Genomic DNA, 55,431 nt, shown 5'->3' on the forward strand with positions numbered 1-55,431 from the left:
TAATTGTGCAAGAAGGGTGTCTATAGACTAAATGTCTATATAGGGCATGATTTGCCAGATAGTAAAGAACAAATGGAATAAATTTTATTTTCCACACAGAGTTAAAACAGTATTTTCTACCACTATGTTCTATTTTAATCCTAACTTTATTTTACACATCCAAAAAAAGAGTTTCATCTGTCGATGTTAGCTCGGCAGGCCTACCTAACTAGGTATGCTTTTTTTTTTTCCACTGCATCTCTCAGCAACACATTGTACTTAAGTAATTTAATGCTGTTCACAGAGATTTCAAGTCAAAAAAATTAATCTGTGATCAGTTGATGAGCACCAGAGCTAATTCAAAGCAAGGGAATTCTGCATTGACTAATGCATGTTTTACTTACTGTCAATAGAAAATAACTTCCCCCACTTTCTTGATTGTCATAAAGGTGTTTGGCAATGAGGGATGCTGTCAAAGCCAAATTTTCCTGGGTTATCTAAGCATTGTGTTTGTTTATATATATATATATATATACACAGTTAGACTAGAAGTAGACAAATGTGTGGTTAGACTGAAGAATTGTCAATGTATGAAAATACTACTATTTTACTTTTTCAGAAGGAAAAACAAGGAAATAGAAAACATTTTAATCAGTTGGTGTTGCAAGGAATTTTGACAAGTACTACACTAAGGTGTAGCCTTCGGTCTTTCTAATTCAAGGCTACAACAGGTGAAAAATGAGGCAATTCTATGTATGGTTGCCACATTTTATTAAGCAAACTTCATTTTGATACAAACCTTCTTTACACTTAAAGTTTTGTAGGCTAAAACTGCAGAATGAGTTAAGAGCGTTCATGAAGGTGCTACATAAAACAGCAACCTTGAAAAATAATTAGAACAATTAACTTGATTTTAATTGCTGAAGTAATGAGTTGAAGGTTTCTAATGCTGTCCTATACAATGTTGTCCTATATACAATTAGTCTCTGAGATTATCTTTGATTATATTTGCTAAGTATATTTGAGAACTGTCTTAACATAAATCACTTCTTTAAAAAAAAATCTGAAATAGAAAAATGTACAATTATCTACTTTTGCAATTTATTAAAAACAGTTACTTTATATTACAACAGCTGAAATATTAACATATCAAGATTTTGTATAGTAAACTTTGTATTACTAATAGTAGGTATTACTGAGGTTTTATTTTGAAACATATTTGAGAACTCCGCCACTTCCCAATTTAAAAGGCAGCTAATCATATGTGTGGTAAGAGTATTACGTACTGCTGGTTTCCAGCTCTGTGGGTTTGTTTGTTGTTTTTTTTTTGGTGGTGGTGTCTTGTTTTGCAGTTAACGTACTCTTGATTATCCAGATTAGCCAAAAGACCTAGACTGCAGCCAGTTTTTTATGGTAGTTTTCTCCTAGTTTTTGAAATGCCAGTAGAACGTTATCATTTGGATCATCACACAGTTCACTCAGTGATACTCTGTTTAAAAAAAAAAAAGGCATTATTTCATTTTCATTTTATTTTTTAAAGATATTTAATATTAAAGAAGCAGATGTTGATCATACCCTATAGACTTAATGATGAGTGAAAAATCCTTGAGCAGGTAGTAAGCTTCTCCTTCATTTAACCTAAAGAATAAAAAATAAAAAATGGTGATGGTACTGTTTAACTGTTAATAAAGCTTGCCATGTAGGCTGTCTAAGGATGCAAAGAGCATATTCTATGGCCTCAAACTCTGATAAGACTAGGGATTACCGTGGAATAACTAAAAGCTTAGAATGTAATTAATAATGCTGTGGAGATACGTTTCTGTAATTATGTTAAACTTACATGACTCATGATTTTTATTTGGAAAAGAAATGCGTTAATACTGCTAACATGGTTTCAGCTCTTTGAATAACTGAACTGTCACAAGCTAAACAGGAATGCTGCACTTCAGATGAGATTGCTGGCTAAATGGAGTTGGAAATGTAGGAGAGTAGTTTTCTACAGATAGCTAAGATCCTGTACTTTGCAAAGACGATGTGTAATTAGTGGGCTGCAGCTTAATAAATCTTAATTCCAAGTAATTAAGAATACCACTAATTTTTAAGACATAAAATTGCAGTCAGTATTGTATTGAAAGTAAGGAGCATATTTCCTTTTGTCTTGACAATGTAGCATTCATGCCAAACTTCGCTATTTTACTAAGAACTACCACCTGCTTTAGGAAACCTGCTTTGGCAGGGGGGTTGGACAAATGATCTCTTGAGGTCCCTTCCAAGCCCTACAATTCTGTGATTCTGTGAACAGTTCACGGAATGTATATTATAATTGTTTATACCAGATTCTTCTTTGAAGTGCTTACAAAAAAGCAGATATAAAATTGTCCCATCCCCCTCGGGGAGCAGAAGGAGGTGGTATTTTGTTATTCGCATATAAAAGTGCTATAGAGCATGAAGGTAAAATAAAGATAACTTGATAGAGTAGTGGGGAGAGCGAGCTTGTGACTGATCTTTTGGGAGCTGAGGTTGGGAATAAAACTCTTTGTGAATGGCTTGATTAAGAAGGCCAAGCTAAAAGTTTTATAAAGAGAAGAAGCAAATAAAATGGACAAGATTATGCAAAGAGATGCACCTGCCAAATGAGATGTGTTGTCATTGTTACCACTTTTTTTTTGAGTTTGTATTTTTGAAGCAATAAGCAACAAGAAGTAGGTTGACCAAACTGTGGCACAATCTCAAAATAATCTGTCACTGAAGTCAATACTTCACATTTACAGTACTGTTTTGAAAATCCAGCTTATGCTTTGTAGCCATTGCCACGGGACTTTAATGCAGTATATGTTTTGTACTCATTATGACATTCAATTTTAATCATATTTAACATATGGTTAATTCAATCCTTACTTTCTGGAGGGAGAAGGCTTTAATGACAAAAAGATGTGCTCATGTACCATCAGGTACTATATGGAAGACAACACTGCTATTTAGCTGTACTAAAGCTGGTAGTAAGTACCAGTTATCAGTTGTCAAGGCAGTCAAGGAACCATGCTTATAGAAGTCCAGTGCATATGCATTGAGTGGCATACGTCGTCCTTGATTATCATACTTCTTCAAGTAAAGCAGAGGGCAGTTTTTGACATTAATTCCAAGGGAATGTAACACAGCCTAGAAAGAAAAAGGAGAAAAAAAGTGCTGAGTAACTATTGTGTTTTTGTTGCTACATCTGTTGTGTTAAAACTTGCAGCTTCAGTCACACAGCTGACAAGTTCCATACTTCTAATACTGGGCCACTCAAAAACTCTGCATGAGTAGACATAGGCTCTAGACACGAGATAACTTGCTGAAGTGGCTTATGCTGCTCTAGGATGCTCCACAAATAATTTAACTAGGCCACTTGTTTACTCATGAGTTTTAGACAAAGACTTTTCTGTATGTACAGGTCATGTATTCAGACCCTCCTGCTGATACTTTGAATGTATCAAGCTTACGCATAGCACATTTTAAGAGTGAAACTGAATTTCAAATTCCCAGTTTTAGTAACTTGATTTTTTCTAATTCTGATCCTAATTATCTGTTATGTGGTAATGCCCTAATGCTACAAAACCCATGCAGAAGGTAACAGCAAAATGCAAGCTAACAGTAAACATACCAATTTCTATTACAGTTTACCTAATTCATGTTAGATAACAATCACTGAACTGAGTAAAGAAGGAAATTATCAATGCAATAACACATACCTTTACTAGGATCCTTGAGACTACTGTGTGATTGATTTAAAAAAAAAAAAAGTGAAGAAAAGCAATCTGTGAATATGGTTTGAAGCTATTTAGCTTCAAATTAATAATTCAAATAATTTTAGAGTAATTTAACTGAGAGCTGAAAGGAACCAACCAGAGTCTTGCAAGAAAACAAACTATTTATGGATTTTTTTTCTACATCTACCTATTCTGTGTTTCGCATTGTGATAATTTGTTGCTACTCAGTGCTGTTTCTTTTTTGAGACTCTTCAACTTGTTTCTCCTAAAGAGAAACACTTGAGTATACTGTCTTCATGACAGACAGAGGCAAGAAGATTGTAGTAAATATTTTTATTAGACTAATAAATTTCTACCCCCCGTGAAAAGTAACTTACTTTATTAACATTCTCTGCATAAAATAGATCATCGTCAACCATTCCAGATAAACACGCAAAAGGTGAGATAGCAGATACGCGTTTGGTGTTGTCCATCAAATAAGATGCTAGTTCAGAGCCATGCCATTTTTTAGATGTAAAATCTATATGGGAAGATTGAAATACAACATAAGCTATAATGCAGACACGTGCTGCCTTCCCGCAATGAATTTTGGAAGAGAAATTTTCAGTGTGGTTAGACAACGATAGGAAATACAGTTAATCTAAACTTAAATCCTTCATAATAGATGTTTTTCTTCTGTTAAGAGCTTTTAAGTGACTGATCACAGTATACAGGAAAAAGCTTACTAGCAGTGAATATAATGAAGTCTAAACCACTTTGTAACTTAAACCTTTTTCCTCAACTCAGCCATAGGCAAAATAGCTAACACCATACACAGCTGTGCCAAAAACAATGGAATGTTAGTATTAGAAGACTTACTTTATATCCTGCATTGAAGAACAGTTTTTTCAACCTGTATTCACAGGTCTTAATACAGACCCGTAATAGATTTTACTGCTATCTTCTGGATTACCAGCCAATGTTTTCCATGAAGCATGGTGATCTAAAGAACGTGTACTCAACTGAGGCCACGTTCAGGCTTAACAAGCACTCTGCTTTATGCAACCCGGTACAAATTTGTGTTTACAAGAGAATGGCATTTCAGCTGGCTTGTGGTCTGCCTATACTATCAATTGATGGGTGTAGAAGATCTGGCTGTTTTGTGGGGGTTTTTTTTGAATGTATTTCTAGGTGTTTTTGTTTGTTTTCCTAAGTAAAAACTTATTCTTTCTTTCCAAGTTGTTAGCAATACTTTTAATCCTTACACTGCAACAATTTCTGTTTTGTATGATGTTAAGTATGCTGTAGCTACAATCTGTGATTCATAAAAAAATCACAGCAATTTTGCATATTTTTTTCACAGTCTCACCCCAAAGTTGGTGTAAGTCCAAACGTCTCTTCCACCATTTGTTTGATCTTGCATCTCTTTTTCTGTGAATCTAATGCAATGTATTTCATTCTTTCAAAACAGTTTAAAAAAAGAGGAGAATACAACCAAGCCTGAATGTTATATCTTTCATTTTAATATGAAACTTTACCATTAAATTAGAGGAGGAAAGTCAATTTCCATGGTTCACATCCTGGATAAAATTAGCACTTGTAATACTAAGATATATAAAGGAATTTGTATCCTGAAAATGCAAGGCAGTCCATGTACTTATACTTTCCTCTTGATTTGGAGCACCATCATTCTGTGATTTACAGCTTTTAATTTTCTATTTTTTTCAGAAAATGTATCAAGGTGTGGGGTCTCTCTATTGTTAAAATAAGCAATCTTAAATTGAATATAAAAAAGCAAGGTTTTGCTATACTGTTGCTTACATGATACCATCATGCAGCACTTACCCGTGCTGTCTATTGGAGAACAAAGCACAAAAATGGAAAACTCCTATTTACCATCTCAAGCTATGTAGTACTCAGTCTTCTGTATAGTACTCTGTCTTGTTTTGGATTTACCTTGTTTATGTGGTAGCTTGTAAGATAACTTAGCTTTTTTCTTTTTTCGCACTAACAAAATCACTCTACCAAGGTAGGAAAAAAGGAGGAATAAATAGAGTTATCTGATATATTTTAAATGCTTCCTTATTGAAAAAATATGTTTGAAGTTGTGTTATTTTCAGAGGATGTAGGCAATAGTGGTATATTGCATTGCTTTTACATCTTCTGTCCAGGAAGTAACTATACATAATAGTTACATATTTTTCTCCCAGTGAAAATCCATGTCTCTTGGTAATTTTATACTAATGTCTTTTCATACTGCTCTGGTCATTGGACAGCATCTATTGGCATAAGTAACTTAATTGATTTAACACATGGTATACTGTTCTTTAACTGTTAATTCAATCTTAAGGCTGTTCAGATATTGAAAATCTAACCTTTTTAAGACTGAAAGCAATTCACACATCACAGGCATCTACAAATATCTTCATTATTATATTTAAAAAGGCGTTTATTAAAAAATTAGTTTTAAAAATAACTTTAAATTATTTAAAAAGAATTCCCCTTATTTCCACTATAAATTCATAAAAGAATACCAACTAAAGTGATCCTTTTCCTGTACACAACTTCTATATTATATACAACATTTGTAAAACAAAAGTAACATCGAAACTGTATCTCTTTATTAACGTCTGAACTCACTTTTTTTCCTTTACCAAAAAAAAAACCTTTCCTAATATACTCAATTTCATAAATAATGACTATGCTTCCCACCCCACCCCCCAACTTCCTACCTGTCTTTGACAGTGGAAGTCTGTATTCTTGTTCCGTATCTGCCAGTTTGGCAGTTGTCAGAAGAAAATGAGCAAAATTTTCCTCAACTTTGGCATTGTACTCATTTACAGCTTCTGCAAAGTCTTCTGGCAGATCTTCTAGGAAGACCTGAAATAACATGCAGTTTATTGTTTAATTTGGGTAATTTCTCCAGAAGTTCTACATGGGTGCATACGTAAGATATTAGTACAGACAGGGCAGTAGTAGAAAGAAGACTACAGCTCCAAATTTAACCCAATTTGTCAGACTGCCTGACTGAATTCTGATTCGTGGATCTTAAAGAAAGATGAACATCAATTTCATGCAGAAAAAGACATGGAAAACAAAAAAATTCCTAGAATTTTTACTTGCAGAGTACTCAGTTTTATTATTTAATGATTAGTTAGCTAAGAGGGGACTTTTGGGAGTGCTGCCTTTCCCAGCTCTCGTTTTGTATATCTCAGTGTTGAAAAGGTTCCCTGACAACATGACAGACCCTGATACTTTGCTGCCATTAGCCACAGCAGTCCAGTAATCCCTCTTATGTGACTCGCCACTTTTCATAAATTAGTGACATTTTTTCTTGGAACGCTTCCTGGAAACTGGACAAAAAAGCATCTTCAGGCAGAAAAAAAATTCCTTTGTTCTTCCAGCCACAGCTGTGTCTGCCAAAGCTTTAACGGTTTGCATGAAAGAGACAATAGGAGTATGTTACAAGTGTTTCACTTTCTGCCCATACCCATGGTGGGTTAACTTAGTACACAGCTACTATTAATGTTCATCATAGCAATACTATCTTGCTCTTGGAAAATGATAGCCCTAAGCCTACGGTGCCATGCACTGCAGAGCATGCTGGTGTCCTTATGAGTCTTTGGTACTTGGCAGAAAAGCTACAGCTCTTTAGAAAAAGACAGAATTCTATTAGAGTGAGGAAAAGAAAGTAAACTCCCATTTGGCGAAAAATATAGTTGGGTTGTATTGTATAAAGAGACACTGTGTTGTCCATAACTTTAGATTTTGAAATATGACAGTAACACATCATCTTCAAATAATTCTTGAATAATTCAGTACTTTTCATTTAACGTGACACACAATCGCTACTTCTATGGTTGTATCAAGGCTTCTTTGCCCTAATCCGGAAAGTACGGCTAGCTGATCACCCACCAGACTATTGTACATCCACAATGACAACACACTAGCCAACAAATTGAAACATAGTCATTAAGGTGGCACACAACATAAGTTACAATAAAGACCAATCATTTCTCTACCTTGGACTGGTAAAATTTGTGTTTCAATGTCATTGAGCAGGCCGGAAGATACTTCTGCCCAAACAGATTTGCTAGAATAAGCACTAGCTTTTCCAGGACATCATCTGAAAAGTCATTTGAGTCTGTCAAAACAGTAGGCACATGGGTTAAATATGAAAACTTACCAAAAACAGTTTGCTTAAAATAACTTCCATTCAGGCATTTCCCTCCCAGCTGCTATTGTCAAGAGAGTTTATAAGAACAGTATCCAACATAGTTTTGCATTTGTTTACACACTTCAGCTTGTGTGCACAAAATGGATTTTACTCATGTAATATGACATTAGCAGTAGTACTTTTGTTAACTTGTTGATATTCAGAGTGGTCATCCATCTTATTTACTACATGGCATTCAAATCTTGCTCTGGAGTCAGGATTATTAATTTTTCCAGATCAAATGGACTTTTCTATGTACAGCATTCTCTTTATCTCATAATTTTTCACAAACAGTACATTTAGGTTCATGGTATTAGTATTGCCATATGCGTGTTGGTTTTCTCAGACAAAATACAAGCACTTGCAGAGTGTGTATAGGCACAGACCAACGAGATAGGGATGAAGGCCAGCAAAGGCAGCAGTAGCAAGAAGGCAAGCACCCAGAGAATTTTAGAACCATTGGGGTTACAGAGGCTGCCACAGACTTAAGATGCATGGCATATTATTTACCTTTCTTAATTGGCTGGCACAATTTGTGGAACAAACCTTTCACAAGAAAACTCACTAAGACAAAATTTGAAGGTTCATGATAGTGTAAGTGTGTCACAAGTCCAGCAAATCCCATGGGGTTACCTTCTTGATCCAAGTAGCTCTATTTAATTTAAAAGCAAAATAAGCTTAGTTGTGAAAGATGAAATTGCATTTGACAAAAATATAAAATAGTGGCATTCAAAGGAATAGTCCTTCAACCCAATGCATAGGTACCTACTCAGTTCCCCATGAAAGCCAAAACTTTGTCATTACTGAAAAACAAGTCACCAACTATTTGAGAATTTCCATAGGAAATCTTAATCTCCCGGTGCAAAGCATAATTACTGACTTCATAGTTTTAGTGCCCATTTAGACCATGTTGCAAATCAAAGTGCATACAGTCACCAAAGAAAGATTTGATACAACTTTCATTCGAACAAGAAAATTCAAATGTTCAATGGGATAAAAGCACACAAGCAGTGATCTGTCAAATATGTTCTGCAGGATGTCAAGGTGCTGAAAGCCTTTATAGTTTCAAAAACAAAACAAACAAACAAACAAAAAAAAAAACAGAAACAACAGGACAAAATCAGGGAATAAAACTCTATCAAAGGCTGTAAGTTCCATGACACCTGTCCTGGCAGAGAACACTCTGCATCACACCCTGTAAGAAAGGAGGGAGTACCTAGATAACCATCACTCTCTATAGTTGCTTTTTTTAAATACTCTTCCTTAAGAAAAATATTAGAGACAGCATATAAGGTACATCAGCCTGTTTTGACCAGTTCTTAAATTAACTGTAACTTTTTGAAAACATTACTAATCTTGCCCTTACACTGACTTGAAGATGGGATTTCTCTTCAATGGGATTGTCAGACTCCAGGTTTCACACATAAGGGACACTCATCAGAGGCAGAGCAGAGCCACTGGGCTTCTAACTGGAAGCAATGCTGGGAAAACTGGACTCAGATGATTCTTAAATGTAATCATATTATTTATGCCTCTTCCTGTCTGTAGGCCTGGGCTATAAGCTAAAAAGGATGTTACGCACAAAAAAAAATCCAAAATGGTATCCATTAAATTGAAACTATTACAATGGAGAGATACACCACAAATTTTCAATTTTCCCTAGGAGCTATTTCCTAAATTTTTGTTAGAGGTATAATTTCCTCCCCACGTTTTGGAAACTATGTTATTTTTAGTATATTTTAAACCTCTAACATTTCAAATCCATGTATATTTCAAATACCTGTATATGTAATATAAACGCACAACTCATTTTCCTAGTCAATGTGTGATCATATAGACCATACCATGAGACTTTCCCAATTTATTGCATAAGTAGCTCAGAATTAACCCTGGACTTAAAGCACCTTAATTTAATCTGTTTCCTTAAATTTGTTTCCAGCAGAAATGGCCTATTTCTATGTAATATATAAAACATGGTTCTTAAATGAAAGAGAACACAAACAGGAGTTCTTAACATGTTTTCAGAATCTGCACATTTCAGAAAAGCAAACCTGTATTTACAGACAAACATCCAGAATGAGTTAAAACATACCTCTTTGATAAGAAACTGCAAGGAAAACATAAAATAAATTTTTAATATTTCAGCATGTCTTTCGTTTTTGAAAGTCATCAGTGAGTGCTTCAACACTGACAATGCCTGATCAAACAAACAAAAAAGAAAAAAAAATTAGAAATGCAAGGGAACGTCTGTATTGTAACAAGCAAACAAATTCAAAATCCAGCTTTTATGCTTTATTTTATCAATCACTTTTCAGGCTAGAAATGTCAGGTTGGAGGTACTGTTGGATTTTTGTTATTTATTTATTTAAATTGAATGCCTAATTCTTGGAAGTGCTTGTGAAAATGTCCATTCTGTCTGTCAGGTATATGTTAATTTTCTAAACTTATGCTGAGGTTTGTAAAGCTGATTACATGAAATTCATATACAGATCTATAGGAAAAGGATTTAAATATAAGTTTGCATCATTAAATTAAAACCATTAAATTTGCATCATTAAACTAACCCCATTAAATGATTCCTTACACTTTAATACCATTTAAAATATTTAACACAGTTTACCAATTTACTTTATTATCTTAAAAAGTTGACTGCGCTTATGCCTGAATTCCTTGAGTCCTTAAAAATGTCTATATGCTGGAATGGATCTAGAGAAACAGATCAGCTGGATGTAAGAGTTTCTGAACAATTACAAGAGGAGATCTCTGAGAAGTTTGTAATCATAATCATGGACTGTTTACTTAATTTACTTAAGTCACTACATTAAATGGCAAGAATAACAATTTTTGATTCCAGAGATGATGGATTTCATGCTGATGGATTGTGCACTGATTTCAACAAGTGAGTAATACGTGGCATTTTCACTTTGTTTCAATTGAGATAGGAATTCATAGCTCCCTCTTCTCTACAGAAAGATATGTTCACATCTTTTCCTCAAATAAAGCTGAAATTTTAAATATGGGAAGATTTTGTGATTCTCCAAGTTAATGCAAAAATTGTATACAAGAGTCAGAGTAAAAATACCTTCCTGATAGTAGCATTCTGTTGGATAATAATATTTATTGCAACGAATAAATGCATGAAAATGGACAGTGCAATACATCAGAGAAGATGTTACAGGTACTAGATACAGTATAGGAGTGTATGAGATTTCATTTGGAGACAGATTGCTTAGTTTTGAAATGCATAACTCATGTTAAGGAGATATTGTTCAATTAAACCGAGTAAGAATTAATTAAATTATACTATGAAAAAATATTAAACCTTTGCACTGGCATCTGCTTTGTCATCAGCCTTCGCAGACAACAGCATGAGTCTCAGTATTAAGGTAATAGTCAGAGGAAACTGGCCTTTCAGTTGAGGTACATTTGATTTGATAAGTCTTTCAACTTTGGGCAGTGGTATATCATAGAAGAACACATTTCCAATCATATCATGTCCCCGTCTTCCAGCACGTCCTGACATCTAAGAATAAAATCTTTGTATTATTATTAAAATAACAACATTATTAAAATTTTAGATAAAATACACCTAAGTTGTATATACTGCTACCATCTACACAATCTTAATAAGGTATTTATGCAAAATTATTCAAGTAATGTGTGCAAAAATGTGCTGTATTTAAGATATAGCTGGTTTAAAGTGTGTTTTTTTTTTTTTCTTTTACCTTATATTCATGAACTCGCATATTTGTCACAGGACCTAAACGTTGGAAAGGATACTTACGGTCTCACACATCTTTTTAATATTTGTATTTCTTCAAGGTAATTTATACTTTATTTAAAACCTATATATCAGCTTCACTTTCAAGTTACATTTAGCTTTGAATTATTTCTAGGGCAGAGGGAGCTTCAGCATGAATGCAGAGCAGAGAATATGAGTAAGAGCACAGGGAAGTTACCTAAAGGTGCATTCCCTCGCTTGGATCATCCCTTCTTCATCAGATCTGTTGTGCCAGACCTGTACTAGTACTTTCCCCTTGTACCAGACAACGTGACAAAGCTGCAGTCATATCATTTATGCACAGTAGAAGGGATATGCACATAAGTCTCATTGCTGCACAAATCCACTCGCTCTCTGACTTTGAGAGCTACCTGTCAGGTGACGCTATTAGCAGCATCTGGCTGACATGGTCCTGAGCCAGAGGCAAACTTGCAGTACTTTATTAAAATACAGGTTTGAAAAGAAGCAGAAAAGCAGGGAACAGAGGCTAATGAAGAGTCTAATGTTTCTCAGCCTACCCAGTAAATTGTCACATGACTTGAGGCATTCTGTGTTACTGCATTTGCACATAGTACCATGTTGCATTCCACAACAGAATTAACTCAAATGTCCTAATTAATCTAGTCAGCAATCTTTCTTCTCTTTGCTACATCCCCACTGAATGTTCTTACAGCATATTTTTCACATGTGCAAAAAATGTCTAGAACAAAGAACTTCTCTCTAATGACTCTCATAACTGAAAACCAAGTCTATGCCACTAACTCAGTGAGCAATTGCAATATTTTCAATGCTGAAACAGGTCTTGACTATGCACGTTGTTTGTGGGTTGTCAGTTCTGAAACATCAGTAAAATCACACTAGCTAAAATTATTATTGTCACCAAAGTAAACAGCTAAAACTCAGAACATATCCAGAAGTATATGTAAAAGACATTTTTCTGAATTTGTGTGATGCCAGCTACTTTGTGCTTGTAATAGAAACTGCAAGCATTCTATTTCCATACCTGTCTGTAGTTCAGTGCATCCAAAAAGACAGAATCATCAGCAAAGACAACAGATTTACATGGCATGTTGATTCCTAGAGCAAGTGTTGAAGTAGCTGTGACGACCTATAAAGTATCGAACAAGAGTATTTCTATGAGAAATGGTAATACCAAATTTTGAAAAACCTATAATATCCAGCTTATATCAACAGGAATTTTACTACTGTTTTTCATAGGACTAAAATTTAATCTGACTAATTTAACAGAGCTATGATAATACATGAATTTCACTGTTTAAACATAGTTATTATATACGCATATAAAGTTAGAAACTTTTATATCTTGAAAGTTTATACCACATCTTTTATGAAGAACAAATGGAAATAATATTCTATCAAAAGAGTACAAAGTATCATGGTTCTATATAGTTCAATTCACTAAAACACTTTTAGTTCTTTCAGGTCAACATCTTTTAACTGTTCAGATGCTAATCTGAAGGACAGTAACTCCTAGTTAGAAATTAAGTTCTACAGCTATCAATTCATTTAGTTCATTTTATTAATTTGGAAACCTTCATATCAACGTTTCAAGAATGAGCATGATAAAGCAAATGCAATATATTCTACCACTGATGAAAGGTACACTAGACATTTTAAATTACATGTATAGAGAAAATAAAAGGAAAAAGAAAGAAGGACTGATCCTGATTTATCAACCTTGATATATCCCAGTCTGAAAAGCATCTCCACTGCTTGTCTCTGCTTTATGGCCATAGATCCATGATGATACCCAATGCCCCTCCGTGCCAGCATTTCCTGAAGGTAACCCTTTCTCTCAAACCTAAGTCGATAAAAAATCTTCCTCAAAGTCTACAAATAAAAAAGAAATGTTAAGTATTAACCACAACCAGGTATTGTCAATGAAAACAGAATAAAAGTTCCAAGTGCTACAGAGAAACATATCTGTTTAAGATCTTCAGTAAACTTGAAGCTCGAAGTACATAACTAGATGTATACCATCAGTAGCTTCATTATGTCCATAAATCCAGGCACTTCGGTATATTTTTATACACTATCACTTTTTTTCACTTTTGCAAAAAATGCCATTACACAGTCCCAATCTTCAAATCATGCAGCTAGTTGCAAGCAGACACGGCAAATTTACGTCCTTAATTTTTCTACTCAACACACGGCTTTATGACCATGTACACCATGCCACTACCTCTGAACAAATTGCAAAGTAGCTATGCAAAGATTATACTCTTTTGCTTTTGTTTGTCATCCCCCCTTGGTACCATTTCACTACACAGTTATGAGCTTCCCTTTCCCAAATTCAGAAATAGCACTAAAGTAAGCTTCTTCACTGTTTTCTGAACTTCACACTGTAGCTAAATGCCATCTGTTCCAAAAGTCCAAACTACTTCTTCACTGTTTTTACCCATGTGCACCCTGTGGGAAAGCAATACTCTTTTGATGCTGGCTGACAAAAGTCTAAAAATGCCATTGGGATCCCAAGTTCCCAGGATAGGAATCATGAGAATTTTCACATTTGGTCCCAATACACATTTACCTGTCCTTCTAGAGATGTAACAATAAGCACAAAGAATTACCAAGACACTTCAAATTTTTGAACATCATTTCTCTGAATTAAAAAGTATGATTACTTTTTTTTTTTTTTATTTAAACAAAAGCAATGGAGAGACAACTATGTGAACCAGAGTCATTTTCAGGAACTTTAGACCAAAGGGGATCAAGGCCCATTCACCCACTATTGATGGAAACTACATCATATAAATCTCCTTCATAAATTATTCCTTAATTATTTTGTATACAAATATATGCATTAATATTGGTGATAGACACCTGCAGACTTTCAGTGCTTTTCTGAGCTTTTCCTTCCTTAGGGGGCATAAACGTGCTTAAGAACATGGAAAACTTTGCTTTGTGGAGACTAGAACTTTTAGGGCCTAAAATAATTTGTTTGCTATTTTCATATGATATGAAGGGTTCAGAAAGGTCTATATAGACCTTTCACACAGAGAGGTGACATATAGCCTATGCTAATGATTCAGAAAATATGAGTCTGAAACCTGAATCAACAAGTAACAGAATTGCACTACTACTATTTCATGGAAATGAATTAGTTGTCATGTATATCCCACAAGAACAAGTCAATATCTTTTTATTTGGTGGAATGAAAGTTCTCTGTACATCTTAAAAACAAGGTTATTTAAGATTGAGACTTGGAATCGAATTCAGAATGCTTCATGAAGTCAGTGAATACAAATGCATCACATATTGATGTCTTATGAAATTTTGCACAAATTCAAGCATTTTAGACATACAAAACCAAAAACACGTTGTAAGTATCAGCGAGTTACTTACATCTTCATCTACTGCTTTAGGATCAGCGTAAGTACACGCAGAAGGTATCACACTAAGCTTTTCAAGTCTTTTCTGTAACTCTTTTTTCATAGTCAAAAGTTGTATTATGCTTTCCATTTTACTGGGTTTCAACTTTTTAGTATCACTGTATAAAATATACAATAAAAAATATTAGTTCTGTAATTAACATATATTTCTCTATTTTAATATATTCTGTGTGTTCTAAAAGTTGCAGATGCATTCCCTTTTAAACTGTAGGCTCAAACGTGTAGATAGATCTGTTGAAGTAGATTTACTCATAAAGCTAACAGCTTCATTTTGTCTTGGCTTGCATGCAAAATAACAAATAATTCTGGATGAAGTACAGATGAGTAATTGTGGTGACAAGGAAAATTGAAGAAAGATGAGGACAGCAATCATTAATACCACTGTTTAACAAATTAGTAAGCTAACAGTATTACACAGTAGAAAAAATTAACACAAAAGAGAAATGTGATCCATTTACTGCCAATAATGACATTGACTTTAAGGATTTAGGGAAGGATTTGGAGAGAAGAGAGGGAAAATATTTAGAAGCAGATTTTCATGCTATTTCAATGTACATGTATGTGTCTAAATTCTTACTGGATTTTCAAGTTCTCACTTAGTACCATTAAAGTCAGCCAAGTTCATTACTTCACAATATTATGCTTGAGGAATGCATTACAATTTGTCACAATTAGGAGGGCAAAAAAATGGTGCTTTGTGTTCCTAACAAACCTAGTAACTATATCCATATTTAATTCCTAAATGCCTTTAAAAATCTATACCCTATGATCACAAAAATCAAGAAAGTTCAAGGCTAAGGGGGAAACAAATACCTCGATATCACCTCATTACTGGATTATTCCAAATTGACCAATCTCGCATACTCAAATTTCTCTCTGATCCTCATTCTGTAGTAAAACACTTTACACAGTGTCAGCCACACTGCTATCTCTCTGCTGCCTAACTATGCACTAGGTATTGCTGATTGATACCCACCATGCAGCTGCTCCTATTCTGTGGGTTGCTGGAGCACACAGAAGAACCGCGACTACTGTATTACAACTGGATGCTGCTGTAAGGTACATTCCCCAGAAACAACTTACCACAAAATTTTGCTCTGTCATAATATATAAGCTTTTTCATAATACTTTGTTACAATACTTACTTTGGCTTGCATTTCATTAGTGATTTATTCACTTTTCTTAGTTTGTCCTTTATGTCCTCTATTTCCCTCTTGGCTTTAGGGTCTTGTTCATTTTTTCGTTTTTCCATCAAATGGATGAATATATTATTGGCCGCACGCTCCACTGAATCTAAGCCAAATCTTGAAGTAAATAATATGTGATATACATCAGTTAGGTGAACGCTAATATAAATTTTTATTTGTACGTGTATGTAATACTGCTACAATAATACTCAGCCTTATTACTTGACTACAGTAAATTCTAATAATTAGAAGCGCATCATTGCTATTTGATCCCCAAGTCATAGGCTGTGTTCACTTTCAAACTACAATTATTTCAAAACTGAGTGGTAACATGTAAAATGGTTCTGCCAGTTAATTATCTACAGAAAACAGTCCTATCTTTCCCTAAGTTGGCACATGGACATACATATAAAATAGACTGTACCTTAAATCATTTAATCCTTCTCTACTAGCCAGTTGAAAAGGAATGACTGTTTTTCTTGGTATTCTACACAGCTGTTCTTTCTCATAGCTTTTTCAATACTGGACTGTTAGCTTAGCTGGGACTCTTCCAGCTTCTCAGTCAGAAAACATTTTTTAAATTCTTATTGTAGTGGGAAGAGACTGTTAGCTATCACCATACAAGAGTTGGCAACACCTGGCATGAAGTTGCATCCTAATCCATTAGAATGCTCACAAGTCATTCAGATCTGGCAGTCATCAAGAACAGGAGCAAAAATGGAAGGACTTTATCCTTGTGAAGGCAAAACACAGGTCTTAAGACTCAGAGGTAACTTCTTAACTTAAGCTTTTCACTTCTTTACAGGTAACAGATCTCAACTGCAATCATTTTCCATTTACTCCTGATTCTTCTGAAGCCCACACTGGGTGATTTAAAGTTCTCTTTATCACAGAGTTTATTCAGCCATTTAAGTACAAATATGGTGCCAGCATACTTCTTTCCCTGGTACCTTTAAGAAAAGAAAAGGTACTGCTTTCCCTACCACCAATAGCTGCAATAGCAACTTGGTTTCTACAGCACTGATACATACTCTCTCAGGAGTCTTTACTAATTCCATGTTGACAAAATACCACAACGGGTGACAGCTTTCCAACCTCACACATTAATAAAGGCTTAAGGAAAAAAAGCTTGCCAGTACTAATCTGTTACTCCACGTCAGTATCTACGTCTTGTGAGGGCTCCTCATCCCCTTCATCACCATCACAAATTCTCAGGACTTGGACATGTAACTAGAAATTTATTTTTTTTGAAATTCCTTCTGATGCTTGTTCCTTGTCTGACTACAACATTGGGGAGGTCTATGAAGTGCAGTTACACTATACCTATGCCTTAAAACATAAGATAATAGATTTCTCAAGCTCACACCCCAACTTCACATCTAGGTTATGCATCCATGTTCACCGGTCTGTGATGTGTTCTTGTCCCACCATGATCATTTATCAGTTGTCTATTAAAAAGAGAATACATACTCTACACACAGCCCCTTGTAAGAGTCATTGGTCACCAAAAATTTATAATGACTCATCATTCCAGGGTAGATGAGAGTAAGTTATTCATCTGTCTCTCCTGAGGAGAAGCACCTTGGAACGTCCTATTAAGTGCCTCAAAAGGACAATGCAGTTAATACAGCAGCTCTAAAATCACTCATGTGAAGGAATTAAAAATATCTAAGACTGCTTTTGAAATCTGTTGGCTTCAGCTGGAAATCAGCCATAGCATTAATTTGCAACTAGACTGCCACTCAAAATATAAAAAGAAATAACTTACTAGCAATTAGAGTCATTTGAGATGCACCATTGACCTGTATGCACACTTTTTTGCTTCTTTCTTTCTAGAGTTCTTTCAGAAATAGAAATGCCTTTTTTTTTTTTTTTTAAACCAGCACAAACACATAAGAACTGAAATGCCAGAGAGCATTCTCCCCCTAACTATTCAAAGCAAGGAAAGGCAAGGCTTCATACTGAGATGAGAAAACTTCTTATATTTATGTAACACATTTATGTGATTGTTCCTACGTGTTATTATAATGAGAATATGCACTGGACAACTGTTTAATGGTAAGTACTTTCTTTTCATTATTAGGATAAGCATTGAGGTAACATGCCCATTTTACTGATATTAGCAATATCACTGACAATAATGGTATTATCAGTAGGTTATGCATGTTTGATGTTTTGTGAAAATACATCTCAGATATATGCAAAAGTTTCACTCATGCATTTTACTGGATATAAGATAATGTTGTGAGAGGCTCTGTACTAAAACCATGTTAAATGACATATTCATAGGACCTCATTCTGCCCTTTTCCCTAGCAAATCTGCCCCAACATACACTGTTTGCACCTCTAATTAAACAGCACAATTTTTACTTATTACACTGGGGCAAAGCAACAGAGAATCCAACTCCCATTTTAATGTGATTCAGATTATAATTTTCCTCAGGTATCATGCATGGATTCTAACCTTTCCACGCAATAATCAATCACTCCCAGTTTTACTTCAGCTAAAACTTTAGTCCCACAAAGGTACACAGATTGATAGAGCTTGTAAGCCTTTACTTCACAAACTTTAGAACAAATATAAGAAAAGGACATAAATGGAATTTGCCAAGCCATATCAATATTTATCTCTAATACCATTTTTCTGAATCTAGTCAATACACACATAACACATGGAATATAAATACTTACATAAAAATTATGGCAGGCAATTTATCCATCTCATGCAATTTTTCAACAAAGCATGCAAATTGCATCCATTTTTCCTGATCTGAGCAATCCACAGGTTGGGGCTTAAAGTGATCCAGAAGCTCATATACCTGACCAAAATATTATTGAGGAGATTTTAATGGCAGAAACTTCTGGCTGAAGGCAAAGTTTCCTGTGACAGCTTCTATCAGCTCAGATTTTTTAAATCATGCAGAACTACCATGGTCTCGTATAGTTTACAGACTTAAAAGGTCTGCAGAACACAATGACTTCAGTAAGAACTCAAAATGTAAATCACTGTAGCATTCATGTCTACCATCGCAGTGGAAATAATAAAGCACTACTAACATACCAATTATATTTTCACATTCAAGCGTCAGATTTCAAGAAGCTTTTTTTTTTTTTACCCAAATATTCTTTATTGTCTCCTTGTTTTTTATTCACCACCTCCTCATACACCTATTTATGATATAGGAATATATGGCCTCTAATTAAGGACTTGATCTTCCAATTTAAAGTCCATTACTTAAATTTCTGTCTTTTACATAGAAACATACCTTCTGTCCTTGGTTACAGGGAAGGTTTCAAATGATCAGTAAAAGAAAAAGAAGTAGGCTAAAGAAGCAGAATTGTGGTACAATATTGTCATTAATTGTAGGAGGTACACTAAAAGAATCAGAAATCGGAATCTCGCAGCAGTACCAGAAGTATGATTCCCAGAGAAGCTTGTGAAAACAACCTTGAAAATTCTTACTGAAATGCCACAAATATCAGCACTTATCTTTCAGCACAGCAGCAGCTAATACTTATAAGTAATAATTAGGGAGGAGAAGCTCCCATAATTGTCTAGTTATATTACTGTATAATCATTACATTACAGCTGTACACAGTCTTAAAAACACACCCCTCTAACAACTGTTACCTTCTGTCTTTGGCCAAGTTCAATCCATTTGCTTAGCTCTTTCTTCAGTTCCTGCTCGTATTTCCTCACATCCGTCTTTTTTATTACTACTTTATTCTTGAAAGAGACAAACTCCTCAGGATCTAGCTCCTTGAAAGCAACAATATAAAACACTGCATTAATTATCTATTTACTTTTTATATATTCTGTCCACAGATCTGTATACCCACCTGTGCCCTCGGCCACTCATTCCAGACTTCTACCATTGTGTCATAAAGCTGAACGCTCTCTCTTGGAGACAGAGAAAGATCTGCAGGAATACCATAGTTCTCAATCTGCAAGGATTTTAAACAAAAGAAAATAATCATTTTGATGGAATTCATATTACTTAATTTAACCGTTGATAAACTATTTTTACACCAGTGCTATGCTTACATGATTGACTGTTAATGCAGCACATGGGTGATAATGTTCAATGAGAAAATCACCACCCGTTGAAGAACACACATACTTTTCCAAATCATTGTATCTTTCTCCATACAGGACTGCAAAGAGACAAAAATGTCATGATACATCGTTGGTTTTAAAAAGCAAGAAGTTTGATTTGATTTTATTTAAAAACCATACATATGCTTAAGTCCACGCAGTGTGATCAAAGTGTTTGCGGGAAGGACACTACAATTTATTTATTATTATTATAAAACATTCTGATACACACCTAGTCTAACACGGTATGATTTTTTTGGTTCTTTTACTTTAGATTTCACTTTAAGTTTTCTTGTAGAATTCTTTTCAGAGCTGGTAGGGCTTTCTTCTATCGTGTTCTCAGCACGTTGCCAATACCTTTTCACACTTTGTAACCACCTACAGTTCAAGAATAAAATAAAGCCAAGCTGTAAAAAATATTTTTTTTGAAAACTGATACAACTATAATAGATGAAGTACTACATTCTGCTCTGTTTCTCCTATAGAATTTCCAGTCCCCCCTCTCACCATTTTCAGTGCAATTTTCTCCAGTTTATCCCAGGGTGCAGTTCATAAATGTGAAATCACACCATAATTATACATACAGAGACAGGTGTCTTCCTTGACTGATGATGGGTAAGTATGCTTATCAGGTTTTGGCAAATCAAATAGATGCAAAAAACTCCTGAACACCTCTGCCCAGCTCTCTTAGAGGGTCTGAAAGAATAGGAATGAATGCCTGTTCTCATTACAGAGAGTTAAGAGTTACAAAATTGTTTGGTGTCAATTATATGTATATAATACATAAAACAGTATAATTCCAAATCTGTTGCCTCTCAATCGTAATTGTTCATACCCATCAGTTCATATCAATAGTTCATATCCAATTTAAATATGCTCTTTTGAATGACAAAAATTCCAAGCGTACTCAGTTAGGTGTTCTGGGTTACTGATAGTAGCAGAGAGAGCCAAAAACGGACACCGAATTGTTACCAGAAGATGCTCCCAAACCTCTGCTCCAATTTCGCTACCAAGACAATGGACCTATATTTTTGGGAAAAAGGATAAAAAAAGAAATGTAAGAAACCTACCTTATCAAAGTACACAAAAAACAGGAGCTGTTTTATGTTTTGCTAAAATCAAAAAGGTTGGCAAGATCTGTACTGAATAATTCTTATGTTGCAAATTCACTGGATAGTGAATTAGACTATACTAACTTCAATACTACATTCACTGTTTGTACCCTAGATATTCACTGACATCCATTAGAAATTAAGTTGATATACAAGAAAGAATCCAGTACAAATTTTAAATTTAGCAATATTAAACACTGCTTTTGCCCTCAAAAGACCGACAAACATCTCATGAAGGGATATGTCTATGATTGAAACCTGGAATACCTCCAGGCTTCATTTTCACCACTAAGACTACAGTGGTGAACTTTAGTTTTTCAGTTGACTGGCTTGAGAGAAATAAGGGAAATTCCTGGTAGCTCTGACTGAACAGTATGTCCTCTTCAGGACTATCAGAGTTTTAAGTTCTTGCACTGGAACATATTAAGACTATTAGCTAACATGAAAAAGCAAGCAAGTCTGAAGTAATAGTTCTCAAAGTTGATTTTTACCAGCAATAATGCATGTAGTGAAAAATTTAATTATTGATAGTTTTCCTCTGCCTTTTTTTTTTCCCCTTAAATTTATTAAATTGATTATTACTGAAAGATGCCTACCTCATCGAATATAACATATTGTATCCGTTTGACCCATTTCTGGCAACGAGGAGACAGCATCAAGATTTCTAAACATTGAGGCACAGTCACTAGTATCTACGAAAAAAAGGTTTGTAAAGCATTATTTTCAAATAAATTGGCTGATCAAATATAACAGAATAGATTCTATATTGAAAAAAGAATTTAAAATATGTATTTGATTTCAAGATGAGCAAAAATTAATTTCTCACTTCTACCTTCAAGAAGGGCAAGAAGGACACAGCAAACTGACAGGCTGGTAAACTTCGCTTTGATCCCTGGGACAGTGATGGAGCAACTAATCCTGGAAACCATTTCCAGGTACATGAAGGACAAGGAAGTCATCAGGAGTTGTTAGCATGGATTGACCAAGAGGAAGTCGTGCTTGACCAACCTGATAAACTTCTATGATGAAAAGACCAGCTGGTAGATGAGGAGGGAGCAGTGGATATTGTCTGCCTAGCGTACAATAAGGCTTTTGACACTGTCTCCCATAAGATGCTCATACACAAGCTGTTGAAGTGTGGGCCAGATGAGCAGATTGGCTGAATAACCAGTCCCAGAGAAATCAGTAGTACTGAGTCTAGCTGGAAGCCAGTAGCTAGCAGCGTACCCCAGGGAACAGCACTGGGTCCAGTCCTGTCTAACATCTTAGTTAATGATCCGGATGATGGATGGAGTATACCCCTCAGCAAGTTTGTAGATGACTTAAAACTGTGAGGAGTGGCTGATAAACCAGAGGGTGATGCTGCCATCCAGAAGAATCTCAACAGGCTGGAGGAATGGGCTGGCAGGAATCCCATGAAGTTAAACAAGGGGAGGTGCAAAGCCCTGCACCTGGGAAGGAACAACCCCAGGCACCAGCACTTGCTGATGGCCACCCAACTGGAAAGCAGCTTTGTAGGAAGTGACCTAGGAGTCCTGATGGATGCCAAGTTGAACACGAGTCAGCCACATGCCCTTCCAGCAAAGCAGGCAAACAGTATGGGCTGCATTAAGCAAAGTATTGCCAGCAGGGCACAGGAGGTGATCCTTACCATCTACCCAGCACTGATGAGGCCACACCTGGAGTGATGGGTCCAGTTCTGGGCTCCCCAGTACAGGATAATCATGCATATACTCAAGAGAGTCGGACAGAGACACACTAAGATGATTAACAGACTGGAGCATCTCCTGTGAGGAAAGGCTGAAAGAGCTGGGACTGTCTAGCCTAAAGAGAAGGCTCAGGAAAGATCTCAATGTATATAAATGTGAAGAGAGGGTCATAAAGAAGACAGAGCTCTTTTCAGTGGTGTCTAGTGACAAGACAAGAGAGAGCAGAGAAAAATTAAAACCCTGGAGGCTCTGTCTGAACATAAGGACACTTTTTTCACTGTGAGGGTGACTGAGCACTGGAACAGGTTGCCCAGAGAGCTGGTGGAGTCTTCGTCCTTGCCAATATTCAAAAGCCACCTGGACATGGTCCTGGAGAACTGGCTTTAGGCAGCCCTGCTTGAGAAGGAGGGTTGGACACAATGATCTCCAGAGGTCACTACTTTCAACCTTAACCATTTTATGATTTTATGATTAACCTAGGTTGATTCACCTTGCAACGAAGGTTACAGTCACAATGAACAAGAGTGGCTGCTAGAAGCCCAACTCTACCCACCCGTATGAGTTCATGATTTTCAGTAGAGGTATTAACAGGCAGGACTGTCTAGAACATTCTTAAAATCAGTAAGCAAGTTGTATTTATTTTATTCATTTTTAAGTGATACTACTTAGGAATGAAAGATTGCTGGCCAGAGAAGCAACGCATGAAAGGAAACAACATGGACAACAATGCTGAGAGATTAACAAAGGTTCATTTTCAGTTTATCTTTTACTAACAAAGCTTATAAAAGGTTAACAGCTTACAGAAGTGTCATACTATACCTATTATACATATTAAGCTTACTTTTATCTATATCAGGATTTTACATTATCATCTGATTTTCTGATATCACACTATTTTCCAACTCTGAGATGGTCCACCTAATTTATTTCCAAGATTTGCCTACATTTCAGTTTGAACTCTAGGACCTAACTAAGACACATCAAGAGCTCAAGCGATTTTGAACCCTGGTGGTTAGTGAAAATGGATCCTTAAAGATCAAAAAGAAAATCCATCAGACAGTGCTACTTTACAATCAGTTGATGTCATCAATGTTTATAAATAATAGTAAATGTCAGACACTCAGGAAAAGAATGGGAAAAAAAGAGCACCTCTTTCATTTGTCTGCATTTACATCTGCTGTATGCTTATGACCAAAGGAATTAAATGTTTCTTCTTCTAACCAGAGCAAGTAATCAAAAGATGAATAGGTAAGGTTGTATGCCACAGACTGAAAATTTTTCTGGTAAGCAGTACACAGATTTTAACACAACTTTCTATTTAGTAATGGCACAATTGTTATAATCAAAATTAACAAAAATTTCAGAGGCCAGATGAAGTACAGAAGTCATAACTTTTAAGTGTTATAACACTCAAAAATATACCTGAGAATTCATGACATCATTACGATAATCTCGTGTAAAGACTCCGCACACCACCAGTCCATCTGGAAGTTTCTTGGTGAACCGACTGTATATAGTTCCCACCACTTGGTTTACAAGGGCCTTAAGTAAAGCAGATCATTAATAAAACTACACAGTGGATGTCTAAAGGCATACAATGTTCTGAGGCATACAAATGTATTCAATTTTGGCACTGATATTAATGTACTAGACTGCAATATACTATTGCAGCACTTCTATTAAATCTAGACTATCAGTGTTAACTTTGAACAGAAATGGTACCTGATGTTCAATTATACTCAAATGTTTTCAAAGAAATCTAGTATTCTGTGAAGTGGGTTATATAGTATTAACTCTGTATTGTAACTATTTTATAGCATTCAACTGTATCTACAAACACTTTAATGACATCAGAGTCCTGAGGCCTGCAGGTATAAAATACATTTGTGCACCCAGACTCTGATATTCAAATGAAAGTATGAATTTGATGCCCATTTTGTTTTGCCATATCAAAAATATATATATATATTTTACTTATAGAAAAGAATCCAAAGAAATTAGTCAATAATAGCACATGTAATTCCATATTCCATATTCAAACTTTGCATTACTTAAAATAAGTTTTGGAAGAAATCAAAACATTGGGTCAGCTCTTAAGTCAATTTCTAACTAAAAAAAAAGGATAAAACACTCATTAAAAAATATCCCAAAGACGCTTAGAGTTTCACAAGTTCTCTTGAAGCATCTAATGGTGAACTCAATTGGAAAAATAGGTTTTTGTTCTGTTTTAATATTACTTTCACCAAGTCTGTAGGCTTTTGGCACTGTCACCTTTACCTAACACTACTTCTAGCACTTTTCTATGCATTAATGTTTCTGACCTTAAAATAGCTATATAAACAGTCAAAGAACTGTACATGAACTTAAATATTTTGCAGATCTTTTGTAAGCATGCTTAATTACATGTTTCTAATAAAAAAGACATACATCAACTAAATCTGTACAATAAATCACCCCAAATGTTTTCAGAATCATACTGAAAAATATCACAGTCAGACATACAGAATATGTAGTAGGATGTAGCCTTACCTTTGTAGGAGCAACATACACAACTACTCCGTCATCACTCGTTTTCAGAACTTTCTCCATGCAATAATATGATGCATATGTTTTTCCCGATGAAGTGGGAGCAACTATCACTGCAGACTCATTGTTATCAACAGCATCAAGAAGTTCTCGCTAAGAGAAGAGCAAAATGTCTTGTTAAGAAGTTCTCATTGAGTGAACTAGCTGCTCCTGTGAAAATGTCTCTATTTTTGCCCTTAATTTTTGCTGATTTTAGACTAGGGGAAGTCATAGTTAACCTAGAAGTTTTATGACTGTATTCTTTTCTCAAACTGTTAGTGGGAAAAAAAAGGAACTACAACTTCCCACTTGTTTGTTTCAATTATTTGGCCTGAGATTTTGATACCAGAATACTTACAGTCCGAAACTGGACATTTTCAAAATAAAAAAGTTAACTCGGCAGTGTACAATTTAGATACAAAAACTTCACTGTTTTATAAAATGCAGTAATTTTTTCTTGCATTATTATAGTTATAGCAATACTGTCCAAATTTCTCTTCTGCTCTTAGCATACACTAATAAATTTGTTTTCTTCCTATTACTGTCTTCCTCCATGCTTTCTCTCACTTTAAATAGGTCTGTAGAAGGAAGGGGAGGAATGGTACAAGAAGGGAGAAATAAGTAGCATTAACACTATCTTTCTATATTAGCATATATGCTGAGTTCAAAGGTGCTTCTCAAGCAAGTATCTGTTTTCCAGATGTGGTCACACAAGATGGAAAATTCAGCTGGTCTCTCCAGTCCAATAACAGACAGACCCGAGTTAGACCTACTGTGCTTTAAACAGAAAAGTTATTATCAATTCGTAGTATGGTTCACTCTTTAAGCAGCAATAAGTAGAAGATGATTAGAGATTAGGTAATCAGAGATTACCTAAACGGGGGTTATCACCATTAAATATTATGATAAACAGTGAAATCCCATGGATTTGGCATTTCTTATGTTGAATTCCTTGGGTAAAGCTCTCAGTAGAAAAGCTCTCAGGTTAGAAAGAACATGGAATACCATCCAAAATGATCTTCTGAATTTGTTCACCTTAGTGAAACACTATTTTTAGCAAGAGGTAGAATCACATGTATTTTAAAATGAAGAAAAAAAAGCCATTTCCAATAACTTTACATACAAATGGTTTGTGTCTCATTACCTGCCAAGTGTCTGGTATGAAATTTTCCACTCGGGGATCTGGATCATTTCTCTCTTCTCTGAGCAAATAATAGTCCATGTATTGCAGCTGGAAGCGAACTGGTCCCACCTCAATAGCATATCTACTTGTATTCTCACCATCACTTTTTTCTCTAACCTATAAGGTCATAATAAATTTCAAGTTGGTTTGCAAACTAGCAAGAGATTCAGAAAATGACACATCTTTTGCTCTGGAACTCTGAAAGCTTTAAAACAATATATGAAAATGCAGGTGATTTTAAAATACATTTTCTCTTATATAGCTTTGTATAAGCTTGTATCTGTTCAAAGGAGACTACTATGTTCTGTAAACAATATGTTTTCAGTAACCCTCATTTTTGATGGTTTTGTTGTCAGAAGAGCTTATGAAACTGGCTAGAAGGCAGAGCTTGGCTTCTCTGAGCTATCACCTGCTAGATCCTTCTCATCCTATATTTCCCTTTTCTTGGGCCTGCCCTGACACTTTATGCAATGACTCAAAGTTGTGAAAAGAAACTCAATATGAAGATTGTGATCCCAATTTTTGTAAAGCATTATATTTTTAAGCAGCACCTGTATACCGTAAGACATAACAAATTTCAATGTTCGTGTACATGTTTGGTTACACCATCTGATCTTGAAAGTTGTTTAGCAAAGCCTTCCACGTTACAACATATACCAGAATATCAGAAAATCACATTATAATTTAGGTTGGCACGGATAGCTGAATATCAGTTAATCCAACTCCCTGCTAAAAGTAGGTGCAAACAGATCAGGTCACTCAGGGCTGCGTTCAGCCTGGGCTTGTGGGGAATCTCATCAACATGTACAAATACCTCAAGAAAGCCTGCAGAGAGGACGGAGCCAGGCTCTTTTTAGTGGTGCCCATTGCCTCTTGTCCTGACACTGGACACAAACTGGAACACAAGAGGTCCCATCTAAACAACAGGAAGAAGACACTTCTGTACTGTGCAGGTGTAGTGGGTCTGGCTGGGATGGAGTTAGTTTTCCTGCAGCAGCACATACAGTGCTAGAAGTACTAGAACTGTAGCTAGAACAGCCCTGATATCGCACCAAGGTTTTGGCTACTGCTGAGCAGGGCTGGCACAGCACCAAGACTGCCTCCAAAACTCCCAAAGCCAGCAGGCTGGGCAAGAGGTAGGGAGGGGATATCCCCAGGGCATCTGACCCAAACTGACCAAAGGGATGTCCCATACTGTGTGGTGTCCCGTGCAGCAACAAAAGGTGGGAAAGGAGAGGAGGGGCTCGTTATGAAGATGTCCATCCTCCCAAACAGCTGCCACACTTATCTAGGTCCTACTTCCCAGGACATGGCCGAACATCCATTGCTGATGGGATATTTTTTTTTTCCTCTCTGTTTCTGTGCAGCCTTGCTTGTTTTTCCTCCTTCTTTTTCCTCTAATGGAATTATTCTTATCTCAACCTGTGAGCTTTTTTTCCCCCTATCATATTTTCTCCCCCTCCCTTCTTCCTTTGAGGAGGGGGACAGAGAGCAGCGTAGTGAAGTTTAGTTGGCCATTGGTGTGAAACTACCACAGCAGGCAACTGAGCACTGGAACAGGTTGCCCAGATAATTGTGGGGATACCCTCCTTGAAGACATCCAAAGCTGTCTGGACGTAGTCCTGGGCAATCTCCTCTAGGTTCTTGAGCAGGGAGCTGGACCAGACGACCTCCAGAGGTCCTTTCCAACCTCAGCTATTCAGTGATTTTGATTTATTCAGGGCACCAAACACCCTTAACAGTAACTATGTAGCCAAAAGGAAACTATCATCATACATCAGTCAAATTCACACAGAAAAGGAGACAAATACTTTCCACTCCCAAAGGGAAGAGTCTTACAAATCTCTTCCTCCCTCACCTTTTAGTCCCAATCCTCAAAGGACAATAAAAGATTTCCAGAATTGAGCTTCCAAAAAATTCCTAACACTACTGCACATGAAAAATGAGATACTGAATACTGAAGTCATACTGGTTTTATGGTTCATTGTAATTCTCCTTCATTTTGCTACTGACTTCATATTCTGCAGACTGTGAGTTTTATCCCCCTTCTTCCACCTGGAAACCACTTTAGCATCCCCTCTCCCCAGTAACATCACATCTACAGAATTGCTTTTAAATCAGCCAGGGGGAAGGTTGCAAGTGAGCAGAAAAACACAAGTCCAGTCTTTAGAAAAATTACTTCAGAGCCAAATTCAGAGTAGCTATCTGGCGGTCTCAGCTGTGCTAGCGAAGACAAGCAATTCAGTGTCAGTTTCCCTCAGAGGCGATCATCATAGCTCAGTAACAGGGTAGAGTAATACCATAAAAACAAACAGAATACAGTTTTCATCTATCTTGTCAGTCTCAAAGATTTCCTCTATAAAGTAGCATGTTTAGGTGTGTTAATGAACATTTTAATGCTTATTTTTGACGTGCAGAGTTCAGCTGATGTGATGAGTGGAACAACAGGCACCTCTTAGAGATGTAGACATCTCTTAACATGTTTCACAGGTTGTCCTTCACAGTCATATATAGTTCCACTTAATAAAGGAGAAGTGGCCTATTGTGTCAACTCTCTTTCACATCAAGCAAAGAAATATATCCATGGAACTAAGGAAGATCACTCAATTTCTGAAGCATGAATAGACAGTTAAACTTAAGGCACAATATAATTACAATAAGCTCAATATAAGTTTTCTACACGCTGTTAAATGCTTATGTTTATATCAATTAGAGATCCAGTTACAATAGAATCATCACAGTCTATAAAGTTACCTGGCCAGACAGTGAACATGCCAAATTCTCAAATCCAAGAAGTCGTAGACATTGGGTCAGCTTTTGTAGATGGGGTTTCTCCAAGAGGTCTTGATATTTTTCAAGGAGGATATGAATTCTCCTCATGAGTTGAACAGCTTTGCTTAAATCTTTAGATTTGGTAGCTTTCAAAAAAAAAAAGAAAAAGCCAACTCAACAGTTACTTGAGAGCCAATTCTATCATTGGAAGTGTTTTTATATTTGGTATTTTTAGAACAGACCTTATCCATCCAACCACATTTATGGCAATTTAAAAGTACATTTTAATCAAAGACAACCAGAATACAACCCACGCTTCTGTGAGCTCTACAAGGAGTAACAATGAAGACCAGGCGCCAAAACAATTCTATCTGCCTCTGCAAGCTCAACAATAAAACAAAGTCATACCTCTCACATCTATACAATAACTGAGCTCCCCCATTTCATTTTCCTGACTCACGTATTTGTTACTCAATCTTATTAGCTACATACTTCATGCTAACATGTACAGGTCTCCCCAGCATGTTTCCAACAGAGTTGTTTGGATCCTTCTGACCAAAAGCATAGATTGAATAACTTAATTCTGGTGAAACTGGAGACCACTAACCATGGTGGTATAAATTTCTGTGCAAGTCAGCATTATTCAGACTGTGAGCCAACTCAGCTAATTAAACAATTCACCTCTGTATAGATATATTTTAGTGTTCATGATGCATAATCATTAAAGATGTATACAATAAAACAAATTACCTATGCATACAATGTTTACAAGATGAAACAGGAAAATATTTATCAGCTAATTTTAGCAGATTCTTTATGTCTCACTCAAAGAATCCTGAAATTGCAAATGAGGACCAGTCTGTTAACACTTAAAAGCACCATGAGTACTCCCAAAACAGAAGTGTTTTAACATGCCTTTATTCCTGTAGAGAACGTCTAAAGTCACTCACTTTCTTGGTTAAAGGGAGTGCAAGTCAAATAAAGAACACACATTTGGCTATCATACCTTGTTCTTTGCAGTGTTCCTTCCATGCTTCTAAACAGGCAGACAGTCCTGACAATTCTACACTGAACTTCACAGATTTACTTTTAAGAATCTTGAGAAACTTTTCCAATTTGTTTATTCCAACAGTCAGATTTTCTTTTATTTCCTTTTCAGTTGACATCTGCAAGGTTTTCCATTGCTCCTGTTCTTTCATTTCTTCTTTAATTTTCAGTCGCTTGTTGTTTTCCTCCGCAATTATTTCTGCTTTACTTTTCTACATAAAATGAAGATATTCAGAACTAACCATTATTATATGCTCAAGCATCATCTGAAAAAAAAACTAATCCATAAACTCAAGATACATTATAGTTTTCAATTCATCTGTGTGGTACATTGTGTTTTAAGGATTTTTTAAAATAGCATTTCACTCTGAAGGAGACAAAATCTATGAATCCCAGTATTTGCTTCTCAAAAGCTTATCTAATCTGTATTTTAAAAGTCAAAAGCTTCTTCACAAGTGGTATAAAAATGCACAGACATGGAAAAAATTAAACAGCAGTTAAAGTTAAATTTAAAGTTATTATTTGATCCATAGGTAACAATAATTCGAATACCACTGAGATGTTATTGCATAAATTAAATAAAATTAAGGGTTCTATCTTACTTGAAGTTAAGAAGATTCCATATATGGACTTTTACAGGCGATTCAACAGGCCATAATCTATAACCCATACCAGTATAAAGATAGTATAGTTTATTATGAAATATTACTCAAATTATTATTGCTCAGTACTGTTCATTAGTACACAAGAATATGTTACATATCATGTGATGTCTGAAAACGTTCATATAGAATTAATAGCAATATTTACAAGATCTTTCATGGAGAATATTTCCAAACAATGCAGGGAAGTAAATAACCAAATAGTGGATTTTACATTATTTGTCAGTAGTTTCTTAAAGTAAAATTAAATTGAAATACAGTTTCCTTCACTCCACACACCATCACGGGCCATGAGCCAAATCTCAGCAGCCTTTACAGATCTGATATTACATTTTTTTTAATTTACTTGTGTCAGTTAAAATATAATCATTCATCAAATGTTCCAAATAGAACAAACTTTTTTCCAGTTAGTCAATTAAATTTAAACTACAAAGAGAATTTATTTTCTTCAACTAAAACTACTAGAGCATTCAAAGTATAACATTTAATTTGTGTGATTCATATAGTAGAAATGTTTTTCTGGATAGTAAAAAGTAGACTTGGAAAGAGCAACTTGCATATACTCACTTGCATTTTTTTCTTTTTGACAGGATTATTAGCACTCCCTGCTGCATCCTTTTGGCATACAATAAACTTTGAAGTGCCCTCTTGCAATGTGCTTCCATAAAAACGATAAAAAGTCTGTAACTTTTGAATTTGTTTTCTTTCATATGGATCTTTGGATTTTGCTGCAAATAAACGTAATTGATTCAAAAACACACTGACAGAATTCCTCCCCCAAAAAAAAGATACCTGGATAAAGGATAAGTGTAACTTAAAGCCCAAAATCACATTTCAAAAGAGGCTTGCTACTGAGACTCACTGAAATTCAACAGTCCTTTGAACTGTCTGAGAGATATGTCAGACTCAAATTCAGACTTCTTTAGGCACACAAGAATATTATTGGAAAACTTAACAGACAGGACACCTGGAAAGAAATTACAACTGCTTGAGAAAAATGCCTAGGCTTCTCACACAATCAAAGAAAATAAGAAAGTGTCTTCAGAAGTCAATTCAGATCATGAGAAAGAGACCTCTTCCCCATGAATACAAGACTCTGTCATCAGAACATAAGTAAGATGGAAGAACACTTATGTGACCCAATGGAAGGTATCGAGTACATGGATATTTCTGCACTCAAGCTTAGGTATTTCTCTCTGTTTTACACAAAAAAGACTGAGATAATACAGTCCAGTGTTAAGGTGACTCATGCAAGACATGGAATAGAGAAGGCTCTCTCTTCAGTAGGAGTGGACATAAACTTTCAACTCCAACATTATGGAGGGTGCTCTAGCTACTCTTGTGCAGGTATGCTCAGAGCGACTGCTCTCCACATTTCCTGTTGAAATCACAGTGCAAAAAAGAATGCAAAAAATTGTCCAGTCAGAAAAATAAACAGATGGAACACTTTTCATAGGTCAAGTGATGCAAATGCCCACTCAGAAAACAATTTTTCTATTCACTGAATGAAAACCCTAAACGAAAGGAAGCACCAAAAGTAATCCATGGCTTCCCACCTCCTGGGAGGGAGTCTAATTCACTGTGTGATGTAACCATGATGGAAACATCTTTGAGAAAAAGAGCGATGTATACATGCTGGTACACACAGTATCGTATACTTCATTTCATGTAAATATGCAAGTCTAAGATCAAAATTAAGTCCATGTTTTGTTTTTGTTAGTACCTCAAAGCTGAGAAACAAACAGGAAACTATAATACATAACATTAATACAAACACCTTTTGTTTACTTCTTTTACTTATTTTTTCTTCTCAAAAGATTTGACTGGCTATGCATATGCTGGGCAAACATCTGAGTAGATTCTGCATGTATACGAATTTGGTTAGTAAACATTACTCAAACTATAGATTTAAACATGAAATTGCACATGTACATTTTTTTATATATATACACATAGATCTATGAAGCATTTTGCAAGCACAACAGAATGTATCATGAACAGCTGACTAGAAACACTCCCTTATACTTGCTAGAGCTATTAAGTTAATAGCTAACACACAATACTTAGCTGATGAATTTCTGCAGTATGTGCAAGTATAATTTAGCTATTGCAGTAGCTCTTTTTTGGCAAGTGTTTACACAGTTGCAAATATTTTCTGAACTGAGAAGTCCTTCTCTACAACAACTTTAACCTTTACAGTATTGTTCTAGCCAACAAAGACAAGTGGGTTTTGTTAGCTCCTCTTACCATCAGCATTGCAGTGTACACGTTCATACTCCTCAGTCAGTGGTCTGCCAGAATGCCAGTGACGATGCTCATCAAATTCCTTGTATTTAGTAAGTGAAGAAACTGCAGGATCGTTGCTGAAAGATACGAACATTAAACAGAGCAGAAATTAAAAAGGTTATTTGATGTCTTTAATAAAACATTTAAAACATATAAAAAAACCTGAGTATTTATCAAAACAATTTACAATGGCAGACAACCGATGTAGAGCTTAATTTTACTCCAAATATAGTTTGTCAAGATAGCCTCAGCTTTTCAGAAAAAAATAATAAATTAAAAACGCACTTTCCCACTTTCATAGAGCTCAATCATGGAATGCAATGTGACTACATAACTCACAGAAATATCCTTTAAAAGATGAATCTCTGTTTTCCCAAAGTGGATAAAAGTAATCATTGTCCAGCACACAACCCACCTTCACAAGCAGGGCAAATGTAAAAAAATGATAATCTATTCTCAACTTTTATTCAGTACTGTTACTCAGTTTTTCCTGAAATCAAACTGAGCTTTGCAATTTGAGATGAGGCCTTTCAATTACAAATTGTGCATTCAGAACAATTGTTTCAGAACATAGAATAAGAATCACTGAAGACTAATGCAAACAAATAACTGAATGAGAAAATAAGATACTGACTCTTACTCATTCCTTTTCTGAACTTTCTGTTAATATTTACAGAGTATTTTATCAGTACACGTAAATGTGAAACCTTCCCTAGTCACAGCAAAAGCATTTCTAAACTCACACAAATTGAGCATAATATGGATGTAAACTCCAGGGCAGTAGTAAATAAACCCATACAATATAAACTCTTAATAAAATTCATAGCACATACTCATCTAAAACAGGTAGGTCTTTCAAAATATCTCCAGCATACTCTTTAACAAGATCAGATTTCACTGGGAATAGTCCTATAGCAGGAATTTTGTCTTCATACACTGTACAGCATAAAAAAAAAAGTTTGATTAAAAATATGTATGATTTCATATCGTATCTTTGAAATTCTGTCAATTTACATTAAAAATGAATTTCCAAAACGTAAAACATGCAAAAAGTAAGCAGCAGTTCACCAGTTCCTCTGTTCCTTTTTCTTCTCAAGCACAGGAAGAAGAGCAACAAAGCAGATATTTTTGCTTCTGAGTAGATAATCTTATAATTTATTTTAGACACCTACGCTACTTCTATGAATGCTACAACCTACTCCATCTCACAGGCATCTGTTTTCCTGCACTACTTATAGAAGTAAGCAGTCCCAGTACTCTGCTAGAAGGTGCCTTAATAGCCTATATAGTAACAAAGAAGTCCACTAGAGCTCACTTTGCCCGCTTGACATCTGTTGATACTAGCTGAAAAACACCATATAATTAAGTAGAATTATGCTCCAGTTCTTAACTAATTTCTTGCAAACTACCCCTTCCTAATAAAGTTTAGAATGTTTTAAGCAAAACACATGTGACAAAATTGGTTCTCAAGAAACGTCAGACACTAGTGGGTTGAAAGGAAGGAGAGTATAAATGAAGCATGGATTAGATTTGTGACCAGGATAAAAATCAGATCACTACTCCCAAAACTTTTTGTGACAGTAATGAAGACCATGCTTCTAACACTTTAATTCTTGGGGTTGTCAATACCTCTAAATGATGTCTGTTCCTGATCAAGGAACAGTTGGGAAGTAGTTCGTATTGGGAAAGCATCTCCAAAACCATATTTCACAGTCAGTTTGGTTACAGCGTCCCATAAACTTCGATATTGATCCTCCATTTCTTTCCCCAGTTCCTTTTGGAATTCTAATCCTGCAGAGAAGGAAAAAAAGGGGGGGGGGGGGGGGGGGGAAAGGAAGGAAGGAAATTAGGAGCTTTATGATTACAGCTTCCTTAAACAGAACCTACCTATTCACCTATGCAACATCAGGCACAAAGATCTCAATCCTATCCAAGGTCTCTGGACATTAGAATAAATTAGGATGGGATGCCATACATTCAGTGTTTAATAGTCCAGGGTATAAATTACTAAATATGCTGACAAAATGTATTTTGTAAAGAATATCAGACTTATACTGTCTGTGGAAGTTCAAATTCCACAGCTACAGAAGGGTTTCTCTCACCTTCACCTTCTTTGGGGTAAGATCTTTAATTCAGAATTTTATTTTGGTGCCTAATAAACAATAGGAATCATTACAAAAATATCTTTGTCCTATTTCTAATTTATATTTTGTTTAAAAAATTCTCTACACTTCTCTACAGGACATCTTGTGACTTGATTCATAAAGAAAAAGTTGTATTTTACTATCAGACAGACCAACTGCCAGTGCTCACCACAGGATGTCAGGTGAACAAAATTACTCTGAAAGAAATTTTGGTATAAATAGTTTTCCATACTCTCTTGCTCTGTCAGCTTTTGTAGCTTTTCTGTGAAGCTTAACATATACGATGATGTTCTGGAAGTTCCAGCTCCCAACTTCATGTGTTTACAAGATATTATCAGATTTTGTCTGAATCGATTTTATCTCAATCTAAAAAAAAACATAAATCTCTGATGTCAGCGATACTAGGGATAGAATCTAGTCTCCATTCTGACTATGCTGAACTAAGACAAAACGAATTGGATAGAAAATGGGCTAAAAACCAAACGGTTGAGAATACCCAATAACAGTGATCCAGAGCTCATACTACCTACACTTCCTTTGCATAAGTACATCAAAGATATGACATGGTAAAGTATTGTGAATGACTACTGGTGAGAGATATTTGAATATGTGATTTTCTAGACTTGCATATGAAAAGAATTCCCTATTGTTCGACAAAACGTATCTATTAATATACAAGAAATTAGAAACTTATGTTGATTTATGCTTGTACAAAAATTCTCATTTTTACTCTGCAGCTTAATAAAACTAGAAATGTAAGAAAGCGAAGTGTTCAACAAAGACAAATACCTTCAGAGTATTCAATCTCATAGTAATGTGCAAGATTTATGAGCAGTGAATCATCACTTAGGTCAGGTAGATATGTTAAATCCAGTTTCCAATCATTTTTATCACTTAGCTGTTTCAGAACAAAATGCGCACACAACTGTTGCTGTTAAAACAGAGCAAACAATTAATTCTCATGTAGCACCTTTTCATGTGGAGGGATCAAAGCATCTCCAGAATAAGTTTAACTACCTCAGTTTTTATAGGCATGAAAATCAACATGCTGTTATTTCTCTGTGATCAGGAAACAGTTAAGTAGCACACTTCTAGATCTCCTTCACTGCAATAACTGACTTTAATACGAAGGCCTGGCATCAGACTTCCCATACTGGATGAGACCACAAGGTCCATCTAAGCACAGAATCCTAATACTGACACTGGCCATCTGTAAATGCCTAAAAATAGGTCAACTATACAGAGATATTACCCCAAACATTCTCTTAGACCCACTGATTTTTGGCTCACAAGATTCCTGAACCAGATGAAGTTTCTTTCCAGCAAGTACATTCGATTCTTTGATCTCAGACTACTAAAGCAATTTACCAAGAAAAATTAAAACTGAAATGATAATTGTACCAGATGACAGGAGAAGTAAGACAGTGTTATACACACCATTTTTATTATTGGTAAAACCTGCTTAGTCCAGCAGGATTTCATAACCCTAATCTGAGCTCTCTGAGAAAGAGGCATATGAAGAAGAAAAACCACTGTAAGACACTGCATTCTACAGAGGTCAGCTGCTGCTTCTGGAGATAGTGGTTTACTTCTTCCCTGTTGAGAGATGAAGGAAGAAAAGTTGATCACATCCTTCAGTAAAATATTGTATTCACCTCTACATAATTCTGTGATTTTCACTTTGTTAAGGTAGCTAATAATTTTGATTTATTTAAACAATTTGTGCATTGTAATTACTTCTGTGCACACATTTCAAAATGAACACTCTTGTAGTGCTGGTAGCTGCAGATCAGTTATACTGTAAACAATCTCTTTTCTGAAAAGAATATGACTTAAAAATCAAGACAAAACTTAAAAATAGTTTCCTGTGCCTTTCTAGAAACGTTACTGATATACTGATTCTGTGTTAACTTGAGGTAAATAAAAGACTTGTAGTACAGTCACAAAAATGGTATCATGACTCTTTGCATCTAGAAAGAACCCCGTCTTGCTAATTTGAGGAAAAGTGTATTCTACTGTAAAGGCATAACATAAGGAAAAGAAAAATAAAGAGCACAACAATCTTCTAAGGTAAAACTTCCCATGGAACTAGTCACTTGTAAGGAGAAGCTTTCCCCAGGAACAGCCACTGCTGCAGGAATGATGGTGCCATTCAGACACACCACACTACTTTGGAGAATCTGTGGCCCCACAAATTATCTGAATTAGTCCCCTTACAGGTGCAATCAAATGAAGCATCTGACCCTCTCTTCAGCCTGGGATCCGGAAGAAGCATCTCTTCTGTTAGCAAAATGTTTAGAGTCACTGTGCTGAAAAGATATATAACATTCTTACTCTTTCTGATTTCTCTGTCTTTGTTCCCCTGGAAGCATGTGCATTTTTCAGCATATCACTGTAGATTTTTAATCCCACTGCACAAGCAAGAACACAGACTACACGCCGAATGTCAGATCCTTCAGGCCACAGCTGTTTCAACAGAGGGATAGTCTGGCAAACCTGCAATCACAACATTATTAATAGCACAAATTACTGCTATAATAACAGTTACCAAAACAAGGACAAGTTTTATTCCTCAAAGAGTACCATCACAGAATGAAAAGAAAAAAAAAAAAAGGATTTGAAAACTACAGAAGGAAAAGTGTGCATAATCATTAGTAAATACAGCCTCCCTTGGGTCAGGTTCATGAGGTGCACCAACAGCCAGCCCTGACTGCCCCTGGGGCTCCCCATACCCTGCCCAGAACCCAGGTCCCCATGGGCTGTCAGTCCCTACCCCAACAACAGCACAGCAGGGCAGCAGGGCCTGTCTCCAAGTCCCCAAAGCCTCAAAGGCCCACATCCTGGCCCAGCCTCAGCCTGTCCCTGTCCCTAGAGGCAGGCCCGATGCCCGGGCCTGGAGCTGCCCGGCTCCTGGCTGGGGCACTGGGACGGGCCCTGGCTGTGGGGCCCTGACCCACCACCCCTGAGGGAGCCTCCACGGCCACCCCACCGCAGGGAGATGCTGCCTGCCCTCGCTGTGCCCTGAAGGGTTCCTGCTCCCGGTGTATCTCATTACTGAGCTGGCCTCAGGAAAGATAATTATAATAAAATGAAATAGCAGCAGCAGCCGCCAGGCAGCTGTGTTTCTACTGACTTTAAAATGCTTTACGAGCAGCAGCATTTTTATCTGGACTGAAAATTCAGCTTGCTGGACCAGCATCAATCCCTTTAAAGTCCAAGGAAGCCAACAGCTCCTATCGTTCTCAGCGGGAGCAGAAGTGGAGTCACAACGTGCTCAGGAAACTGGTACGGGTATATTATTGTACGTTATGCACTAAAGATGATTAATGGTTCCATGTGAACACTTTTTTTTTTTTTTTAGGTTACAGTTTTGTAAAACAAGATTAAAGAATGAGCTAGTTCCCATCTTCTACAAGACAAAGGCAGTCACTAAGGTGAAAATATCTGACAAGATGGATCCCACCAGCCTCCAGCTGGAGCATCCTACTTTAATGAACCTACTTTAATGAACCTCAAAGGAAAAAACAGCTTTAAGCTGCTGTGAAGAGTGGGCACAGAGGGGACCTTCCTGTCCTCAGGCTGTCACTTCAGGATAAGTGAAAGAGCCCCTAGTTCTGGCTAGGACAGAATTTCAGTTAAAGTAATGGAGAGAGAGTTGATCTGAGAAGAAAACAGAAAAGGATGCAAGGAGTAAAATTACCTCTTCTTGTACACTTTTCAGGCTCAGCCTGAGATGTCCATACAGACACAGGGATGGTTCTTTGTACCTGACTATGGCTTCACAGAGACATTGCAGATCTTTTTCATACTAAGTGCAGAAGGCAAATCATATGCAAAAGTCAACAGATAAAATGCATCAGGGACTACTAGCCACAGACACCGACAGAAACCATTCATATATATATATATATATATGTATGTATATATATATATACACACATATACACAGACCCACCAAAAAAAACCTCTGCATCCAATAAACATTTATTCTAAATTAAACTCCTTTAAACACCAGTCTACTCCATAACATTAAAAGTCAATTAAGGCTTAAAAATGTGTACCAATCACAGTATTTTCCTATGAAGACTTTCAAGATCAGTGGATGAATCATAGAATCATTCAGGTTGGAAAAGACCTCTAAGATCATCTAGTCCAACCTCTAACCTAGTACTGACCACCCACCACTAAACCACGCTACTAAGTTTTACATCTACATATTTCTTAGACCATCAGACATGTTTCTTGGACCATCAACAGATGAGCCGTGTATCAGTGTCTTATGATTTTAATATATATAACACATATATTACATATGTATGTTATATATAACATATATATATAAATATTCACACAGATATTTTAATTAAATCCGCTAAGTAGAACTAACACCTTTACTTGCAAACCAAAAAGAAGTTGTGAAATTTACCTTTTGAAAAAATAACCTGTGTTTCCGTATACTCTGAAGATGATATCCATAAACTCTAAGAGTATCATATTCCTGTCCTGAAGCAAGTACAATAGTGATTTTCTTTGACAATGAATGAGCAATAAAAATAGTCAAATAGTTGGTTTGGGGACAGGTCAATCCTATGTCAGATACAATGATGAAATAAGGATAGCTTTTCTTCAGGAAAATCTCCCATGCTGGTGATAAACAATTGGAAAATTCTGTATGAACAGTAGTGCGTGTGTTGTGCTTCAGGTGTTCTATTAACGCAGTACGTAAGAAAAGAAAATGAGGATAGGGAAAGTACATCTGCTCTGCATCCTGTGGCAAATGAGAACAATGGAAGTATTCAGTTACATTCCAGCAAGTCGCATTCAAATTCAGATTGCATAAATATTATGCAAGTATAATATTTATATATTTGAATTCTATTTACAGTTTATGAACATCATAATGTTATTTTATATCACATCATTACAGTTCCTTTGTACGTTGTTAGTAATTTTGCTCTAGTCATGTCAAAATTCAACCAAAAATTATTTTCAGGTATATAAATGCAATAGATATATCTGGCTACATATAGACATACAATATACAGGTATGTATATAAATGTAAAACTATGTCAAAAAAACCACTGAGGTTGTACAATCAGACCTCAGAAGTTGAAAAATTAACAATTAAGATGTCTTGTTAAAATCTGACTATTTGTTAAAAGTATATCACATTTGCAAAGTATGATTACTACCTAGTTCTATTTTTCCCTGTATACTTCATCGCAGATCTACTTTTTTTGGTTTCTAGAGAGCTCTCCCTCTTTCCAAGGGTTTTTCCATGTCAGGAAAAAATGCAAAGCCGTTAAAATAATCATAAATAACTTCGTAGGACTCCAGCTTTGAATGAATCAAGAAAATCATGGTTAAAATCTCCTACAAGTCAAGATAGGTACCTGCCATTCTTTGTACATTTAATGGTAGGTTGTGCAGCAAAAAAAAAAATGTATGAGTTATAATACTACTGAATTTCTAAAAATTTTCCAAAAAATTGAGAACAAACCCCATACACAAAAAGATTGGGAGAAAAAAAAAAATGTTATTTGTGGTGAATGTCACAAATCTCCTTATTTGTTGACACACTGAAGTTTCCTGAATCTGATTAGAATCAAACATTTGCTTTTAAAGGAGTGTAATCGTGTAAACAGCAAACAAATAATGTTAGTTGTTCATTACCTTGAAGAAAACGACGATATATTTTGCTCCTTTTTGAGTGAAGTCTTGCAAGAAGCATTCAATTAGGTAGAATAAGTTTAGATACTGTACTTCCTCATTTAACAACATAAGAATTAAGGAATCCCCATCTATCACAAAGAATTCAGACTCAACGAAGTCTTTTAACAAACTGACATACCTGAAAAAAAAAAAAAAAAAAGGAATAGTGTGTACATAATGTTACTCCAAGAAAGTTGGGAAGATGGGACAGAAGAAGCTTGCTTTCTGAGAGTTTATAAAATAACTTGCTTAATAAATGTTTTTATTAATTAAATCAACTACACATTAAATATATGAATTAAATCAATAGAAAACCATCTTTCTTGGATCTAAGGTCAGAACCAAATAGCTTGCAATCCTTTCAGTTACTAGATATTTAAGCAATAGTCTCCTTTACAATTCTGAATACTTTTGTAGCATCTGAGGTTTCTATTACATGACCTCCTTCATCCGTTTCTGCGCTTATGTAGAAGTTGCAGTTTGTTCTGTAAGAAATATCGCCCAAGAGAGAACCACAAAAATGTTCCTGCCTTTAGCTTCCAGCTAAAAATAGCAAGTGAATTATCAACAACTATCACAACAGTGGCAACTACCTCCCTTCTCCAATAAATGTCTATGGCAAGAAAAATACCTTAACAGCAAGAGGAATCCAGTCATGACACATTCCTTCAATAGACCAAAGAATTAGAAGACTTCTTCATCCCCTTAGCATTTCACAAAACTATTTATGAAACTTCATACAATTTGCCTCAAACAATCTTTAAGCCAAACTTTAAACAAAACCTCTTCATTGTGACAATGGTAGGTACAAACAGTCAGTATCTCAGTAGTTTTGAATATGTCCTAGAACTGACTTTCTAGGTACCCGTGAAAGTCCATGGACATGAGGTTTTGTACAGGCCAGACCAAGGAGACTGAAGAACTTTCACAGGTCTAGATGAAGAGGCAAGCCCTTCCAGTGAAGGTTGTCTGTTTTCATGTTTGTCTATTACATACTACTAGGTAATATACAGTGTAATATGTAACATTACAGTACTAGTATGCATTATTGGAACATAAATACTCATATGGGTAACAACGTGCTCACTTTCTTCAAGTCTGTCAAAAGTTCCTGACACATCACCTTAGATCCATACCTGGGAAACCCAGCTTTCCTTTGTGACTGGGATCAACAGCTTCTGATTTACAGACCCAGTCAGATATCTGATGCATTAAGCATAAACAAAAACATCACTCTCATACATCAAAATTGTCTGTCTTTAATTAATACTAATCTCATTGGCACATCAGCTCCAGAAACAGCTAAGACGCTTCACTCTCAGTGTGGACTGTGCTACCGCTAGTCCTTCTCCGCATCAAGCAAGGAAAGGTTTCTGGAGGTGCAGAAGATCACGCATGAAAATAAATGTGCAAAAGGTACAGTAGATATATGTGAAAAGGAAAATTTTGTAGGAAAACTGTCTTAAATGTGATAACAGTAGTATCCTTAAAACAGGTGAGGAAACATGCTCAAAAAGCACAATGGAGAATTTGAAAAACAATAAATATCAACACTTAAAATCCTAGGTCAGCTCATAAAACATGCAGACAGTCCCTAATCTAACCTAAGAGGAAGCCTGCACAAAGGAGTCTTCCTTCACGTTCTCGGGGAAATACTGAATCCTAAATATGCTTATGTCTCCAGGTATTCCGCAAACCTAAGTGACAAGAATATAGCTGCACTAAAGAATAATACCCTTTGATGTGCACCTGGTTCATAGAAACTGTTTTTGTTACCTTTTATTCTGTTTCTTTCAGTGAACCCTGCTGTACTTACCGAGCTCTTGACAGGGACGACCAAACGTGTAGCTTCAAAATCTTCAGAAATTCAAGATGTTTTCTTATTTCTAAAAGAACCACACATATACTTATTGATAGAACCATAACCCACTGATTAGTTATAAAAGAGTCAAAAGGTAAGACACTGCAATAAAATACTTAGACACAAACATAAGATGACAGCAGCTCCTCACCAGGGCTTTGGGAATCCCACTCATCCTGAAGAAATCTGAAATCTTTGCCTGCAGTTTGTGATTCCTGCTGTGTCACTTCTTCAGTGGTCAGGATATTATAAACGTTATCATAATCTGGGTCTTCAACATCTTTTTCTCTGTCTTCCTTTTCTTTAAGCATCTGCATAACAGCTGCTTCTGCGTTGTCATTGGTCTCATCCTCCTCATCATGGTCACTTGTACTCCCACCCTCTTTGTTTTTCTTTCTTGAAATGAAGCCTATTTCCTCACTGTCGATACACTCGCTATCCATATCATCACTATCATCCTTACTTGTACTTCCATTTGTGTTATCACTAACAACATGCTTGAAATTATCTTCTGCAGAATCCATCACAGATCTTGATTCTGTATCCAAAAAAGAAAACTAAGTAATCAAGAGACAAATTTCAGGAAATACGGTATGCTCTGTGGCTTGAACCACTAAATTATCTACTACATATTCAGACTGGAATAAAACTTGAAGAAAAATCAGAAAGCATTTTGTGAGCATTCCCATAGTACGTTTTTGTTTTTAAATAAATATATTTTTTATAAATTATAAGGAAAACATCAGCTTTTGTCATTGCTAAAATTTACCAAAGACTATCAAGACCATTACATATTTGTTTTGTGCTTTGCATGAAAGGACCCTTGGCAGGTGGTTAATCATAATTTGCTATATTGGCTATCATTTTTCTGTGGTACACACAATGCCACCCAAGGTGTCTGGGGCCATGGTGCAGGCAGGAGCAACTGGCTGGCTCAGACACCCTACCCTTGCTCCTCTGCCTCATCCCTGGTGTTCCCCGTACGCTGTCAAACCATCTCGTCCAGCCCTATGCACAACTCCAACCGTAACCCTAATGCAAACGCCAACAACAGCTTGAGCACCTTGCCTCAACGCAGTCCCTGCTCCAGAACTAAACCCAACCCTAGTCCTAGCCCCAGTCCCATTCTCAGCCCCAAAACTAACCATGAGCCCAGACCCAGCCTTACCTCCTGCCCCAGCTGCAACCCTACACGCAGCCTCTAAGAGAGCCCGGCCGGGCTGGGACCTGCAGCAGAGCCCTGTTCGCCACTGCGCCTGCCAGCACACCTCTTTTAAGGTGCTGCCACCGCCCATCCCGTCTGCTTTCAGTTTCTGTTCCCCAAGTGTCAGTTTCTCCTTTCGTTTCTGAGGCGCTGGAAAACTGTGTCCCTGAACACAGCACTGCAAAGCAGAATTCATATCTCACTGCTTCAGCTTGCAGTGAAATTAGGCTTCTCAGATCCTAGCAGCTTCAGATAAGGGTGCAAGAGCTGATACTGTGTTACTTAAGAAAATTGTTTATAAGCGTTGCAAAGTACAGTGCAGAACATACTAATTCCTGTTCCTCACCCTTTAGTCACCACAGTCTACTCTTCTACCAGTAGGAAATTCCACATAAACAACTCCTTTAGCAGGAGCAGCACTAGATCCCTAACCCAACGTTGAAAATAGTGAAGCATTAATTCATGAGGGGACTTGGGTACCTAGGCGCTGCTGAAGAAAACATTTCCGAAATTGGAATGTGTGCATCAGATTGTCTGGGCAAGAGGCAAGAAGCCCAGGCTGCCTTTAGGTCAGATGCTTGCACAGAACACAGCACAGAAAACCTTTTGGGTTACACATGCATAAGTAGTCTCCTTATGGATTCAGGAAATTTTGGGACTGCCTCCCTGGAAGACAGCTGACACGTAACACTTGCCATAAAAACAGGTTAAAGGTCTTTTCTACACCCCACATTTCCTTTGAGACCTGTCCAAAAAAAAAAAAACCAGGAACTCAGGAGAAAAGTTTCTTTTACAATACAGTAGCACATCTCCAGAGCTCCAGCGTAATGTCATAATTATGCTGTTTAGCTTGGCAAAATAAGCCCCTGCTCCTTCTCCTGAGCACACTTCTTTCTTTTGTAGGTAAGGCCCTCATAAATAATTAGTAATATTTCCTTTCCCAAATTATATGGGAAATCATTTATCAACAGGTTTGAAACCCTCTGGATGATGCATTTTGGTTGAGAAGAGTGTATTTTAGATCTTCTGCTTCTCACCCTACCAAAACGCAGAACAGACATCAATTTCCTAGGAAGTTGGTGCCACCTCTCTGTAAATATGCTTAAGAAAGGGCAAAAACTCCACACAGACTGAGTGAAGAATAAAAAACAAACAATAAACCCAAAACCAAAAAGAAAAAAAAAGGCAAGCACTAGTGCAAACACCAAGACTAGCTCTACCCATGGAGAGCCCCATGCTAGGGCAGGTGGAAAGGCCCTGAAAGAACCGTGGCTTATAGAGAGCCCATGCTGGAGCAACTTCTATCCTGAAAGACTGCAGCCCATGAAGAGGATTCACACTGAAGAATGTGTAAAGTGTGAGGAGGAAGGAATGGCAGAGGAAGTGTCATTTTCTCTGTTATGTCCTGGCTGTAACAACTCCCACACGCTATACACCACTCAGGGGCTCAGGAGGGATAGAGGAGTCAGGAGTAAAAGAGTAAAGTTTGAAAAAAAGGACCTGAATTAAAAAAAAAAAAAAAAGGTGGAGTGGAAGGTGAGGGGTGTTGTTTCTCACTACCCAAATCTTAAATTGGCAATAAATTACATTACTTTTCCTCAAGTTGAGTCTGTTTTGTCTGTAATGGTAACTGGTAAGCAGACACCCTGTCTTTGTCTTGACCTAAAAGCTTTGCCATCCAATTTTCTCCCCTATCCTGTTGACAAGGGGGAGTAGGAGAGCAGCTGAGTGAGCAACTCACAGGTGGTCAAGATTAACTCAGTGTCTTCTAGATCTTTGTACCTAATGCATGAGGCAGAAACAAGGAGCAGAGAGAGATGCTTGAGATGAGGAACTGGAACAGCCATTCATTCAGGCCTGAATCAGAGTGCCTAAAGTCATCAAGTAGTTGGCAGTGACCATCTAGTATACAAAAACAGCTGCACGTAAAAAAAGGTTGATGTACCTTATAATGGGGAAATTCAAACTGTAACTGCTCAGCAATGGCAATTCACAACAGAGCACTGACGTGACCTGGCAATAGGCAGGCCTAACTCCAGTCAGGTTAAACAGCAGAAGCAGGAATGCCAGAGATACAACCCTATATGACAGAGTACAGATTCCCTTGCTGATTAGAAATGCCACGGTATTGCCTTGTAACAATCCAATTGTTACTGGCACAAGCATATATAAAGAATCTGCTTACGCCGCATCTTTGTAGACTCCCTGTAGAACCACTTACAGTACCAGGACTCTGTCCAATGCATTGCCTACTAAATCTCCTTATACTTAACCACAAACATTGTTAATTTGCCTCAAGGGGTACAATAAAAATTCCTTAACACTTCCTTGAAGCTGTCAGGAACCACCTATGTAAACTAAGCTCAGTTCTCTCCTTAAAATAAATGCATAAGCCCCAATACTGTGTAAGTCGTGCCTCAGCTGTTTTGGAATCTAGCTCTAGATTCACTACATGCAGTGGAAAGACTAGTGCACGTCTGAATAGAAATAATTCTTGTCCTGAAGACTATAATGAAAATACATTACAAGTATAAGTTAAACCTAACAAAAATATGGCAACTGCAATACACATTTCAGTTACAATACCAGTCTCAATAATACACTCACTGATATGACACGAGGTATCCTCTGTTACCAAGAGGGAATCCATGGGTTGAAACCAGCTCAAGCCCATTTTTCCTTTCTGAAATTTTTTCACTAGTTTAGTGTTTAATACTCTGTGTTGGGCTGAGCCACAGGTTCCCTCCCTTCCCCCAGAACTGATCTGGCTAACTCAGAGACACATTCACTCTCTTCTCATGAGGCAGAGGAGAAATATTTAAAGCACTCAACTCTTGATAGCTGTTTATCTGCAACAAAAGCTACCCTCACGAAAGTCCCCTATGCGTTGAGGGAAGTCAGATTCTTAGCAGCAGCTGTGGCCTGTCACACCTGCATTAGCCTGTGAGCTTCGTGGGCACATCTTGGCCATCTTCACTGAGCCTTCTTCCATTGGAGGGGGGTTAGGTTTAATTCAGTGAGTCACAATCCACGCTTAGGGGTTTAGTCAGTCACAATTTAATGAAATCATCACAGTCCTGATCCATATAAATAAATATAAGCTTAAAATTACTTTAATGGAGTAATTCAAGTATTTGACTAATACTAAACACTTAAGTGACTCGGTTTTTTTAGTCCAAAGTATATTTTACTATGCCCAAAGCCATCTATCCAGTAACTGCCACACAATCTTAATCCACACTGAACATGATTCAGATAAAAATAATTAAAAGGAATGTCTGATCTTTAATTTTAAGATTTCTATGATTTCTTGTGAAACTTGAGTTACTTTAAAATTCTGTGAAAAGAATGTATTTGCTTTCATGCTATAAATACATACTTTAAAATCCAATGAGAAGTAGAAGTGAAAGTTCTGGTATGTTGCCAATCATTTTGGATTCTTTTTATATTTAGCATTAGACTTTTTTCAGCTTTTCTGAGAAATTTTGACATGGTTGATTAAATGCCTGCACAACACAGTCCTCTTCAGCCTCAGAGTTCACTTAGAGAAACACTGGAAAATGAAAGTAAAAATTAAGCATACAAATGCTTTTACATAGGAGAAAAATTATTTTAGTGTTGAGACACTATGATTATGAACAAACTACAGTTTTAAATTAGAAACTACTCAGAGTTACCCAATGATTTTTATTAGTATGTTTTCTGTGTTTTCTCACTCAACTTTGTAAACAGTGAAACTGGTCATGTTTTTCCTGAAACTAATTATCATAGATGGCTTTTCAATATCCAATATTTCAGCCCCATTTCTTAGGATCAGCTAGATTTTGATATATTTCTATTCTGTTTATAGGAATAACAAATGGGTCTCTCCCCAGCCCTAGGAACCTTTATCTGCTCATAATGATTTGCCAATTCAAATGGGATTTTGGAAGTTGGTTTGTAGCACATTCTGCCTGGACAAATTACTCTGCTTTCTAGCAGAATACGTGAGGCACTAGAAGAGGATCGCAGTGGTTTTGCTCTGGAGGAGGGAGAGACCAAAGTGGTTGGAAGCAGAGTGTTTCAGTCTTGATTATCAAGTCTCTGAGCAAAGTATAAGAATATTTGTTGCTTTAACACCAATTGTGTGAAGCATGGTCTGAGGAAATAGCTTACCATACTCTTAAATTCTAGTATTCTGACTGATCCACTTAAATATTACCTGAATGTTACAGGCTCATGTAAAGCATTTTAAAGTTTCAAATTATTGAATATTATTGTTATATCACATTATTCAAAAAATTATACTTACCAAGAGGTTGTAACATAGATTGTAAACAGTTTTGTAATGTTACATCTCCACATGTAACACAAAGTATTCTGCACTACTTAATAGTCCACCAAGAACATGAACTTTATGCTACACATGGATGGGCATTTTTTATTCAAAGGAATTTGAGGTCCAAAATACCATCGTCGATAATACTCTATTTTGGTAGTGTTCTATGCTGTAGTACATAAAGGTGAGTTGGGAATAAAGTAACAAAAGATTTGAAGTTAGGAATTATACACCACGCAAAGAGTTTCATCATCTGTAACTTAGAAAAGCCTTGTCTTTTCTTTATTTTTTTCCCCCCATCACATCAAATGGGTCCTCAGTAACCCCTTCCCAATAGGGGTTAGTTTATCCCATGCTTCATACGAGGCACTAATTCCATGTTGACAGGAACTCCTCTTACATTAGCACAATCACATAGTTCTGAAGATTGGTTTAAACAATACTAGTTGGTGGACAATGGTCTCTTCTCCCAAGGGTATCACTGTGCTCCAGCCTCTTTGTTTTTCCTTTACCCAGTTAGCTCTTTTACAAAAGCTGTAGGAACCTAATACCTCTCCACATTATCAAAATTTGGCTGAAATTGCCTAATACACTCAAAGTCACTGGAGCAAGCTAGCAGCAGACACACAAAAAAGCCTCATACTTCTCATTTTCCTTAAGAAGTCACACATCTGGTCAATAAGCAGCCTTAAATAATTATTTTTATTCCATAATGAATAATTTTAGTTGTTCTCTATATGTACTGTGTGTATCCCAAAGCCTCCAGATTAAGATGAAATTTTAAATGACTATGCTTCCTAATAACATTCCACTCACAAAAATGCCTGATTAAAGTAGCAAAAAAAAGCTTGCACCAGCTGCATCAAGGCCAGATTCTCATGAACAAATCCAAGGAGCACACTGAAGATCCAGCACATGCTTCTAACATTGTGTTTCTCCAGGTTGTTGCTGATTAAACACATTAGTCAAATTCACACTGAATGCATCTATGGAGGTATATGAAGAAGAACACAATTTGTTCCTTATAGAAGGAGTCAATAGTTAACAGGAAATACTCTGAGTGGTAGAAAACAAACACAGTCCTTATGTTTGACAGTACAAATATTTTCCTAGCAAATCAAATCTGATCTATACTATGAAATTTAAGGGTGTGAAACACCTTTTTTTCTAGGTGTAAAATCTGCTGATCATCACTAAATTGCATGTGGCTGTAAAAGGAGAGACAAAAGACAGAATCTGACATTAAATAAAAACCTGTTCTTTGTAAAATACAATTCCCATGCAGCTGCTTTGAATTCCCTAAGTGTTTGTTAAGTACATTAACATCCTCAAAAAAGATAATAAAACACAATGTATAGTTTCATTTGAGTTTTCTAAAATGAAACCATCTTGAATAAAGAGGAACTCTTTGTCAGGGAGTATAGTGATAGGACCATGGGTAACGGCTTTAAACTAAAAAAGGGTAGATTTATATTAGATATTAGGAAGAAGTTCTTACTCAGAAAATGGTGAGTTACTGGAACAGGTTACCCAGAGAAGCTGTCGATGCCCCATCCCTGGAGGTGTTCAAGGCCTGGCTGGATGGGGCTTTGGGCAACCTGGTCTGGTGGGAGGTGTCCCTGCCCATGGTTGGAACCAGATGGTCTTTAAGGTCCCTTCCAACCCAAATCATTCTGTGGCCCCCATGTGTGTCCCTGTAAGCCTTTTAATTACATACAGTATTGACAGTTTATGCACAAAATAGACCATTATCATTTCCAGACAAGCAAGTAAAAGATGAATTAGCTATTTCTCCACTATTACAACTCATCTCAACACCAGTTCTGTGTCAGTGCATTCGTTACATGAGAAGTCTAATCAGACATGATTTAAAATGTAGACATATTTACAAATGCAATTCTTCTCTAATCCATACAACAAAAAGAACATCTTCAAACTAGTGTTATCTAGGCACTACGTGCCTTCAACAAATTTGAAGTTGAAGAACAATATCTAAAATCTTACAGACTTACTTTTTATTTAATAAAAAATCAACTATGTACTTCAGGTTTTTGCTTGTTTTTTTATGAAGTGATTGAGATCCTTTTACGCCCTGGTCAAACTTTCCTCACTGGTATCACTAGTCTCTGTTCTCACACACATGAAACTGATCTCAGATTTCACAAGCTTGCTATTTACTTCGTGGTGAATAGGTGTTTCTAGTCAAAGACTCAAGCCTTTTAGCAATTACTGAAGACAAATTTAGAAAATAGGGCTGCTTTTAGCCAGTATTATTTCACCTTTTTCTTTTCAAAAAGCTATGCTTTAAAAGCCCGTACCCACAATATGCAGGATAGAAAAAAATTAATTAGTTTTAAACATGCATTTTAAGTCCTACCAAAAGTCCGCCAAGATTTGGGCCAAGTTGTACCTGTGAAATAATACTGGTCCAGTTCAGTAAGGATTATTTGTGGCAGCCCACTGAAACCTGAGCAGTCTTCCTATACACTACATATGCATCAAATGTACAGACTAAGTGCACTGAGCATGCCTTACTTTTCTTTCAATCTCATTATCGTCACAAAAATAAAAAAAACCTGTCAAACGAATGCAAGCACAGGAACAACAGCAAATATTCATTAGTGCACTGGGCAGGGACACAATAAGTAAACAGGTTTTGATTACAGAAAGAATAACCATGATAAGAGAATGAGGGCACATCAAGCCTGATATTACACAGAATTACATTTTTCCCCAGACAAGCACACAAAAGGTCCTCCAAATCTTTCCGTAATCCATATGGCAGTCTTCTGGGGTTACACAGACTCTTTCCTTATAAAAATATTTACTTACCAATTTATGAAGGGGGAAAGTGAATATTCTTCTTTCATATCAGCCATTCCAGAAACAATCAATACGAACTGGCCAAAGTTCCCCTCTACCTTACTGTTGCACTCATTTAATGCTACAGCAAAGTCTTTTGGGACATCATCAAGAATTACCTACAGAAAAACATAATTTACATTTATGTTTCAGGAGTTTCTGAGCAACTAGAAGAAAATGTGAAATACCCTAATCAAATCAAGTACTATAATTGAAATTCACTAGAATACATACACAGCAATCAGTCTGAGGAGCAAGAACAGCATCATAGGTGGCCAGGCTAGCAACGCCAGACAGGCTGACATGACACATGGCAACACACCACAGGCCAGACAGTAACCTCACCAGTGGTCACTGGGCAAAGCAAAGGAGAAAAAAAAAAAAAGCCCAGTTCAAGATCAATACAGAAAAGCCAAGCAATAGCTTAGAAGCTAAGGATCAGCTAAGGATCTGACAAAGGACTAAGATCAGCTAGCTGCAAGACACGGAAGCTTAAATGGAGCCTCCTGTCTGTGGGAGGTGTGCAGGGGGTGGTGGTAGAGGAAAGGTCTAGATTCCAGGTGAGGCTGGTCAGGGCAATTAAAGCCTATCAGCGTACTCAGGTCCCTCACAGTATCTGAGGTTAGGCTGAACTGCCTTTCAAACAAATTTCAGTAACTCCTTATTAACTTCAAATCTATAATTTATCCCACTTTTATTTGCTTTCCTTTATCATAATGTTTAACATACTGTTAAAAATACAGCTAAAAACCTTTATCTTATCTTCGACTGGTAAAAATTCTGTTTAGATTTTGTAAAACTAGCTGGTATATATATTCTTCCAAACAAATGTGCCAAAATTAGCATCAGCTTTTTCAGCACATTTTCAAAAAAAAGTCTATGAGTCTGTTCAAACCTTAAAATGTTTTTAACATACAATAAAGAATTAGCTAAGTTTAGAACAAAAATTAGTCACTTAAATAGTTAGAGTAGAATAAAGGTAAAACAATATCTTATTTTAAAAGGCCAATATCCCTACATATGCCACTTAATGTCTACAAGTTTTATACGCACTTATATAAGCAATATTGTCTTTAGTAGTTTTAGGGAAGTTTTTAAGACTATTCTCTAAAATACATGCTGGTTTTCTCGGTTGTTTGTCTTCATTTTTTATGAATGTCTTGCTCTTGATCAGTAATCTCCTGGCAATGAACAGAAAATGATATTGATTCTTCTAGATCTATTGGCTGCCTTTGATAGTATTGATAGCATTGTTTTGTCAGACTGATAAAAAAAAAAAGAGCTACATTTGAGTGGTCTGATTCTCCACTCAAAAAATGAGTATCTGCACTGTCTCTTTCTCATGTTCTGCCATGTCATTCCTTTGCATTCAGCTGTTTATCCTCAACAGTCATGTCAAAATAAAAAATAAAAAAAATAAAAAACATGCTCAACCTCATTTTTAGCTATTCATTAAGGTAAAAGTATATTCAATATCTATTTAAAAAAGAGTTGTAGCTGGCTGAAGCACAACTGTACCAAAAACAGCTTGGTTAACTCGGTGTTCTTACAAAGAGTTTTGTTCTCATCCCCATTCTCCCTTATATTTTAAAATTTTCTTGTTCAGTCAATATTTTTTAACATACTTATCAGTTCCTAAGTTAAAGAAAGAGGTGATTGACATGGACTTACCCTTTAGAGTTGTCTGGCAGAGTTTATGCAATAAGTTTTTCTTTAAAAAATCGATTAGAACAATATTAGAAGGTTCACAATAGTACAAATGGGTAATAAGCCTAGCATATTCCATGGTGTTGCATGCTGTATCCAGATATCCCTGAAAGACTGAATATTTGGGTGAGATACTGAATGGATTTATCTTAATATATCTTACCACAGACTTCAGTTTTCGTTCATTTTCATAGAGTATGATTAGCATTATGCATGAAATCCATCAAATCACTAAATAGGGAACTGTCTCCATTCATACCAAGCATTATCACAAGATGGCTTTTAGCTTGAAATATGACACTATATTCAATAACAACTAAATATTTTTTTAGCAAGAATACACATAAAACGCCTATGAAGAGAAAATTATACTGATTGTCCAATATGCACTGAGATGTGTTTATTGAGTGGTGGTGTTCAGAACTTACTATCTGGTATGCAGAATTCCCAACCTCCAAAGGAAATATAGCATTAACCTTATCCTTATTTTGCAAATATGTAAACTAAAGCATGTAGAAAAGAAAAAGAAAGCGTTAATCACTAAATATTTAATCTCTTTTCATCATTCAGCATTTTTGATGTACATGCACAGTGAAGTACATAGAAAATTTGAGGCCTGAACAGCAGAGCTGGAAAGCTTATGGACAGTAAAAGCAGTAACAACCAGTACAGCTAGTTACTAAGTGCTAAACCTAAATGGCATAATATATTTGAAAACCCATTGACCCTGAAAATAATTTTGCATAGATATATATATTTGTGCCCAGATATGATGTTGTGGCCACAAGAGTTTAAATACAGAAATAATCTATTTGGTTACAGAAAAAATACAACAAAGATCTACCTCTGATAAGAAACTGCACAGAAAATAAAAAGTAGTTTTAACATCTCTAAGGCTTTTAGCTGTTTGAAGGACATAAATGAATGCTTCACTGCTGACAAAACCTTTGAGAGAAAAATAATTTAGATTATCAATCTCTAAAAATTCTAATCAGATCATTTGCTAGTAAATAGCTATTAGCTGTACAGTAATGATTTTGAGGTGTCTGGGGAAAAGAAAAATGAAGTGAAAGATTAGGAAGGGGTGTCTTTTTCCCCCATCTTCTCTTCCCCTTTTGGGCAAACATTATCTTGCAAATATAAAGAGAAATGAGAAATTAAACAGAAATAAAGGTGCAGCTATAAAAAGTTATATACTTTTGTTCTTCTGCAGTATAAAGTACTTTTTTTTCTTAGCACTACAGCTTTCTTTCTTCCATCCTTCTGAACAAGTAATAGAAGTTATTTCTCCTGATTAGAGATCCCTATGAGCACTCTAAGTAACTAATAGAAAGAAAACAGACATATTACACTTTTAAATATGCAGAACAGTGAAAGAAAAACGTTGTTTCATCATTTAATACATTAGAAGTGCTGCTTTTTCTCTGCTTACTGAAAACGGAATGCTTATTTTCAGCTTACCAAAAATAATATATAGATTTAACACATTCATTTAATAATTTAAAAATACATTTAGCTGAAAGATACAGAACCCATTGTCAAAATGAGGAATTAAACTATACCCCATACCTTGGCTTTTGCATCTGCCTTGTCACCATCATAAAAAAAAAAAAAAAAAAAGCATGAGCTTTAATACCAGTGATACTCAGTGGAAAATAACCTTTCAGATGGGGTACACTGAATTTTATAAGTTTTCTCATTTAGGGCAGTGGAATATTACAGAAAATCACATTTTCCAGTAGATCTAGTCCATGCTGTCCAGTCCATCCAGACATCTAAAAGAAGAATTCAGAAATACATTTTTTTTTCATTTCTTACACTAGCAAAATGTTCTTTTGGTAATATTCTACACTATGTCTTGAAATGAACTGTGTTGTCAGACAGGT

The 55,431-nt window shown here is 36.2% G+C and overlaps 1 protein-coding gene across 8 annotated transcripts; it reads right to left on the reverse strand.

Moving 5' to 3' along the window:
* Positions 1–1,058: 1,058 nt before the first annotated feature.
* On the reverse strand, positions 1,059–55,094 carry DDX60 (DExD/H-box helicase 60). Of its 8 annotated transcripts, none has more exons than XM_048076208.2 (40): positions 53,510–55,094; positions 51,809–51,957; positions 48,038–48,211; positions 43,606–43,992; positions 43,410–43,479; positions 41,555–41,732; positions 40,307–40,648; positions 39,581–39,688; positions 38,215–38,376; positions 37,318–37,476; positions 36,670–36,811; positions 35,366–35,527; positions 34,570–34,672; positions 33,698–33,813; positions 32,018–32,178; positions 30,748–31,000; positions 29,724–29,887; positions 26,931–27,086; positions 25,751–25,900; positions 24,644–24,763; positions 22,109–22,204; positions 21,308–21,423; positions 20,633–20,778; positions 20,350–20,459; positions 20,145–20,249; positions 19,936–20,064; positions 18,996–19,123; positions 16,263–16,421; positions 15,071–15,215; positions 13,403–13,555; positions 12,708–12,812; positions 11,246–11,446; positions 10,016–10,120; positions 8,434–8,575; positions 7,730–7,851; positions 6,440–6,587; positions 4,106–4,248; positions 2,987–3,138; positions 1,555–1,617; positions 1,059–1,468 (listed from the first exon to the last, which is right to left on the reverse strand). In XM_048076208.2, the coding sequence occupies exons 4-40, from the start codon at positions 43,976–43,978 to the stop codon at positions 1,369–1,371; spliced, it is 5,487 nt and encodes a 1,828-aa protein (XP_047932165.2). In that variant the 5' UTR covers positions 43,979–43,992; positions 48,038–48,211; positions 51,809–51,957; positions 53,510–55,094; the 3' UTR covers positions 1,059–1,368. The 8 variants fall into 8 exon arrangements, 6 of the variants coding, with proteins under 6 accessions (XP_047932165.2, XP_047932166.2, XP_066852843.1 ...); XM_048076209.2 differs by lacking the exon at positions 53,510–55,094 and adding an exon at positions 52,073–52,214; XM_066996742.1 differs by lacking the exon at positions 48,038–48,211.
* Between the last annotated feature and the right edge of the window lie 337 nt (positions 55,095–55,431).

The sequence above is a fragment of the Anser cygnoides genome, chromosome 4, assembly GCF_040182565.1.
Source record: "Anser cygnoides isolate HZ-2024a breed goose chromosome 4, Taihu_goose_T2T_genome, whole genome shotgun sequence".
In the NCBI taxonomy this organism is placed as follows: Eukaryota; Metazoa; Chordata; class Aves; order Anseriformes; family Anatidae; genus Anser; species Anser cygnoides.

Excerpts from the sequence above, each read along its gene's own strand:
- DDX60 (XM_013175268.3), bottom strand. The coding sequence starts at position 44,854 with ATGAATTCTGCTTTGCAGTGCTGTGTTCAGGGACACAGTTTTCCAGCG. Across the intron at positions 31,001-32,017 it reads TCAAAAAGAAAAAAATGCAA|AAAAGTAAAGCAGAAATAAT; the intron begins GTGAGTATATGC and ends CATTTTATGTAG. Across the intron at positions 16,422-18,995 it reads TTGCCTGCCATAATTTTTAT|ATTTGGCTTAGATTCAGTGG; the intron begins GTAAGTATTTAT and ends ATTTACTTCAAG.